The sequence below is a fragment of the Mercenaria mercenaria genome, chromosome 12, assembly GCF_021730395.1.
Source record: "Mercenaria mercenaria strain notata chromosome 12, MADL_Memer_1, whole genome shotgun sequence".
NCBI classification, from domain to species: Eukaryota; Metazoa; Mollusca; class Bivalvia; order Venerida; family Veneridae; genus Mercenaria; species Mercenaria mercenaria.
In genome coordinates this window covers 4,827,897-4,896,275 of record NC_069372.1, presented here as the reverse complement: position 1 = coordinate 4,896,275, position 68,379 = coordinate 4,827,897, and the positions used below count along the sequence as shown (strand labels likewise).

General features: G+C 33.9%; 2 protein-coding genes across 6 annotated transcripts; one reads left to right on the top strand and one right to left on the bottom strand.

Moving 5' to 3' along the window:
* Window positions 1-7,915: 7,915 nt before the first annotated feature.
* LOC123534488 (cellular retinoic acid-binding protein 2-like) lies at window positions 7,916-37,516 on the bottom strand. 4 transcript variants are annotated; one of them, XM_045316767.2, is made up of 4 exons: window positions 37,315-37,516; window positions 13,903-14,072; window positions 10,863-10,976; window positions 7,916-9,156 (listed from the first exon to the last, which is right to left on the bottom strand). In XM_045316767.2, exons 1-4 carry the CDS (start codon window positions 37,406-37,408, stop codon window positions 9,103-9,105), a joined length of 432 nt encoding a protein of 143 aa, XP_045172702.1. In that variant the 5' UTR covers window positions 37,409-37,516; the 3' UTR covers window positions 7,916-9,102. The 4 variants fall into 4 exon arrangements, with proteins under 4 accessions (XP_045172702.1, XP_045172700.2, XP_053375003.1 ...); XM_045316765.2 differs by lacking the exon at window positions 37,315-37,516 and adding an exon at window positions 35,165-35,599; XM_053519028.1 differs by lacking the exon at window positions 37,315-37,516 and adding an exon at window positions 26,994-27,262.
* Window positions 37,517-54,601: 17,085 nt separating this feature from the next.
* On the top strand, window positions 54,602-58,647 carry LOC123534357 (uncharacterized). Of its 2 annotated transcripts, none has more exons than XM_045316581.2 (2): window positions 54,602-54,717; window positions 55,335-58,647. In XM_045316581.2, the coding sequence occupies exon 2, from the start codon at window positions 55,399-55,401 to the stop codon at window positions 56,821-56,823; it is 1,425 nt and encodes a 474-aa protein (XP_045172516.2). In that variant the 5' UTR covers window positions 54,602-54,717; window positions 55,335-55,398; the 3' UTR covers window positions 56,824-58,647. The 2 variants fall into 2 exon arrangements, with proteins under 2 accessions (XP_045172516.2, XP_045172517.2); XM_045316582.2 differs by having other exon boundaries at window positions 54,707-54,789.
* Window positions 58,648-68,379: the final 9,732 nt, after the last annotated feature.

The following is a 68,379-nucleotide window of genomic DNA, read 5'->3' as shown; positions in this document are numbered from 1 at the left end:
CCATCCTCACCAGAAAGCTATTTGCTATTTATTCATTTTTCATTACCTCCATTTTATTACGTCTTGCATTACGGTACTGGATTATTAGAAGAAGGAGAATCTTGAAAATAATGTCAAAGTGCTTTCTCTCTAAATAATGTACGTACTTAAGACAAGTAAGCTATTAGCATTTGTTAATCAGTGGTCATAAAACAGGAACATAAATCCTATATTAAGTAGACAAGTAATAGCAAATGTACTTGAATAAACGGAGGGTTCGATATGGCAGGAAAACGGGAATATAAAAACCGTCTGCAAATCAATATGACAATCTAAAGGTAATAGAAATTAACCTTTTGCCCACTGGTGGCAAGTGATTCTGTATTTACGACCAGTGCAGACCAAGATGAGCCTGTACCCTTCGAATAATAAATGGTATTGCCCAATTTTAATGATAGACCAGTCCAGTTTAGAAATTTGGCAGGGTAAAAATTAATTTATTATTCATGACATGTTGGTTTCAGGTTGGGGCTAGAAATAGTCCATCCTTTCTCAGTGATATGTAATCTGCATTATTTTTCTACACCTATTTGTCCTAGAAAGTTTAAAATGAGGTTTCTTACTGACATTTATTGATGAAACTAGAGTTAACGTTTAATGTGATTAATACCTGTAAACATTGCTTTATCAGTGGAAAGACACTTTATTCTCACAGTCATCTAAAACGTGCCAAAAACTTGAGACCTAATAGGCCCAGGGGCATTGATGCCCCTCACCTTTGTCTATCCACGAAAAATTATGTACACATTTACACTTCAACGGAATAATATTTATGAAGTTCCGTTGTAATCCATAAAACTTGTTGAAGTGGTTTGCTTCCCAAAAAATGTCGCCATTTTTGCTTTCATTCATGTTACGCAACTAGATCTGGGACAATAAATTTTGTCTTCATCCGGAAACAGCTTATTTACGTGAATCGTCTATGTTTCTGTTTTCCCTCCTACGTGTTTTAACAGCACTAACTCATTATTTTCCAATTTATGAAAACACATCTGGTGGCAGACGAGAGAAGAGTTCTGCTTTTCGCAGAAATTTATTATATTGGCGAAAAATAAAACTTTTACTTAAATAGAATGCGCAGTATATTAATAATTTCTTTTATACGTATCGAAAATCTCTTTTGACAAGTTTATACGAGAATAGAATAAAAGATGAATTACTGTCAATAGAGAGTTTGAGATTTCAACCTTCGCCTTCCCCTTCAACGTCTCTTGCGAAGTTAACGTATGAAGATGAAGTTCGATTAAAATTCCTTGAGATTTCAAACTTTACAATGAACCTTACTTCTTTTAATCCGCCCATTCAATTTATCTGTAATTATGATCGTTTTTCTCGTGCATTTTGATATCAATTGTCTGAAAGTGCATGACTTTTACAAGAGGTTTTAAAAATGAAAATTAAATAAAAACATTTCAATTAAAATAATCATCGCATGGATATTAGTGTGATTACAAAAAAAAAACAACAACATTTTATATAAAATGATGTCAGTATACAATGCACGATTGTAAATTATATATGATAGGAAATAAAAATGATAATAATATCAACGTATTCTATTGTTGACGGTGTTCTTGAAAGATATCATAGTTAATATTTTTTAAACAAAAACATGAGACACCAACTACTACAAATGCATTTCCCGACATACTTTGAAGTTAAGTTAAATATATGAGATAAAGCAAACACAAAAGACTGTTGAGTAGTATTTCATAGTTTTTCTTAAAGTTTCTTTTTTTTCACTTTGAATTGTACTTTGTACATCGAATTCCTTAAAATACGCGTTTTACTTGTAGACTGTACCTGTTGAAAATCTAACCTTTTAAAAGATATGTTGATAACATGAGCCAATATACACAATTTATGAATACATTTAACAAGCGATTTGAAACAAATGTAAGATACACTCGTGATATCATACGTTTTGGCATCGTGGCACTCAGTTTGACACTTTATAATGCCAAACTCTCAGACAGCACAATATAATCGTGCCAAGTCACCATGTGTTTAACGAAACAGCCAAGAACTGCTAGGTGGAGACGAAAATTGTCGCACGAAAAAACATGTGGGCATATACACGTATTTGTTTGAATATACTATTTCATAAGTAAAGCATGTGCAGATCAAGGAATTTTGATAAGAGGGACACCAACTTTAAAGAGGGGTCACCCATCCATGGGGTGGGGCTGGGGAGGAGGGGGGGGTGCTTAGTCACACCAAGTTTCAAGACCGATTTTCTTTGTAAAATGTAAGAATCAAAGGGGGATTGACCCACAATGCCTGGCTCTGGGTCCGTGCATGTAAAGAATGGAGTTATCACATACGGCTAACAGGAAACTTCTCGCATCATGATATCATAGATCTGAGATTGTCTGATACTTCAGACATTTTTTCCCGTCTTACTAGTACCATTTTATGTTTATAATTAAAACGCAATTGTCTTAAGTGTCCGACAGAAATGGATTTTTTTTTTTTTGGAAGTTAAAATAAAATGTTTCACCAAATGATAATCGCGCGTTATCATTAATTTTTCAAGTAAAATGACTGTTATGCTATATGCCTCCATCCAGATTTCAGTCTTTGATGCCGAGTATGTGGACAGAGTAGATGTTCAAAGACTGAAGTTTTCACTTTCGTGATATCACATCTTCGGACGTTCAAAACTTCACTTCATACGCCAAAAAGGCCTTTCTGGTATAATCAATACCGCCTGAGGACACGAATATCCCGTAGAAGTTAAAGTCTGAACAAAATCTCAAAGTGTCTCAAAATCAATTGATAACTTCATACTTCCAGGTTCAATTCAATGTATTTAGTTAAAATCATTAGCCAAACAAAATGTCATTATTCTTATACTTATTGATAGTGTTTCGCATCAAATTTAGTCCAGTTATACGAATGGATAATCGGATAACTTAATAAGCAGAAATCCTGAAACTAAGCTTTTTATTTCACATAGTAATGAAGCGAAGTCTTAGGCTTACTTGATATTACATGGAAAACTTTAGAAGCAACGTCTAATATAAATTAAATACACGCATATCGGTGACGTTTTACCCCAAATATATATGAGAGACGTTGAAGGGGAAGGCGAAGGTTGAAATCTCAAACTCTCTAGTGTCGACTGTCTTACGCCATACGTATACTTAACGAAATGGAATATTAGCATTGATCCAATAGAGACATTTTACATTTAATAGACGGAAACCAATATTGATACAGTACTCAATACAATACCATATTTATTTAGCTAAAATCATAACACCATATATAGCTAATTGATCGATATATCACATTTTCACTTCGATTGCTCTAATCGACGTTTTCGGACAGAACTATAATAAACATCTAATGAAATGAGCCGTGCCATGGGAAAACCAACATAGTGGCTTTGCGACCAGCATGGATCCAGACCAGCCTGCGCATCCGCGTAGTCTGGTCAGGATCCATGCTGTTCGCTAACAGTTTCTTCAATAGTAATAGGCTTTGAAAGCGAACAGCATGGAGCCTGACCAGACTGCGCGGATGCGCAGGCTGGTCTGGATCCATGCTGGTCGCAAACCCATTATGTTGGTTTTCTCATGGCACGGCTCAAATGCTTTTTTAAATACTTTATATCTTCCCAAATCTTACAAACCTTGTTTATGCGCGTTATGAGCGTTATAAAATATTATACACATTACTCATTGTTGAATGGCTTTCTGGTCAAGAGTTAAAACTATTGCACGATGTGCGAAGAAATGAGAGCCTGTAGTTTTGTCTATTTACAGACAAGCCATTCAATAAATGTATTATCAAATGACATCAGAAATTAATGTTCTTTTAGCTAAGCAAACATGTGACTCATGAACAGACTCATTCAATCCGTGTCTGCTATTATTCTGCTTGGTTGCATTCTTTGCTTCCAAAGGATCTTTTTACAGATTTCATTAACTATCATAACAACAATCTTAAAGTGCCGTGTGGCAGCTGTAAAAAGTCTCCCCGTACTTGGATTCAGTGTTGTTATATGTTCTGGTCCTTTGAGATCACGGAGTCCTTAAGCCGATGCTGGGGGGGGGGGGGGGGGGTGAGAGGTGTTGCACATTTCATTACCTCTCATGAACAGACTCAATCAAACCAAGTCTGCCATTATCCTGCTTGGTTGCATTCTTTGCTTCTAAAGGATCTTTTTACAGATTTTATTCTACAGAACTATAATATAATATATATAACTATAATAACGATTTTTGATTCTTGATTAATGTTTCAATTTGCAATTTGCATAGCTTAATAAAAACTTCTGTTTGTTTATAAATAACTGCAATTACGATTTGTTACTGCATAGCTAGATAGAAACTTCTATTCTTTTCTTATAACTATAATAACGATTTTCCGCTTGATATATGTTTCAATAGAATTTCCTTGTCGTCTTTTAATAACTTCAATAAGGGCATGTTACTTGATTATTATTAGATTTTCAAGGTGTAATACGTGGTAATGCGTCTGGCATTTAAAACTGCGAATACATTCAATGAACCGAAATAACACCTTTTTGATTTCTTAACTCTTCCATATTCTTCGAGCACTGTTTGATGTTTAAAAGAAACATTTCTGGGCCACATAAGCTTTGAAGAAACATACTTCTGCTGGGATTATTGTAGACAAATCCCTGGATAATATATTTATCTTTTAAATTTTAAACGACCTTTTTTACAAAAGCATTGCAACATACTTTGAAACATACTTTGATGCATGTACAATAGAAGGTTGGAAATGAACGTCATTTTTGAAACAAAAATACACAATGTAATATTAATTTTAAGGTGAGGGCATCGAACAATGTTTCTTCTTATGACAAAAACTGCAACAGCTTTCTGAGAACAAAAGAAAAACGTAGCATATTTATGAACTGCTATAAGAAGAAATTTCCTGATCCCTGTTGTTTCTCATAAAATTGTCGTCCTCGCCAGAGATCCATTTGCCAGTTATTTATGTTCCATTTACTCCATTATGTTAAGCCTCACATTGTGGCACCGGATTATTAGAAACTCGAGAAATGGACTAATAATGTGTAGGCGTTTTCTCTCAGAAAAAATGTGAAAGAAAAACATACTAGGGATAAACGTACGATATTGTTATTTTGTTCATTAGTTGTCATAAGAACTCGAAATTCTATGAGTAGACAAAGAATATCAAACACACTTAGATGATTAGAGGTTTCAATGTGACTTCAAACACGTGTAACAGAAAGCACTCTGCAAGTCAGTGCGAAAATCTCAACGTGATTGAATTTATTTATTTATCTTTGGTTCGGGCTGGGCTAGAAACATTACCGTGGTTAGTTCCTTAAAAAATGGTGATGATATCTGATCCGGCTGCTTCTTACTTCAGTATATGTAACCTGAGGACGAACTTCTTATCTAGAGGTGTTTAATGTGCTTATGTCGAACCATTTAATACGAAGCACCTTTTGAGAGAAACATGAAAATACTTTAACCAGACGAAAATGTATTTCCGTTATAACAAGAAGGTAAGCAAATAAGATTGTTTTATTTCAGTATTTCAGTGGTGTATTGAAATAAAATAGTAATTATATTTGAAACATTCACTTTTTCAAAACAGTTTAATTTTCATTTTCAGCTTATCGATGACACGAAAGCATTATTTTTAATCAATACATTGACCATGCTCATCTCAGAATTCCGACTATCTCGAAGACATTTTCAAGGCCCGTCCCAAAAACACGTGTACAAAGTACTATTTTAGTCGAATGTCGAACATACCGAGATTCAACTGTACTAGTAGTCGGACGTTCTATCCCAACTACACACTAGATAAAGCTATAGAAGCATATACATACCTACAAAGGCATAAAGCTACAAGCCCCTCCGTATACAAATGTAGCAGAAATATAGAAATTAAATATTTTGAAATATTACTACAACATAAATATTATTACGTCATAACACTGCGTGTGACACTGTCCAACTCGCGTGGCATTGCACGTGTAAAATTATAAAGAAATTAGTGTAAAACATTGAAAAGACATTTGATAAAGAGATCTGTTTGTTAAACATTTTATTTAGAAATGCATTCTACAATTTCATTGTAACTGATGTTCAGTCGTTGAAAGATATTTCGATCTTACACCGCAAGAACAAATATAATTTCCATCTATATTAGTATTATGTTTTTCTCACCTTAAGGTTATTTTCCCCTAGCAGCTAGAGCAACATTACTTGTCTATATCGGGAACACAGATAAATCGTTTGTCTGTTTTTTGTTTTTCCACCTACGTGTATAATACCACGATTCCTATCTTATACAACTGCAGAGCACATCTGGTGACCTACATAGGAAAGGTTTTCCTTAGAAAAAAAATCTTTTCGTTTTCTGAGATACATCATGTTCTGTGCAAATCAAATCTGCATTACCATACATGGAATGATACATTTTTGGATGTACAATTTATGTTGTTGCTCATATACGTATCCAAAATTTATCTTTGACATTTCTGACATATTTATTTGAGAAATAATGAAAACTGGAATACATACAATGTACATTATATGCTCTTTAGAGGAAATTCCTATATCATTAAAATAAAATTCCGATTTCACAGCTCATATCTTTATAATGGTTGCTGTAGAATGTAATAAATGTGATAAATAGTCAATTTGTTATTTTTTCACAATTAATTTTATTTAGCCGTCATTACAAGGCTCCATTTAATTGTTTCTGTGTTTGTTTCTTTCGTTGGGTTTAACGTCACAGCGAAATAATTAAATATCATATGGCGACTTTCTACCTTTAAAGGAGGATTACACATGCCCCTATGGGCGTTAATTCCGATTCGAACCGCAATCTGGTTAGAACAAAAAAAAAAAAAACGCCCGTAAGCATTGATAACTCCCTCATATGAAGAATGCTACACCTCAAGCCAGTTTTCAGAACTTCGAGCGGTGAATGGCAAGTACTTTGAAGTCAGCGACCTTAGCCACTCAGCCACGGAAACCCGTCCAATTGATTGAGTCAGTTCACGAGAGGTAATGAAATCTGTTACACCCCTCACGCCCCCTTGCACAGATTAAAACGGAACTCCATATACAGACACCTGAATAGACCCTTGCTCCTTAAGCAAAATTAATTATAACTTTTTGTTTATGTGATGTATACTGCGATAGTATAAAGGGTTTAGTTACTACCAAAAATGTAGTATGTAAACCTAGCTTCCAACATTTTCACTTCTGGCGTGTTTGGCGACCAATAGATTTCTATTTTTTTCTATTTGACGTTGTTTTATTTCTTGTCCACTGTGATGTTGGGGTCCTTTGAATACCGTGTGGTAGTCGTAAAATGTCTCTCCGAAAATGGACTCAGTGTTGATATAATTTCTTTCCTTTGGGTATGTAGTACTTGGGTGCTTTTGGTCTAGCGGTGGTTACTTTTCATCAAAAGATTCAGTAAAACCAGTGCTGCTTTTGTTCCTTGCTTATATGGGATCATTTATAAAATTCATACTCATGGTGTCTGGTCCGCTTCATTAAAAGAAATTGTTTAAAAATATTTAGTGAGTAAAACACCATATTTACTTCAAAACTTCGTTACTGTTTTAATTTGAAATGTTGTCAAAATTGTATTTCGTAGTTCAATATAAAAAGATGTTTGCGAATTTCGTCACAGACAACATTTGCCCGATTTTCTACCAATACAGAGCACCTGCTTTTGCCGGCTATCCTTGGGCATAACATCTATAGGAAGATTCCCTGGAAGCATAGAACTCAATCAAGCAAAATAATAGCACTCTCGGTTTGGTTTAATCTGTTTAGTTTAGAGGGGACGAAATGACATTGAGTAACAGAAGTATAACACGTATAAAAAACTATGTATAATGTACTGATATTAAGATTTATTGCGCACATTTTAAACAACAACAGCGTAATGGACTTGCAGAAAAACAGAAACATTGCGTTTAACCATCACACATTGACTTTTGAACACAATCACAACATCAAGTCAGTCTATAAATATACATGTTGATCTACAATATTCTACTGCAGAAATTCATAGATATTGCTGAGAATTTCAAAAACCATTTTAATATGTGACAAATAGAAGTTTAAGAATAACTTATGTTTTAAATAATACAGCCTAAGATCGACGTACACAGTGTGTTGTCCCGTATTCACAGGTCGTAAGGAAGCTTTTCAATAACGGAATTAATCTGAAGGTAAAACGTCTTGAAAATTAAATAATCGAAAGGAGTCAGAAGTGATTTTCAAACCCATTTGTCCATTAATACTTTTGTTGATATATGTAATTGCAATAAGTGTATTTCAGAAAACATTACAGTATGATTAAGCAGTAAATATGGGAGAATGATGTCTTTGAGTGTCCTATGTCCTCGGCAAGGTAATAATAGTCCGAGGGCTATCGTTAGCTTCTAGAGCCATCGCAACTCAAAAGCACTCCTCCTCCTCCTCCACGTGTTTACGTGTTTGTTTCATGTTAACCTCTAATAACAAAAGACTAGTATGACACATAGTTCATTAGTGATGCAGTGCTTTTTGGTCGTGTCCACAATTTCTGTGATGTCGGATTCTTTTGAGCATAACGGTATATCACAATTAGTTTATAACAACACCCTTTCAACAAAAAATACATCGGCCTTTTATGTTTTGTTTAATACAACCATGTATATGGTCACACGAGTTGATGTCTCGTTCTCTATACTGTATTCTTCAAGGGTTTTAGGATGGCCAGCCAAAGTCATTTTTGAATTCCCGGTTTCCTTTCACAAAAGTTCCAAGGGTATGTTCACATTTTCAACTATTTCTTTCCGTGTCATATCTGGTGTTCAATTGACACCTTACTTTACATAACTTCGTAATTGTTTTCATTAATGGTCTTTATTACATTTAGACGCTTTCACATCATTTACCAGGCTATGCCTGAATTAAATCTAAAGCGGTGTTTATACAAAAAAAAGCGGACCCATTATAAAACCAAAGCGGTCATAATAAAGTGTACAACAGCAATATAATGAAATTGAGATAAAATATAAACTATTGTTTTGCGTCATCACGTCTGTTGTTTAAACCATCTTGTACACTTGACGTCTCCAATCCACATTGTCTGAAAAGTACAATTATTCGAGCATTTACAAGGGACAAGGACATCCCTTTAAAGATATCCAACGGCCATCTTTCATTAAAATATTTCATCTTTCATTAAAATATTTCATCTTTAGATTTAATCTTCAAATGTATAAAATCCTCATCAAATGTATTCAACTTTACAAAATATATAAATTAAGTTTGTATATAGAACTACATTCATAATTAAATGTCATGCAGTAACAGTGGATTGTTAAAAAGCAGCCGGGTTTTTAGTGATAGTACACACTTATACTGTGTTTAACTATACATGTATACAGTGTGTATTATTTAAACCTAATGCGTTTTGCTGTTAATACACATAAACGAGTTGATTTTATGTCTACATAACTATATGAAATTGTTCATGTTCTAAATATGAAATTTGGATCTAATACACCTTTAAATAGTCACATCACCTTATGCTGTAGCCGAAAAGTGCCCTAATAGCCGTCATCAGTAAACAGAATTAAACAGAAGATAAAAGGTAAGGGTAGATTTCTCGGAAGCACAGAGCAACACAAACACAGCCTCAGAGCCACGCATTTGCAAAGTAGGCCCACAACAAAAAGAAATTATACAGTGTATTTAATTTAAAGTCCTCGTCTACATTCCCGCTTAGCTCAGTAGGGAGAGCGTTGGTCTACGGATCGCGGGGTCACCAGTTCGATCCCAGGGTGGGGCGTATGTTCTCCGTGACAATTTGATAAAAGACATTGTGTCTGAAATCATTCGTCCTCCACCTCTGATAATGCATGTGGGGAAGTTAGCAGTTGCTTGCGGAGAACAGGTTTGTACTGATACAGAATCCAGGAACACTGGTTAGGTTAACTGCACGCCGTTACATGACTGAAATACAGTTGAAGCAAAAATGGCGTTAAACCCAAAACAAATCGTCTACATTTACGCTATGATGATTTTTCTTATTTCCGGGGATGGGGAGAGGGAGGGGGAATGGGAGGCAAGTGTGGGGTAAGAAACTCGTTAAATATATTTAACCTCTCCGTAGTATTTTGCTACAAAGCTTGTTAAGAATATACCTTGAATATCTAGTCCGTTTTAGAGGCTGTGCTGTGATAACTTGTCATTCTGTATATCTTGTAATCGTGGGGTTAATGCAGAAAAGAGACATCTGCATATGAATAAAGAAGGCACTTGTCGCCTTTCTGCGTTAACCCCACGTAATGTTTACTGTTCTGAGTTATTGTGTTCCATGCATGTTGAGTTGTGGCTTTGGTAGTGTAAATTAACGTGTTCGGGAAGGCCGACATTATATTTGGGGTTTTCGGGAAATTTATTTTTCTTCTTTTTCAAATTGTTTAAATGTCAAATACAGAACAGTTCCATGTAAAAGAAAAAAAAGTAGCTATATTTCTTTAATCTATGTTAGTGACATGTGATGCGTAAGAATTATTGAACCCGAAAACATATTTATGAATGTGTGTAAATGAATTTTGAGTATGCATGCTGTTCTAAACGAACAATCAAAATAACGAAATAAAACTTTATGTAAACAAGAAATAATTACGCTCAGTAGCGAGATAAGAGTGCAATCTCGTCCTTGAACGTTGGGTCAGTTCCAACCTGTTAAGGTATGAACATGTGTTTCATTCCAGTATACACATACCTAATTAACACTTACCCAGACTAGTTCGTGATTAACTCGTTCCTTATGAAAACACTTACCTGGACTAGTTCGTCATTAATTCGTTCCCTATGAAAAGTTTGTGGTTTATGCTTCTCTGGTTCTACCGGATTAGCTTCTGTTATAAGTTTATTATCATCCCATCTTGTTAAACACTAAAACAGAATGGAAAGTTTCCAACGTTTTAACGATATTTACTTCAACAGAAAAAAATATATGATGAGATGGAGTTGTGTGGAGAATGCTTTATATTTTGAGTGCTGGTTTCCAATGGCCCTACATTACACTATAATCCTAGTTATTATACATACTGTTACACGAGTACTCTTTATGAACAATAAACCGGTTTAACCTTAATAGAATGCCACTGGCTTAATTCTGTTGTGTTTGTTTCCTCGTTGACTATATTTCGTACTTTGTATTTATTTAAGAAATAATTTATAGCAGCCCGAGTGAAATTATTTGTACGACGTATTACCGCCCGAGTGTATAATTAGTGTTAAAACACGGTTTTGCTATAAATTATTTCAATTCTAATATGTCTTTTATCTAAAACAGTAGATAAAATATAGTAGCGCTCTTTGTTGGTCGCAACAAAAACTTTGACGTCACCGCACGTTAACGTGACGTCATTCAAGCGTAAGCGTGTTTTAACAGAGACAAGCATATTAGAATTAAGAATTCTTACACGATCTGCAGCAATTGCTATATAAACATATAGCGAAATCGCTTATACATGAATCTACGATAAAATATGGTTGGCTGTTACATTTCACACCCTATGATTGTGGCATAAGAGATTCTACTTCAGTTTCATTACATACAAATTATTTCAGGGCCAAACGGTTGAAAACAGCATTTCAAAAACATAAATATGATAAAAAGTCATACTGACTTATGTGTAGGACCGTATATCACGTTTCGATCTCTACGGGCGAATTAAATTAGCTTAATTAAGATTCAGCGGTGACGTCATAAATGTATGACATAAAGTATGACGTCATAATGATGTGACGTCATATAAAGTTTAGCACGTAACTTGTAACACAGGGTCAACTCGCCTAATTTGATGTTTTTACTTCATAATTAGTTTGCGAGCTGTTAGATTACTAAATTATAAATACTTCTCAAAATTCTGATAAAAAGAAACAAATATCTATACGTTCCATTGGCTATGCAACTCTTTCTACCCATGGGGGTAAATTGTAACAGCATATGACCCGAATGACGTATTACGCTGAAAATTTAGTACTGTAAAATGCGAAGTATTTGCGTTGTTAGAATCGAAATAATAAATATGTTCCAATAATTTTATCAGTTAATAAAACATGGGCAGTCGTTTGGATGCGAATGATTAAATCACTCGTGCTACGCACTCGTGATTTAATTATTACGCATCCAAACTCCTGCCCATATTTTATTAACTGATAAAATATAGGAACAGATTTATTATTTCTTAAATAATAAATCTGTTTCTATATTTTATCAGTTTATAAAATATGGGCAGAAGTTTGGATGCGTAATAATTAAATCACGAGTGCGTAGCACGAGTGATTTAATTATTCGCATCCAGACGACTGCCCATGTTTTATTTAAGAAATAATAAATCTGTTCCTATATTTTATCAGTTATTCTAACACGATCTGCAGCAATTGCTATATAAACATATAGTGAAATCGCCTATACATGAATCTACGATAAAATATGGTTGGCTGTTACATTTCACCCCCTATGATTGTAACCTAAGAGATTCTACTTCAGTTCCATTACATACGAATTATTTCAGGGCCAAACGGTTGAAAACAGCATTTCAAAAACATTAATATAATAAAAAGTCATACTGACTTATGTGTAGGTCCGTAAAACACGTTCTGATCTCTACGAGCGAATTCAATTAGCCTAAATATGATTCAGCGGTGACGTCATAAATGTATGACATAAAGTATGACGTCATAATGATGTGACGTCATATAAAAGTTAAGCTAGTCACTCGTAACACAGTGTCAACTCGCCTAATTTGATGATTCTGTTCATAATTAGTTTGCGAGCTGTTAGATTACTAATTTATGAATACTTCTCAAAATTCTGATAAAAAGAAACAAATATCTATACGTTCCATTGGCTATGCAACACTTTCTAACCATAGGGGGTAAATTGTAACAGCATATGACCCGAATGACGTATTACGCTGAAAATGTAGTACTGTAAAATGTGAATTATTTGCGTTGTTAGAATCGAAATAATAAATATGTTCCAATAATTTTATCAATTAATAAAACATGGTCAGTCGTTTGGATGTACAGTACTACATTTTTAGCGTAATACGTCATTCGGGTCTGCAGATCGTGTTAGAATGCTATATATAATTCATGTACATTGCTATTTAAATGACTACACTTTGAGAAGGCTACGTTCTTCCAACGTGTCCTATCCTGTTGGGTATTTATCTTTCTTTAAGATTCATACCAACCATGATCAAACAGTGTGTTTCACTGAAATTTGTGGCCACGTTTTTCTGGCCCAATGGGGTCACGGGGTCCTTATAGAATATTACGTTAGCCGCTTTCAAGGCTGTATTGATATTAATGTGGATAATTTTATTTATTAACGGCTTTTAAATTTTTTATTAACATAGATATTTTAACCAAAATTGTTGCACCGTCCAAAACGGATTACGTGGTACAGAAGTGAATCGCTGACTGAAAGAGAAAATTAAGGTATAGAACAATATAGCTTCTTTAATACTCTATTGCATTAATTTAAAACCAAAAAAAAGATATTTTTATTTCTCTATATCATGAAAACAATAGAAGTAAATATGCAGTTTTGTAAAGGTTAAACTGATAAAAACACATTCTAAAAGGTTTAACTTTTCTTTCTTGTGCACACTAACAAACTATGTTAATTGTATAATGCATGTACACAGATTACATTCTAAAAGGTTTAACTTTTCTTTCTAATTTCACTGACATGGATTTGAGCTTTTACTTGTCAATTTCTTTAAATCATGAATATTTTTTACAAGGCATTGTAATTCCAGAAAATATCAAGCTTTCGCAGATACATAAAATTACATCTTACTTTCATTTTGATCCCTTCAAATTCTTGGTCATATGGTTCATTAATTGGAAACATCATTGTCTGTGTAAAAAATGTAGCTTTGGCAATGATCTTCACTTTGCCGTCTTCTACTTGTATTTCCATGCTTGGTTTGGCATGGCTGGCTAACTTTCGGAATACAACATTTAGCCCTGAAAAATAGAACCAAGATTGTTACTTGTATGACATTTTACTCGGAGATTCAAAGACTTTCGGTTCGTACTAATTTAAAACGGTTGATAATAGTGGTGATTTTCACTGTTTCAAACAGTAAATTTATCAGTTTATACAATGTTTAATCACTGGTATTCATGAGACTGCAATGGTATGCGCAAGATTATGAATAATCAAAGATAGAAAATTCTCATAAAAATAGGCTGTAAATCACGCAGAGCCTACAGCATTTTCTTTTTTTTTTATCGTGTTCGGCTGTGTGCTTCCATTTTTTTCTATTTAAAGGTATATTAGATCCAAATTTCATATCCAAAAACATGAACAGTTACTTCATACAGTTTATGTAAACTTTATATGTATTAACAGTTCTATGCATTAGGTTTAAAGCGGTACACACTATATACGTGTATAGATAAACACAGTATGAACGTGTACTACCATTAAAAACTGGCTGTTTTTTAACAATCAATTGTGTCTGCATCACATTTAATTATGAATGTAGTTATATATGCAAACTTAATTTGCATACATGTATTGAGTAGAGTTAAGAAAATTTGATGAGGATTTAAAATATTGAAAGTAAATATTATAATCTAAAGATAAAACAGTTTACTTAAATATGGCCATTGGAAATGATAAAGATTTACAATTAGCCAATAAACTGACAGCACACGGTCATTGTGTTCCTACAGCGCCAATCGTTTACAATTAGCAAAACAAATAACTTAGTTCCATCACTTGGAATCTTCATTGTGCAGTACAAGTTTACGATAGGGACATTTACATGTAATATTAATAATCTGTCAAAACATTTTTTTATAAAATAGTCACAAAGAAAACGAATGGTTCCAAATCACAAGTATGGTAAAACGGGTACGTGACGTTGACCGACTAATTCATATCCGTCATTGTTTTTTATTATCATTTATACTGAACAAAACAGCTATCTCGCCGTTGCTACTGTGTCCATATCTTTTTTAACAATTTAACAATTACTGAAAGTACTTTTTTGTTATTTAATGTGTGCTGATATAGTTTAAAGCCAAAGTCACGTTGCTTTGTTGGAGACGACACCAAAGTCACGTTGCTTTGTTAAAGAAAGGACACCAATGTCACGTTGCTTTGTTGGAGACGACACCAAAGTCACGTCGCCTGTTTTCTATCATTCCTACGCAAAATGGTGCAGAGAAACGTCGGGGGAGGTTGAAATTTTATGTATTTTAAGGGATAGGAATGAAAAAAGCTTACATAACCGCATAAAGCCTTGTACAGAAGCAATACAGACTAACGATAACTACTGTTAAATCCTTTCATTTCTTGGGCATGCAATTTCGTGGTTTAGGCCAAAATAGCTATTTCATGTAAATATGAATGGGCAGATTTCAAATTCTCAAGATAAAATGAATGAGTTTAAATTCCCTGAGATGACGCAACCACAAAATCCACGAAAATGTATCCCTACGAAGATTTACGATTTACAACAGATAAAAGGTATGGGGTAGATTTCTCGGAAGCACAGAGTACCACAAACACAGCCACAGGTTTTACCATTGAGAAGACCATATGCTCAGAAACAACGCTCCATAAAGCTTCGTTATTAAACATTAAGTTGTTCTAGCGCGCTTATTAACTGTTCAAAACGCAACAGAATTATATGTTGGACGAATGACTAAGATAACAAGATAATTTTCACTGATTGGTCATAGCTCCAACAGCAACTTCTTATTTGATGTTTAGATTATAAAGGTCTTATATTCAAGTAATGAATCTGACATTTAAGATTTCCTGCATTTCCATTCCTTAATCCAGGATAACAAGACATTATTGATTCCAAAATGTCGAGGAAAGCCACATCACTGTGTGAAAGAAATAAGCTTCTGATGGAGTAATTATGGACACATCCGTCTAGCAATCAGACTAATGTTCTTTCAAAAAGATTGTGAAATGCAGACGAGACCTTTAATAAGAGGACTTTATACTTTATGATTATTGTGTTTATTGAGGTCGATATGCGGATCTGTCGACCTGAAAATAGTGATACTGACCTAGTGCTTAGCATATCCTCATATAGACCGCACTAAAATAGAAAAAAGTGGAAACTCCACAGGTCACTCAACACGACAAAAATGAAATTGTTGCAGGCTCGGTTTGATTAAACTGTGCATGGAATGTAGTGGAAATGCATGCTTCCGCCCACGACCTCTAGACCTGTGTTGAGCAGAACTCAAGATGTTCACATATTACAAGTACCAAAAAACAATGTCGAGACATCCGCAAATGTGTTCATACGGTGATGCATATGGAACCTTCAATGATATAATATTGTGTGTCATTCCATAAAAAGCAGCGTATGTTACTCGTTTAAAATGATATGAGAAAACAATGCGCAGAACTATACAAACTGGAATTTAGAAGGGGGACTTGAGATTACGGAATCTGCATATCACAGAAACTGACAAAAGACGAAATTAAAAAGCAGGCACTATATCCAAGGTGTGTTTATACAATACCCAAAGCTATGAAAGCGGGAGTATTGAAACCATCCAAGCCAAAATGTTCAAGCTAAAAACTAAACAGTACCAATTACACAACATAAAAGTCGTGCTGAACGATCTGAAAAGATTAAAATATAACAGCTCTGACTGAATATAAGGAACATTTTACGGCCGCCACGCGGCACATACAACGCAGCTGTGATAATAAAATGGTAAAAGTGGAAACTCCACAGGTCGGTCAACACGACAAAAGTGAAAATGTTGCAAGTTCGGTTTGATTGAGCCTGTGTATGATGGACGTTAGCGAAAATGAATGCTTCCGCCCATGCCCTCTAAATCCAACATATTGATGGTTGACTGGAAACAGGGAAATCAAATTCACTTATCTGCTGAGATTGTTCAATTTTCCTCGGTATATTGTTTGCGAAGACACACTGTTTTGACGTCAAAATGCCATGACGTCACAGCTGGAAGTCAGTATGCGTTTTTTGCTCCGCCTATGAGACAATACGACGTTTTATTATTAAATTTTTGACTGCGTAAACACCAAAGGAAAGGACTTCAAAATAGATCTAATAATAACAGAAAGACAAAAACAACCATACAACAGTGTTTTAAAGTCCCCCAGCATGTTACCTCCTCTGTCGTATCTAATCCATTAAGAAAGATGTTCAATGGGTACACCCAACCTAATAAGGTCAATTCACGATACTTCCTCTTGTCATATATTTTATGTGAACAGTACTATTGGATAAAGAGCGATGTATACCAACAAAAGAAGCGTCAGCAATTGCCATTGATTAAGTGAAGCTCCAGGGAATAAAGTACTCTCGGGTTGGAGGTTTTAATAGGATATGAAACAGTTATGTCACCATCCCCCCCCCCCCCCCCCCCCAACACTTAACATTAAAATTAGAAATTATTCTTACGTCATTGTCATGATATCATCTCTTCAGTGTAATCAAACAGGTGGATTTTTCTTCACCAAAGTTAGAAATATGATGAAAGATGAAACATGTAAATATTGCTTTTGTCACGATGTCGGCTTCTAATGTGGAATGGAATATATGCATTGATCCAATCACTGTTGATATAGTCCTTCCAATGTTTATAGATGTAAAACCAATATTTATATAATACAGGACAAAGTAAAAGTGCCGCACTTTATGTGCTAAAATCGTAACAGGTAATAAATGATCAATAATAATATCACTTTCTCACTTCGATTCAATGTTCTAAATGTAATAGCAGACAAAGGAGGTTAATGTCTAATAAAAAATACCGTTGTTTAACCATAGTTTATAAGGTTCTATCAGTCAAATGTTTCTGTTTGTTATTGTTTGCTTTTGGAAATTATCAATATTTTAACCCACATAAACATTGATAACTCACAAAACTATTTATTGTAAAACGATATGAAATGTTTCCACACTAATAATATGAAGGCACGCACATTTTGATTAAACAACAATTTAAGTTCTGCTTTTATAGCCCCATATCTGTAAAAAGATTACTCTATGCTTAAATTGGAGATACTAAAACCATTATTTCTGCACGGTATTCTGTTATTATACCATGACATGAACCATCCAAAAATAATCAGACAACTTTGGTGCCAGTCAGTTACAATAAAGGCATTTGTATTGGTTTAAACTAGATATGTATTTAACAATGTGACCGTTTTACTAATGAAACAAGAATAACTAATTACCTTACAAAAACGTTTGGCAACTAAAAATTACTACATGAAATGCCGTCTTATATTTCCGTCTTTGAAAAAGCTTTTCAGCTATAATTTAACTTGAATAAATACATTATTCCTCGATATTTCGAAATTTTGACAAAACAACAATTTTACTTTTGCTTTAATAGCTTCATATCTGTGGAAAAAAAACAGATGTTTCTGTGCTCAAATAGGAGATAATATCACATTCATTATTAATTTTCAGAGTTTTCTGTTATTATACCATGACATGAACCATCTAAAATAACCCAAGAGCTTTTTACAATAAACTGGAAATGCTTGTTACACTGTTATTACGATAATTATCTGAACAGCTTTTTTTTTATTTTATCCTCAGATAGATTGACGAAAGATGATACTCGTAATAATGACGTACAACACTGCTACAACAAAATAAAAGAATCGGATCCAAATCTTGGAGCGCTTAATGGCTTTTAAAGATTTTAGATAAAAGATATATTAGTAGAAATAGAGTGTTGTAAGATCATATAGTCCATTTCTTCTTTCAGTATGCCTGAGGCCTTTTTCTAGACTTACAAAGTCTGTTGAGATCAAGGAATCTGTAATAATGTTAATATTCTTTCTGTATTTTCTCTCTAGGCTCATCTCAACAGTCGTTAGAGTCACAGATATGAGAGGTTTTTTTTCCAGAATGTGCTATTAAATAGGATTTTAGGGAACAGATATTTGTTTTGAAGGACTCTAGCGACTGATGCCAGTCTAGTCTTCTTCAGCCGTTGCTAAAGGGCGTGAGGGGTGTTGCACATTTCATTATCGCTAACAAACAAGCTCTACCTGACCGACTCTGCTGTTATTTTGCTTGGCTGCGTTTTATGTATCCAAAGGATCTTCCTATATATCTGGTTAACTTTTATATCAATAGTTTTACAGTTACTAATTACGATCGCAAAAAAAATCCCAATTTGCTACATTTTTTGGACCTTTCATAATAGGGTTATTATAGCGGTACCGCGATCAGCAATGTTGTATTCGGCTCCACTAGCTTTTGCCAGGCCTAGGTCCTACAAGGCGCTAACGGTCTGACAAAATCTATGAGTGTATCATTGGAGATCAAGGTAGGGATAGTAGTTTATTGACCCTTTTATTATACATACACTTATTTCTACTGTTATATTAGTCAAAATGGATTATAATTTTACACAATTAAGGCTAAACATTCGTTTGAATTGATGAACTTTTTGTCGCATGGAATGTCGTATTTATAACACGTATTCGTGGTTTTATTTTCATAAGTGAAAAAAGGGCTATATATCAGGGTATATAATAATACCTTTTATAACTGCGGACATAAACCGTATATGCTGTTATTTTGCACGATTGTGTTTTATTCTTTGAAATTACTTGGCATAATAAATTGAAAAGTACCGTTTCATTACTGGTTTGATGTAAATATAAACATAGAATATCATAATGACTCTAGGATATTAAGGGTTTTTAAAACAATTGTAAGGCAAATATATTCTAATCCATAGAGTAATATAATGCGTTTCATTCAAAGAACAAAGAATTTGAAATCAATCGTTTATCTGCCTATCAATATACCATTCTAAACGGCCAGCATGCAATATTGAGAGAAAAGGAATTTTAATAACATCTGAAAGATCTTTTGAAAGCACAGAACGCAATAAAGCAATAATACCGCAATCGGTTTGATCGAGTTTGTTCATGAGAGGTAATGTGAAATGTGCAACACAACACCGGCTTAAGCAAATATTTTGTTTAATAGATACTTCGAATTGACTCCATAACAAAAGAAGAAAGAGGAAATTTATCAACTGATACCCAAGTATTGGGATACATTTTCCATCTACCACATTAGTGCTGTGATAATAAAATATACCTGTAATTGATATAATGAAAGCATGTTACTCAATCAAACGAAATAACTCGAGATTTAATTCAGTCTATAAAATTTTCAAATTGTCTAACTTACTCGAGCCGAGGACAAATTCTACGCACAACTAAGGCGGTATAATTTGTTAAGATATCTAGTAACATGCTAAATATTGGTGAGATATATAATATTAGTCATGTTATTCCACGAAGGATTGGAACAGCTTTTCTGATGGAAAAATAAGTCCCTCCCTGCTATTTTGAGTAGCACAAGGTGATATATCTTTCCTCTATTAGTAGATTTGTCACAAGGGAAAAGACTTGTGAATCTCGCAGTAAATGCTTTAATTTATGAACAGCACGCAAAGCAAAGCTTTGTATTCTATTTTGTATTTTAGATAATGTGTGATAAAATGTCTTGGCATTATCACTTTATTTTCTTACCACGAGCAGCTCAGTGTTCCTTCTGCTCCTTTTGGATGTTGGGTCATGTTCTCCATTCAATTTTAAAATTTGATAGTTTCGCTTAAGCCGATGATAGGGGTTGTGAATTGCCAATTTCATTACATCTCATGACCAGACTCAGTCAACCCGTTTATGCTATTAGATCTCTTTAATTGCGCTGCTACGTTTCCAAAAGATCATCTAAAATCAAATTTATTAATCAACAATTTCGTTATATAACTAACCTGTATCATGAAATCCAATATATCGGATAAGAGCCTAGAACTTTGCAGTTATCGCAAGAATTTATTGTGTCTCTAGGCCAGAGGTCACCTTCTCGATGATGAAATTGTCTTTTTGATAAATTGTTATATTTCATATTCTTAAAATGTCACTACCATCACTGACATTTAACTGATACCTAAACGAGAGAAATATTTCTAAGGAAGAATATTTCTAAGGATGGAGATTTGTCCTTTGGAATTTGGCATATTATTCTTTCAGGGTTTATTTTGACATTACATTATGTTTTCTAAGACTGTATTATTTTTTTTGACCATCAAAGACTATGTTCCGTGGACTAAATCTGTTATAAAGGTTAATTACATGGTGTGAATGGCACTTTGTAAAACAGAAGAAGTGGAAACTCCACAACAAAAATGAAAATGTTGCAGAATCTGTTTGGCTGAGCCAGTTCATGGACGATGGTGGAAATGCACGCCCTCTAGCCCCTGGTTGAACAGAACTCAACATTTGCACATTTTATAAGTACTAAAATACAATTATTAGAAATCCACCTATATGTTCATACGGCGATGTACATACATGGAACTTTTAATAATACACTACAGTAGAGTGCAATTTCATGAAATGCGGCGTATGGTCCCTAATTAAAATAATGGAGTAGACAATGGGCAGAACAAAACAAACTAGAATTTAGAGAGGGGAGATCCACGGTTACTGAGTTATCATCATTTGTGAGAAACTCCCCAGAGAACTCTTAGAATGCTATTATGTGGGCAATAATTAGATATAACAACAGATTATATATGAAATTACTGAGAAGCGAGTTTTATGTTCTCAGTTTGAATTATTAATTTATATTTCCTAGATTCCTAAAAGGTTTTTATGGAGAACAATATATTCAGAATAATACATCAGACACAAAACATTAAACCTTGTAACAGCATTTCTCAAGTTTGTCTGTGTATTTCATTAAAGTACTGTTAATAATATTTTAATTAGATTTTAAACTATCACAGAGATATTCATGTGTAAGAAACTCCCCAGAGAACTCTTGAAATGTTATTATGTAGGAAATTATAAAATGAGCCGCGCCATGAGAAAACCAACATAGTGGGTTTGCGACCAGCATGGATCCATACCAGCCTGCGCATCCGCGCAGTCGGGTCAGGATCCATGCTGTTCGCTTTCAAAGCCTATTGCAATTAGAGAAACTGATAGCGAACCCACTATGTTGGTATCTCATGGCGCGGCTCACATGATGCACTTCTAAACTGCCCTGTATTCTACTCATATCACATGCTGACCTATAACATTCCCAGGTGATGTTATATAGGTTTTTTCTTTAAAAAAACTGAAGATTTTATGGAAAACATGCGTTTTGAACACAAGAAAAAATAATGCCGATTGGCAATGCAGTGAAACTAGTCTTAAAAGCATGAAGAGAACAAGAATGCTACTTTTTAATGTACAAAAAAGAGATGTTTTTCTTAACGTAGATGAATGAACTCACCCATTGCCTGCAATGCCTCTTCAAAATTTTCAGTCCTATCTAACTCCCAGTTACCAGTCAGTTTTTCTTTAATTTCTTCTAATGCGCTCCCCATTATGTTAATGACCAAAACTTTATCAGACTGTTGAGAAATGGTCCGCTGTTTTTCTATTGAGTCACCTATTCAGCTCTATAATTGTCAGTTAAGTAGTACAGTAGATAATTTTTCAAACGCTTTCGTACTCAAAATAAAATTCAATTAAATGATTTTCTGATCCTTATTTCATCAGTGTCCCATGTCACTTAGCACTTTATACATGCCCTGAACAATGATATTTCCAATAATGCGTGAATTACATCCAATAATGAGTTTCCTTTTGTTATATTTCGCGTGATCCGATACAAGGTCTATTATCTTAATGACGTATCTATAAAATAAATACCCTGCAAATGTCCCAAAAGTAATTAGGAGTCTGTTGACTTTCTCTCAAAGACTTCTTCTGGTAATGCCGAGTTACAGAACGAGACTTACAAGTCACACATAAAAACATAACAAAAATCCAATAGAAAAAGATACACAGTCTAGGACTGTAGTAGAAAAGCTGGCATGACATACCAGTCTATTCAGTTGACCATTTTATCAAACTCTTATCGAATTCGGATATCACCTGCTTGTAAAACATCAAAAAGAGCGCAAGGCGTTTTTTTGTTTGTTTAAAAAATACATGCATAATGTGACCGTAAGAAAAACTAACGAACTAATGTACGTTGCAAAGAAGTAACGTTTTATCCATGTAGAATGTGCACAGGTTTACATGGCAAAGTTCTAATGAGTCACGTTAGATTAAAAAAAAAGCCATTGCTTAAGATTTTCCTGAAAAGAGTTAAATCAAATGACCTTGAAATGAATAAATTAAATTAGAACATATTTTTCTTTAGTATAATGCACAATAATTACCATGTTTTACATCTTACACTCAAGAAACATATGAAATCAATCTATTGCTACAGCAATGTGTAAATGACGTCATAAACACAATAAAATGGCTGCCTCCATGATCAGCCGATTTCTTAAATTTCAAGCTGTCATATCTTTTTCAATTGTGGTCCGATTTTAAAAATTATTTCAGCATTATGAAAGGCTTTATTGTTAGGCATTCCTTGCTCTTTAAGAATGTGTTTTATCAGCATAGCGTATTTATACATTTCTAGCAAAATCTGTTTTGCATCACAAAGCATACCTATCTTTTAACTAAAATTATTGTGTGCTTCAAAAAAACTTATGTTTAGAAACATGAATAAATTGCATATCCACCACATCATTGAGGAAGTTCGCACTGGCTAACTGTCTGAACGATTTCCACTTCCATCAATTATAATCTGATTTAGATTAATTGACTAGAAAAATATTTACATGAACTTAATTGGCTTATTATCCCTGAATGTTTACAAGAAGATTCTTTTGAATCATAGAATACAACCCAACCAACCAATAGCAGAATTGGTCTAAACAGGATTCTAGTACGTGCAATACTCCCCAAGGCTATTAGCACCTGCTCATTGTCTCGCATTGACTTTGGTCATATACATCGGCTCGCCCAATATGCTTCTTCGAATGGTTACTCGTCCGAATATATTGCCGTATTGTGCAGAACAATGTTAAATAACCTAATAATAATATCGCTAGTCATGGAACAAACATTATTTTGCTATTATGGCTTATTATAGATATGCCATTTCTATTTTATGAATATGTCTGCAGATTGATTATATAACTTAATTTAATTTCCGTGGTTCGAAATAACACATTACTCCCTAACTGCGTGTTAGCAAACAATTACGAGATAACTTATGATGCCAGGCAATAACAATATGAGCGGTATGAGGATCAACTAAACTTGGCTTTTTTGTTGCTGTTTATCTTATGTCAAATATAAGCAAGAGTAAACTATCAAAAACGTGGTTCTATTGCATCATTGGGTCTTCCTTAACAGGAATCAATCACACAAACAAGAAGATATTCTAGATAGTATGTATTTTAATACCGATACTAAACGTGCTGTTTATCTTTTTAAGGGGTCACATGTGTGAACTGTAGGTAAGCCATGTATAATGCAACTTTATCAATTATACGGCTTCGTTTCAAAATTAATATACTCGGCAACAGTGTAGATACCTTTTCTTCCCAGTTTGTTTCATTTCATTTGTTTAATTAATTTTTAAAAATAAAATTCAGTTATACATTTTAAGGTTACTGTAAAGCGCAAACGAATATTTTTATACTTTTTGCGCTATATAAATGTATTTGTATTTGTATTCATAGTTTTTACACCTATGCATAAAATAAGCGACAAAGATTTCAGTGCCACTAATGAACTGAGTCCACAATGATTTTGTTTGGTTCCGGTTCTTCATTTACATTCAAAATGATCTCCAGTGGGATTATCTACTATTTTCGTGCAACATATGTGCGTACTGCATGAACCCGAGCTCTGAACTAGCCTACAAGATGTAATATGATAGCGATGCACCTAAGAACATACAATTTTACAACTATCACAGGAATGTTTATTATTGCAGTTGGCTAGTATCTTTGCAACATTTGTCTTTTATGTGTTAAATTTAATACATTTTGTTTACGCAGTGTCGGTTAGATAAATTAAAATTTTAGAAAATAAATAGCAGCTTCATTTTCAATTTATCGAATGTTTCAAGAAACATTAATTCTGTTGGAGAACAGTTTGTCTAATATCTTAGATGAATAGCTTTTGAATTATCACAGACATTAATTTTGTCTCGTAGCGCCTTGGGTACAATGATTGTAATAGATATTTTCGTTATATCACAGCTGAAAATAAATGATGAAGAAGATGACTGGAATGCAGACATAGGCATAAACAGAAACAATGTTCTCAGTTTGAAGCTCTAGATATGTATTTTAAAGGCATCGTTTGGTTCTAAATCTTTGTCAGATGGTTTCAGTATTTGTTTTTGAGCATCACACATTTTTTTCTCGTTTGTAATTTTATTCAACTCAAAGGAGCCTTGTGTTTGTCACGCTGGCCCACTGCAGAACCGCCTATATATGTGTTTATGTGTAATAGATAAATATCATTGGTTAAATTGAACTACGATATCAAAATTATCATGGTTTAATTTCAAATGCAATTTTCTTCGTCAAAGATTAGTTATATTCTTTATTACTATAACAAAAAGAAACTGATACGAGCATTTTTGTTGTTCATTCCTCTATAATATTTAGAGTGCCATTTTATACGGAACGGCCAATTTCCCCATTTCTTATTAAACTTTTTTTTGCACAGTAACACCAATGATTTTCTCTTTTACATTTTAGATATCGATTAAGCATGTTTAATGTGTTTAGGTTCCTTAATTGTAAGAGTTTTACATGTTAAGAAGTACAAAAAGTGTCATTAATTTGTTGACGCCATTCTCTCCTTTGGAGAAATACATACAATAAACATACAAAACAGGTGTTCACTCAAAGGAACTTTCAAGCACCGTGATATGTACATCATGTGGTGAACAACTACAGCTGATGTGCCAGAGATTTTAATTTTTATGACGATATAAATTTCTGAATCCTCTTTCAAATAACGAACCTTAATATTCTGAAGGATTGTAGTACTTCCATGAGTTTTGAAAAGGTTTTGCGAATTCGCATGCGCTCAACAACTTTGAATGGAAGAAACTGTCATAAAAAGTTTCTAAAGACTTTTTCAAACAAATATACTGGAAAGGTTTTCTGATACATTCGGTATATACCATATTATATTATTTAAAAAACAGAAACAGTTTTCACATAATAAACTAAAAACTTATTTTTATATTAAAGGAAGAAGACTGGATGAAGATTATGACAGTAATACACAGTCGAAACATTTTACGCCCCCTTGGCAGTTTTGGCAATATATTTATAACATTAATAGTACATTAAATTTCTTCTCAGACATTTAGATAATTATGTTGTCGAGAACATATCAAACATTCTTAACATCAAGTAATTCAAAGTACCTCATACTTTCGTCCAAGTTTTTAAAAGTCACAAAAAATACAGATGCATAATTTGCTTTCATCCCGTTTGCAAGTATCCTTTGAAAGGGTGCAGAGTTGGAAATACTGAATTTTCACTGATATTTGGTCAGATATCAAACCAAGTTTTAATTTCGTTTCACGATATGACAAGATAAGATTTGTCATGAACTTCTTGCCTTATAATGGAATTCATTCGTTTGTAAATTCTAGAAATTTATGCGTATTTTTTTTAGAATTTTTTACATTTTGTTGTGATCGTAAAATACATACAATGAAATTATAGCGCAACTCGATTTTGATGATTTTTTTCTCTATTATACAAAAAGAAACATTTTTCAAAATGTATGAGGAATGTCAAAAACAGATTCCGAGTAGTAATAAAGTTATTGCAAAAATACCGAGAGAGCGTTAGAAGCCTTAGTAAACCCAAAAACATATTCAGTTTAAAATTGTTAAAAATAGTGTTAGAACTTACACGCTTGTACAGTATGGTATCATTATGAAGCGCCATAGTCTTAATATCATGTTTGAAGTAAACATCGTCAACGTTTTAGCAAACAAATTCACTTACCCATGGCCTTTAAAGCCTCGTCAAAATTGTCTGTCCTATCAAGGGCCCAGTTACCGCATAGATTCTCCTTAACTTCATCCAGTTCACTTCACTTATTTCAAAATGATTCTTTGAATTATTTTGCAGCTTTGACCGTTCTAATTACTGTTGCTAATTGCGATAGCAGACAGAAGATACTGTATGCTGTAAGGAATACGCTGTTAAACCGAAAAGTATTTTAATAGTCTGCACCATAAATAAAAGCGTCATTTCACAAACGGTTATCCATCCCTATTTAGAATTAAATATCCTATACCCCGATTTAATCACCATTCGGACAATATTTCAGAAAATTTTTAGGTACCTGCATGGTTATAACTCTCGACCTCAGACACTTGCTGGTTCTTGGTAAAGGCTCTCAATGTCAGAATCTTGCTGGTACCTGGTTAAAACTATCGACCTCAGACTTGCAGGTACCTGCATAGTTCTACTATCCATAAGCTAGCTTGAGACCTTCTTATCATACAAGTATATGCCGAGAAGAGTTTCGAACCAACAAAATTGAAGGGCTAGAGATTCGTAGTCAACGACTTCATTTGCTCGACCATGCAGATCACCGCAATGGAGCTTAAACTAGCTAAAGTAAAGGAAAGGACCGAAACTTTTTACGAGCTTTTATACGATTTAAATAGAAAGATGTGGTGAATTCAGGCGCAACAAAAGCGTTGATGTTGGCAATATTATTGTTGTTATATAGGTCGTACGGTTTTATAATTATATGGTCTAACGTACTTCTTTAAGTCTTATTGAGCCTTTGTTGATGGTTTTGTCAGTTGGTTGTGGTGGGCAAATTCTTTGATTGTTACTCTAGTTGACCAGTATATACATACGCTTACGTAACCTCGAATGCCATTTCGGCCATTCTTCGGCATGTCGGAACATTGCCTTTTTATAACAACCGCAGAAACATGCTGTAGTGTCCATGATTGTAATCATTAATTTACTGGAACTTTGATTTTCGTATTGTCAAAGATATAAAAAAAAATCTGGCTTACATTCTTTTTTTCATTGGAATTGCTTGGATTACTTGTCGATGCACGTATTTAACCTACAGAGACATTAGTGATTAATAAAACACGCGTAGAAGACGAAATGCCTATAGGTCTTCGATTAAGCATACCTATCAAATTAATGATACATACTTCTGGCAAAAAAAATGTGTTTCCCGATTCACACTGCGTGCTGTTCGTTGATGTAATTATTTTATGAAAATAATTAAGCACACGAAGTAATCACGAGCTGTATTCAATAGGAACTAACAAGTATGGAAGTAGCAGCTATGCTGGTAAATGCATGGCTCTGTGGCTGTGTTTGGGGTGCTCTGTGAATCCGGGAAATCTACCCTTACCTTTTATCTTTTGAAGACGTTTCTGTCATTTTAGAAATGCTCAAAATAAATTACACTCTCAGACTTGTTATGGATACGGTATTAAATTAAAGTCTCGACAGAAACAGTGTAAGAAATTTCTGCACACGTAGGAAGTCTAAGTGTCAGGAGTGTGATATAGGACACAGCATATTTTATTCTATTCCCTTATCTATGATGGCTGATTTCTGCCATGTCGTGTTGGCGAGGCGAAAATACAACATGAAAACACAAAAACTTGAAAAACACTTTATTTTTGTCGAGTTTTGGTGTCTTTGTGTTGACACCTCCACACACACATGACACATTCTACGAGAAAACTCGACGTTTAGAGGTCGCCGACATAACTATTTATCTGGCTGGTTTTCGTGTTGGCGGGTATTTGTCGTGCGGTCGTGGCTTCGCTCCGCCGACACGAAAACACGACATATATCTGCAGATAAACAGTGTATAATGTCATCATTGGGACTTATTACATAATTAATATATTCTAATAGTGTAAGTAGTTTTTTTCAAATTTTAAATGCAATTAAAGCATGAAAATGTTCTTTTAAGAAACGTTACGTAGCGTAGATAAAAGGTTTGTCAATATAAAAACACATATTTATCAGAAGGTGTTGACTTTAACAATTTTATTCACGTATAGTAAAGAGACAATAATGCAATCATCAACTTTAATCGTGTCTTTTTTCTAAATTTTGTACAATTTATGTTATTTCCTAAAGCTCAAACATAGACAAATTTCAAAGTGATAACTACTGCGAAACAATCGCAGAGAATTCATTATACCAAAAATTTTACAGGAGAAACATCAAAGTCTTGCGTATCAATTATAAAACACTAGAAGTGTGTCCATAGGACACAGCTCCCCCACTCCTGCCACTGTAACATGGTTTAATAACTCAGGTTAAACAATTTTTAAGATGTTTGCAACACAAACTTCTAAGAACCTTATGTGTATTTTTCACTTAGTTAGCCATAACACTGGCCTAGCTGAGTAAACTCCTAAAGAGAACACTTCATAGGCTATAAAACAATCCTCTAATAGTTTATGATTCTAGGTCAAGTAAATTTTAACATACATGTTTAACAAACTTTCTTTTTTGAGTAAGTCTGGACAAGAAATCTGGTCTTGTGTAGTAAAATAATGACAGTAGGTAAAATATTTTCGGAGCTACACGCGACAAAACATTAAAATGACAATTTTTTCCTAGGTCAGGGGCCATAACTCCTACAATATTAAATGAATCTGGACGCGAAACCCCATGTGCACAACTGCACATGCTGACCAGCATTCCTGTAAACTTTGGTGACTCTAAGTCCAATACTTTTGGAGCTACGCGCGACACAACATTAAAATGACAATTTTTTAACTAAGTCAGGGGCCATAACTCCTACAAGGCTGAATGATTCCGAACGCGAAACCCCAGGTGCACAACTGCACATGCTGACCAATATTCCTGTAAACTTTGGTGACTCTACGTCAAATATTTCTGGAGCTAGGCGCGACACAACATTAAAATTACCAATTTTTACTAAGTCTGGGGCCATAACTCCTACTCCTACCGAATGAATCCGGACGCGAAACCCCAGGTTAACAACTACACATGCTGACATGCTGACCAACGTTCCTGTAAAGTTATGTGAGTCTACATCAAATACTTTTGGAGCTAGGCGCGACACAACATTAAAATGACCAATTTTTACAAAGTCAGGGGCCATAACTCCAACACGACTGAATAAATCCGGACGCAAGACCACAGGTGCACAACTACACATGCTGACCAACATTCCTGTAAAGTTTTGTGACTCTACGTCAAAGACTTTTGGAGCTAGGCGCGACACAACATTCTCGGAAGGACGGACGGGCGGACAAGAGCAAATCTATATGCCCCCACCACTCATGGGGGTAGGGGGGGGGCACAATGACAATCTGTCGATAACATTTGTGGAGCCTCAAGTTAAAGGATTTAAGCGGAGAGAAATGAAGCTCCAACACCGAAAAAGTAGCCTATGACCTTTCTCTCTGCATTCAAAAATAACCATAGACCTGAAGTAAAACCTACCTAAATTTCTTCCAAAGAATAATTGCAAAATAAAGAAGGTAAGAAGTATTTTCAAAGACGTCTAAACCTTCATCCTTCTGTATCAGAGTTTAAGTTTAAACTTTAAACAGCAAGAAATGGCTAATCAAATGAAATTTTTCCGCTTTTTTACAACAAATCAATAGTAAGTCTTGAAATAAAAATCAGTTTATCTTACTAGATAAAAGAACTGAAATGAATAAAAGTTTGGTCCTCGTGGGGTTTGAACATATCCTCTCCTGAAAAATTAGTTATAATAGGTTTATGGTATGAACTGAATATTCTTCAAAAACAGGAGGTACAATATTATGTGTCTGTTAATTTTCATAACCATTGTATTTTTTAATGAAAAGGACTAGACCATAATCATTAACAGTCCGGTTGGTAGCGGAGTTCGAGCCAAAAATTTCCCTCATACCTACAAGAAAATCGCCCCCATCACTATTTCATTGCTTTGACTAAGTAAAAATTGTGACAGGTAAATTTTAAAAAATGTATTGATTTTTGTCTACGCGTTGAACTACTTTAGTTACGCGGCAAATATTTGTCATGTGACCAAGGTAAGTGACACACAGAAAACTATATTTATCGCTAAAAATATTAGTCGTCGGTAGTAAAAATCTTTATAACGTGAAAATCACGGATATAGATTTTTTATGAAGCATTTGCAAAATAAAGCAGTGATTTATAATTGAAAATGCAAATAGGCCCTTTCTTATATATTACTGATCTGATGCTAGTCTTGACAACCATTTTGTGGAATTTGTTGATATGCTGCTATGCCTGGGCCAATTATTTTCAAGTGCGCACACAATACTTTTAAGTGAATCAGTTGGATTTCTTGACATTTAGAAAATATTTGGCCAACTACATACTGAATGTTTCATCTCACTTTGTTTTATGTAAGATTTAAAAAAAAAAAATTGTTACACAGTTTTGAAAGATTTCTCAAAAAATGTTACAAAGGTTGATTTGGTGTCGAGGTCAAAGCGACCTTAAATGCCTGAGTCTGCTTTTACTGATGATCTCATTTCATGCGTACAGATATTGGTTCCCTATTAGATCCATTAGATATTAAGTCAAGTCAAAGACTAGAGATGCTTTTGAGAAAAGCGCATGTCACTCACAACTGCCTCTATGAAAAATGTCTAGTTTCTCTAGATGGTTTAGATGAGTGGATCTAATTAGATGGTCTGGACGTGGATCCAGTAATTCAATTGCCATAATTCAAAAGTGCCTGGGCGGATTTGGCTAGTTATCGAACTTTGCCGAGGTCTCATGGTCAAATACATTCTGTTCAAGTTTAGTTAAGATCGGATAAGAAATGTTTGACTTAGAGTGCGGACAAGAGTAACAAAACCAATTTTTGGTAATTCATGGGCCGTAACTCCAATATACTTTGACCGATTTGGCTAATTATCGAATAGAGAGTGAGTCTACCTTACAAGTGTATCAATTAGTGAGAAGGGGAAACAATGTAATTTATTTAAGATTGATATATACTTGATAACTTTTAAAGTTATACTATTTTTTTTAGGGGGGGGGGGGGGGGAATTTCTATGTAAAGAAAGATATTTGTTGATAAAACACAATAATAAGATAATCAGAAACTTATTTTCACAATAATGAAATAATGATAAACTTACTTAAAGAAATATGCAAGTTTTTATTTTTTCAAAGTCTGTCTGGAGAATTGTGATATTTCAGAAAAATGTGACTTTCACTCATCTAAAGCTTGCAGAATACTGTAAATAACATTTGTCTAAAATTGAAAACAGTATGTGCATTTCAAAGTTACAAAGCAAAGCATGAAAAAAGTCACTTTTGGCAACATACTGAAAATGAAATTTCAGTATTCAATAATTTTATGTTCAAATAATGTTGATTACATGAATACAAGAAACCCAGTTTCCAATTAGAAAAATATTGTTTGTCAGCACAAAGAGCTCATGAAGTTTTCACTATACTTGTGTTTTATTATCATTATTATTTTCAATATTATTACTGTATCTTTAATCATCCTTTATATAATATAATAATAATAATTATGATTATTTTTATTATTATTATTATCATTATTAAAACATTAAAGTAATAGTTACTATCATCTATATAATATCAAAATAATAATTAATATTATTATCATTCCACATTCACTGAAGAAAAATTAATTTCTTTCAACTCCACTGCACACATCTTCATGGTCTAGTTGGGGTCCCTGCTGTGCTAATTGCCCTCTAATCAGTTACGGTTACATAATCGCTGATAAGCAGCAGATAAGATGGGAGTTCTATATTGGATTTGAGGACACTTATATAGTAGTGAATCTAGGCCTTTAACAAGAATCAATCACACAAACAAGACGATATTTTAGTATGTATCTTAATAACGATAATAATCGTGCTGTGTTTATCTCTTTTTTTCGGGGGTGCGGGGGTGGGAGTGGGTGGGTGGGGGGTACAAGTGTGAATTTTAGCTAAGGCATGTATAATGCAACTAATTAATTATACAGCTTCGTTTCAAAATTGATATACCCGGCAACATTATAGATACTCTAGTACCTTTTCTTCCTAGTAATTGTTTCATTTTTATTGTTTAATTAATTTTCAAAAATAAATTTCAGTTACACATTTTAAGGTTACTGTTAAGCGAAAAAATATTATTTTTTTATACTTTTTACGCTATATAAATGTATTTGTATTTGTATTTATAGCTTTTACGCCCATGCATAAAATAAACGACAAAGTTTCAGTACTACTAATGGAGTCCACAATGATTTTGATTGGTTCCGGCTGTGTATTTACATTCAAAATGATTTCCGGCTGGATTATCTAATATTTTCTTGCAACATATGTACGTACTGCATGAACCCAAGCTCTGAACTAGCCTACAAGATGTAATTTATGATAGCGATGCACCTAAAAGCATACAATTTTGCATCTACCACAGGAATGTTTATTATTACAGTTGGCTAGTAGTGTCTTTACCACATTTGTCTTTTACGTGTTAAATTTAATACATTTTGTTAACGTAGTGTCGGTTAGATAAAATGATAATTAAATTTTAGAAAATAAGTAGCAGTTTCAGTTTCAATTTATCTGATGTTTCAAGAAACATTAATTCCGTTGGAGAACAGTTTTGTCTAATATCTAAGATGAATAGCTTTTGAATTATGACAGAAATTAATTTTGTCTCGTAGCGACTTTGGTACAATGATTGTAATTGATAGTTTCATTATTTCGCAGCTGAAAATAAATGATGAAAGATAAACGAAGCCACGCGCTAATGATAAATAGGTGACTGGATTGCAGACATAGGCATAAACAGAAACAATGTTCTCAGTCTGAAGCTCTAGAAATGTTCATTTAACGCGTCGTTTGGTTCTAAATCTTTGTCAAATGGTTTCAATATCTCTTTTTTCCCATTTCTTATTAAACTTTCTTTTGCATAAAAGCACCAATGATTTTCTCTTTTACATTTTTTACAAATCGATTAAGCATGTTTAATGTGTTTAGGTTTCTTAATTATAAGAACTGGATATTAAGATTTATTAAAAAAAATGTCATTAAATTGTGAAACTGACGCCATTCTCACTTTCAATTATTACAAAATACAGAAACCTTCAAGCATCGTGATTTGTACGCCATGTGGTAAACAACTTAAGCTGAAGTGCCAGAGAGTTTAATTTTTATGACGATATAAATTTCTGAATCCTCTTTCAAATAACGAACCTTAACATTCTGAAGAATTGTAATACTTCTATTAGTTTCGGAAAGGTTTTGCGAATTTGCATGCGCTCAACAAAATGGAAGAAACTGTCATAAAAAGTTTCTAAAGACTACTTTGAACACATTTACTGGGAAGGTGCCCTGATACATATTGTATTACTTAAAAACAAAAAAATGGTTTAAACAGGATAAGCTAAAAATCATTTTTATAATAAATAGAAAAACTGTTTATAACAGTAATACACAGGTCGAAACTTGACAATTCTGGCATTGTCTTTTAAACACTAATAGTACATTAAATTTCTTCTCAAACATTGAGATAACTATGTTGTCAAGAACTTATCAAACATTTTTAAAATATAGTACCTCATACCTTCATCTAACTTTTTAAAAGTCACAAACATATAAATGCATAATTTGTTACATCCCAATGGGTGCAAAGGTGTAAATATTGAATTTACACTGATATTTCGTTATCTATCAAGCCAAGTTTGAATTTTCTTTCACCATAGGACAAGATAAGATGTTATTGTGATTGTATCATGATTTTCTTGCCTTATAATGGAGTTCATTCGTTTGTACATTCTAGAAATGTATGCGTATTTTTGAAACTTGGTTTTAAAAATAAAATACATACAATCAAACTATAACGTATCTCTATTTTGTTGAATTCTTTATATATTATACAAGAAACATTTTTCTAAATGTGTTAGAAATATCATAAACAGATTCTGAGTAGTAATAAAGTTATAGCAAAAATATCGAGAGAGCGTTAGAAGCTTCGACTTGTAAACAAAGGTAAATCCAATAACATATGCAGTTAAAAATTGTTAAAAATAAGATTAGAACTTACTCACTTGTACACTATTATACATCATTATCAAACACAATTGTATTGATGCCATCGTCGAAGTAAACATTTTCGTTAATGTTTTAGCAAAGAAATTCACTCACCCATGGCCTTTAAAGCCTCATCAAAATTGTCTGTCCTATCAAGAGCCCAGTTACCGCATAGCTTCTCCTTAACTTCATCCAGTTCACTTCCCATTATTTCAAAATGATTCTTTGAATTATTTTGCAGCTTTGACCGTTCTAATTACTGTTGCTTATTGCGATAGCAGACAGAAGATATTGTATGCTGTAAGGAATACGCTGTTAAACCGAAAAGTATTTTAATAGTCTGCACCATAAATAAAAGCGTCATTTCACAAACGGTTATCCATCCCTATTTAGAATTAAATATCCTATACCTGATGAAAGACAACATGATTCGAAATTCACCCTCTCTTAATATGTATCTCACCTCTCCTGAAACTTGTCTCAAGTTATCGCGATTACAGGATAAACTGTTACTGTATAGGAGGAATCCAATACATGCATGCAAGCTCATCGGTACGGTTTCTCATTCATAAGAATTTGGCTGTTTTCCTACTTACAAGTGGGATATAAAACGTTCAACTTTGACTTCAAACACTTTGTCCTTACGTTTTTTTCTTTCTTTTTACTTTTTGCAAGGATATTTACAAGTATATTAAAAAACAACAACACGTGATTGCGTATTGAAACAATATTCATACGATAAAATATCGGAGGAAGCACAATGGTTTTAGAGATAACATGGTGCAATAGCCATATTTTATATCTTGTAACTGGATGGTAATATTTAAATGAAATTTGGTCACTTTAAAGACATTCAAAATTAAAAACGTTTCACCGAGAGATTTTTCGTATTTTATCATTTTTTGGGGAGATAATCGGTATTGAAGTTAACATTGATGCCTATGGGAAATATATAATTTTTTTGATTATGAGAATCTGAGCTCGAGTTTCGAGAAAATTTTACGGTAGAAAGCTGCATTATATGATTCTGATACAAATATAAAAAAGAAATCTAAAATTCCCCGTAGGGAAAAGGAGAAAAAACAAAATTATCAGAGGAGGTAATCTAAAGGAATGTTTTGAGAACTTCTGTCACTATATAACTTGTCAATATGCACCTTATTTCTATCGTTTGACATTTTCAAAGCTTACATTATTAAGTTGTATGTACGCTTTTGGTGAAATTGAGGCCTATTACTGGTAGTCATTCTTAAAGTGAGACACCAGGCGATAAGTGAATACCTGTACCCATATAATTTACATATTCCTTCTACATAGAAACTGTTCTTACGTGTGTGGTTGTTCATTCTTTTATGTTTTGCCTCAGCTATTTTTCCAAATTTTGTCTTGACTGTATTTAGAGTTACTTTATTTAAACATATTTTATCCCTTCCTTTTTTATGACAACATATATAATGTACATATACAGAACATATATAAAAAACATTCTAATAAAAGTAAAGGGTCGGACCACAAGTTCTTATTAGTTCGATGCGTCCCCGTAGGTATATTTAAAGGAAAATTTATATTATTGATTACATTGTATTTTTATAAAAAAAATGACAAACTGTAATTGGACGAGTACGAAGTAAAGCGAAATGAACAGCAACAATGTTGGAGAAGAAGTAGGAACGACTTAACTGTAAAAGTTTAGAGAAAGCGAGACAGATGGAAATATAAGAAGAGAGAAAGTACGAAGTCTTGGGTCGTAACTTGGTGAGGTACAACTGCGTTAAGCTTATAATTCGGCAGCAATCAAATATCTTAACGAAAACGATTTATATGTTTGATATATTTTTGTACTTAAATAAAATATTAGTGAATTTTCTTTTTCAGTATAATTTTCATCTCCAAACAAAGGGTACGTGTAATCAATGGATGAAAAATAGAGTTACTTTATACAATATACAAATTTAATAACGCTTTAAAAAACAAATTATATTATATGTAAATTTTAAGTTTTCAAAATATGTATATATACCTGGATCCTGTTTTGCTTGCCTACTTAGACCAAAGATAGGACTTCGGCGTAAGATGTTCCACAAAAATCATTTAAATTGATCCATCTAAACTATTCGACTATCCCAGGAACCTGAGTCAAAGAGAATGTGACTGCTCTGTCAAGAAGTTGAATTGATAACACTATGTTCTTTTTTTCATGATAGTAAAACAAAACAGGCCTAATCGAACCAATTTTGTACAGTAAGCACTGTATAGCTACTTACCCATAGCTTCAAGGGCCTCGTCAAAGTTTTCAGTCCTGTCAAGTTCCCATGCCCCTACAAGTTGTTCACGTATCTCCTCTAAAGTACTGCCCATTTTTACAGTTTCTAAAACTACTTTTATCAATACACTAAACGACTGTCACGCAAACTGATTTTTTCTTTAAAGACAGATGATCTGCTATTAATACTCTATTAAGTGCGAAACCTTTCTTTACCACTGATAGTTCGCATATAAATGAAAATGCTTTCTATTTAAGAAGAAAGCCTATATTATTATTGCTGTTTCTTATGCCATCTTGCGCTTATATAACACACTTAATGGAAACCGATAAGTCAAATGTGGATATCTAATACTGACAGTTTAACTTGACCTTTTCCAAGAATATAGTACTTTCCCGGGCTTCAGAATCTATAATTAAAACAAAATGCTTATATAGAATTTATTTCTTTAAAATTGAGGGGAAAAATCCATACATTGACAACGTTAAAAGAGGACAAAACAAGCATTTATATGGTGCTAAAAGTGATCTTGACGAATATTGGGTCTGCAACCCCAAACAATTAAATTCATTTGCATATAGTAATGTAGCATCATTTTACATCATCTTTAGAGATTGAACACTTAATGTGGCCATTCTTTAGTTGTAATAAATATTAAGCTCTTCGTAATGTTGAGTCGACATTTCAGGAATTTCAGATTTCAGGTGTTAGCATTTATGTGCAGGAAAATATGCTTCTTTCAATGTGACTTTTCGGGACTAAAAGTTCTTACGCTGCCATTTTAATTTAATATGTAATAGGAGTATGCATATTTCAATAGAATGCTACGAATGCATACTAGGATGAAAACACAACGCTTTTGATAAAGGGTATGAAGAAAGGAAGAAATGATTGGACTCTACCTTTGGACTACTTGCAACCAGACATGCGCGTAGGCTTACATTTTATTTGGTAATGATCTGCCTGTAGGTTAAAGGTTAGTAATTCAAATCCTTCTTTGTTTCATATAAAGAACGACAACTTAATGTCGTCTTTACGGATCTTTAGAGAACATCACTTTTTCCTACACCAATTTTTTATGAAAGTTCTATCACAAATTAACGCAAAAATGAAAAGAAAATAGGGGTTGAATAGTTCCTAGTGAAATGCCAGTCAGTTGTGGTCTACTACCCAGAAATGGCGCATATTTGCTCTCCTCCGCGCAATAAACACCTACTTCCGATTTCGATCTGCAAAACTTGCCATGTGGGTTGTATGAACATGAAAACCATCTCATTTCATGCAGAATGTATTCTAGTAGCGAAAAAGTGTGATTAAAGCACTCGTTCTACATGAATTTGCGCAGAAAATGGGAAAATTATATATTTAGTAAACTTTAAACACATTTGATGAGAATCCTATACGTTTGAAGTAAATATATAGAGATAAATTATTTTAGTAAAAGATGGCCATTGGATATCTTTAAGAAACAAAGTGCAACTATCGGTATTAAGGTCTTTGATTCTTGTTTTACATATGAATTAAAGAAACTGGAATCTATTACAATAAATAAATTGTGTTATCATCATGTCTGGAGCACAGTTATCATAATGTCATCATGTCTGGAGCACGGTTATCATAATGTTATCATGTCTAGAGCACGGTTATCATAATGTCATCATGTCTGGAGCACGGTAATGATAATGTCATCATGTCTGTAGCACGGTTATGATAATGTCATCATGTCTGGAGCACGGTTATGATAATGTCATCATGTCTGTAGCACGGTTATCAACATGTCTGTAGCACAGTTATCATCATGTCATCATGTCTGAAACACGGTTATCATCATGCCATCATGTCTGTAGCACGGTTATCAGCATGTCCGTAGCATGGTTGTCATATTGTCATCATGTCTGTAGCACGGTTATCATCATGTCTGTAGCACGTTTATCATCATGTCATCATGTCTGTAGCACGGTTATCATCATGTCTGAAGCATGGTTATCATCACGTTTGGAGCATGGTTATCATCATGTCTGGAGCACTTATCATCTTTCATCCATGGATGTAAGAGTAGTTTTTCCATTATTTAGAAATCAAGTAAACTCGGTTCGATCGAGTGTACTCATGACATGTAATGAAATGGCATCACTCTTCGCGCACTCCCTCGCCCCGATCCTCCCATCCTACTAGTTATAGGCGTAAGAAGAACTCTGTAAAACTTGTGAGAGCGTGTACCATGTATGGAAGCTGTATAAGTCGTATCTACATATTCATTGTGTCGTTCTGAATCCCCGAAATCTCCCGACCCCCCCACACACACACACACACCAATCTCCCTTACTGTATACACACCAAAAGTGAATACAATATAGCTAACAAAATACTATCAAATTGTAAGGAAAGTTTTAACTCGAACGTGCATTTCTATTTGGTATTGTTGAAACAGTATCATTAAATTCATTTGAAAATTTGTCAGTCAAGCACAATTCCTGTGAAATAAAAATCAACCTGATAATATCAAATATCCTATGCTAGACTGACATTGACCCATCTGTCCTATTTTCCTGTTTGAAAGCAATCTCTGATAGTTCAATGAACTCGGAGAGAAATGCATTGTCACAACGATCAATATCAATATGAAGAAAAACACTACAGAAAAAACAGGTATCACTAAAAGTGTCTTGCTCGCAGAAAAGTTTTGTAAGCCATCTCAGGAATAATGAGTTATTCGATATCAAGCCAGTTATTTTCGTACTGATGTTAGTCAGTCTCTCTATAGACTGGCATCAGTCGTTAGAGTCATTAAATGTAAAGCACCTAGCCATAAAATCAATCATCTCTGATACCACTTTTTGAAAAATTTACAATATCTCTTACCTCTGTCTCTAACTGCTGAGATGAGCCTAAAAACATCAGTGTCGGTAAGAAGAAATTAATATTACTACAGACTATTTTATCTCAACAGACTTTGTAAGTCTAGTCTCTCTACTTCACTAAAAAATCTGAGAAATAGGTTGCAGACTGATTATTGCCTGAATGACATTTAATGAATCAAAATATTACAGTCACGGCTTTATATTAATACTTTGAATGAGTGAAGAGAAAATGAAAGGAGTTAAAGATATATGATATTGTCATTATCATTAACTAGACCTAAATAACCCTAATTTATTACCGATACTTATAATAAAGATCTCGTGTTTTCAATATTCTGGTGGAAATTAAGACAGATACGTTGTTCTACCTTTTCAAAGTGGTATTAACGTAATAGTTTTCAGTCAAAACCTCATTCATGTGAAATAAAACTTGGAAGAAACAAATTTATGTAGTCAGACTTAAAAGTCGATCCATACCCAGTACTGGATGTATTATTCTATAATTGGTGGAATTCATAATAAACTCGAAAATGTAACATATTACCGTCAGTTAGTATACATACAAGGTGGATGTCAAAAATATATGAGCCGTGCCACGAGAAAACCAACATAGTGGCTTTGCGACCAGCATGGATCTAGACCAGCCTGCGCAACAGTTTCTTTAATTTCAATAGGCTTTGAAAGCGAACAGCGTGGATCCTGACCAGACTGCGCGGATGCGCAGGCTGGTCTGGATCCATGCTGGTCGCAAACCCATTATGTTGGTTTTCTCATGGCGCGGCTCATATGTAGGGAATGTGTAAAGCTACCTTCCCGTCACTTAGCGTGTGCACATGAGTGGATGTAAAACGTTGTATAGACAGTGTATTAAGTTATGTTCCCTGCAATAAGTGTACATACAATGTACCAGGATGAATGTCAAACATTATACAGGCAGTGTATAAAGGAACCTTCCCGTCAGTTAGTGCAGGACAATGGCGAATGCCAGCACATTTTAGACAGGGTGTAAATTTCTCACTAACTTGGCAGCGTGCAATATATTCTTTTTCTTCGGTCAAATGGTGAATATCAAACACATGTTTATGAGAAAAAAATGAAAGAAGTTTAATGAAATTCTACCAGTTAGTTAGTTTGTTATGTACAAGTATGTGGGTTTTTAAACAATTAAAGGGCAATAACTCTGAAGTTAAGATATCCTGACGAAATTGTATGTGCACTTTCACATTATGGATTCAAAGAATTCAAATCTAACTAGAAACTACAAGGGTCATTACTCGGACAATCTGACCGAAACCTTACGGGCCGCATTCCTATATAGTTGTGAACATGTATAATGCACTTTTATTTAGATATTCTAAACCACTTCCTAGAATGGCTCCGGAAGGACGGAAGGACGACGCCAAAATTCTATCCCTTCGCCTTTGGCGGGGGATAATTAAAAAAAAAATCCGCTTGTGCTCAATTTTCACTTCCAAGCATATAAGATCCTTACAGTGTCAAATCGAGTATGTATGAAGAAAACAAACTGTGAAAAAAGTACGTACTAGGCTATTGGTACTTAAGTTCTGGTTCTACAGAATAGCAATAACCTTTCCAGTTAATAGATTTCTCCAATAAGAGGACTATAATCCCACTGCTGTTGTACAGCTTAACGACTTAATCTAAAAACAGACTTAACGATTACATGAATGACATTTAAAGAATGGAAAGGTTTCCAGATATGGTATTATTCTGAACCTTTGAATCAGTAGATCTCTTGGGAGACATGGAAAGAATATTTAATATTTCTTAATAATTCATTTGGTGCATAGAGGCAACTCTCCAGGCCAAGCATTGTGTGATCATTAGACACTGATTATCCAAAGGCGCATTTTGATTGATAAAAAGGTTGCGTGTACAATAAGTGGAGGTGTTCTCAAACTTTGGTATATTTTTTAAGGAGAAATCGGCTATTGCCTGCATGTAAGTCTGCGTCTCTTATTAGGATGTTGTCGTTTGGTTTAGAGTTGCGTCGATATTTTAGGTCACATAGTGACATCAAAGGTAGATCGATCCAATCGACATTTAGACACTTTTTTCAGAAATTTTCAGGTACCTGCATGGTTATAACTCTCGAACTCACAAAGTTGCTGGTGCCTGTGGTTAGAACTATTGACCGCAGAAAGATACTGGTACCTGGTTATAACTATCAATTTGCAGGTGCCTGCATAGAACTATTGAGACCTTCTTGTCATACAAATATTATATATGCCAGCCTATATAGTTGAAGGGCTAGAGATTCAAAGTCAACGGATTCATTTGCTCAACCATGCAGATACCCGCAAAAGAACGTAAACTAGCTAAAGTAAAGGAAAGGACTGAAACGATTTTTTACAAGCAACTGAAAGATGTGGTGAATTCAGGCGAAATAAAAGCGTCGATGTTAACAATATTATTGTGGTCGGCAAATCCTTTGTTTGTAGTATTGACTCTAGGTAATTTCGGTACGCTTTCGGAATCTCGAACGCTATTTCGGCATGCTTCGGTATATCAGAAAGTTGCCTTTTTATAACAACCGCAGAAACATGCTGTAGTGTCCATATGTCCATGAGTTTAATCATTTATTTACTTGAACTTTAATTTTCATATTGTCAAAGCTTGTAACTGGGAAAGACACATAAGTGAAGCGTAGGTGATAAAAGAAAGCATGGCTTACATTCTTCTGTAATTTCTGACCACTTGTTGTCGATGCACGTGTTTAACCTACAAAGATATTAGTGATTAATAGAGCACGTGTAGAAGACGAAATGCCTATATGTCTTCGATTAAGCATACTTTTCAAATTAATGATACATACTTTTGGCAAAAAATGTGTTTCCCGGTTCACACTGCGTAGTGTTCGTTGATGTAATTATTTTATGCAAATAATTAAGCATACGAAGCAATCACGAGTTGTATTCAACAGGAACTTGTATCGCAGTAGGAGCTTTCAAAAGAAATCTGCTTTATCTCAAATAATTATGCTGGTAAATGCATGACTCTGTGCGTCCGGGAAATCTGCCCTTACCTTTTATTTTTTGAAGACGTTTCTGTCATTTTAGAAATTCTCAAAATAAATCACACTCTTAGGTTTGCTATGGATATGGTACTCGTATTAAATTAAGGTCTCGACAGAAACAGTGTAAAAAGTTTCAGCAAATTTAAGAAGTTTTAGTGTCAAGAGTGTGATATAGGACACAGCATATATTATTCCATTCCCTTATCTATGGTGGCTGATTTCTGCCATGTCGTGCTGGCGTGTTGGCGAGGCAAAAACACAACATGAAAACACGAAATCTCGAGAAACACCTTATTTCTCGAGTTTTTTGTATCATCGTGTTGGCGAGGCGAAAACAACTCGACGTTTTGAAGGCGCCGACACAACAAATTTATCTGGCGAGTTTTCATTGTCGTGCGTTTGTGACTTCGCTCCACCGACACGAAAACACGACAAATATCTTATTTTTCGTGTTTTTGCTATTCCGTGTTTTACCCCGCTAACGTAAAAAATAAAAAAAAATAAAACACGACAAATACAACATTACAACATTTGTTGAGTTTTCTTTTTTCTTCGTTTTGGTGGTACTCATTGGTCTTAAACTGCTCGCCGATACATAACTGAAATACTGTTGCAAACCGATGTTAAAACAAAAGCAAAAATACTCTTTCATAAACACTTTTCAACGTACAAAACTATTTCTAATAAAGGTTCGTTAAGAAAGCCACCTACTTCTAATTATACTCTTAAAGTGTCAACGTGATATCATAATTAAAGAAAATGCGGAAACTCCACAGGTCGCCATACACGACAAAAATGAAAATGTTGCGGGCTCTGTTTGATATGAGCCTCTTCATGAACGGTAGAGGAAACGCATGCCACAGTACACGCCCTCTAGCCTCGGGTTAAGGAGAATTCAACATAAAACATGTAAAAGTACAAAAAAAAAGCAATTTAGAGACATCTGCAGATATATCTTATATTATGTCATCATAGGGACATTTTTACATAACTAATATATTCTAAACAAAGTCTGTCGTTTTTCATATTTCAATTGCATTTAAAGCACGAATATTTACTGTTAAGAAAATTTAATGTTACAAAGCGTGGATAAAAGGTTAGTAAATACAAGAACCTTTTTATCAGAAGGTGTTGGCTTTACCCTTTATCCTGCTACATTTCTGAAATGGACTGGTCCAATATTCAAGCTGGGAAGTACCACTTATTATTCAAAGGGATGTTCACCAAAACTTTACTGACTAAACAGCGAACAGTGCAGACCATGATCAGCTGATTTTGGTCTGCACTGATCGCAAAGGCAAAATCACTACTGATCGCAAAGGCAAAATCACTTGCGGGTTAAGAACTTTATTTCATGTGGAGTAAAGGAACAATGATACAATCATCGACTTCAGTTATAAGAAAACTGGCTGATTAGATTTGGAACGGGTTTAGACAGACCTTTATCAGTCGTCTGCTACAACTAAATGTAATCAGAATTTGTGTCCGTGATCTAGCACAAAAAAAGCAAGTATTCGTACTTTTATTGAAGAAAACGAATTATGGAAATTTCTTAAAAAAGGCAGACGATTATGTGAGTAGGATATAATGAACCTTTAAAGTACACCAAGATATGATATAACGTGTGCTTAAATGGCGGCATAATTGATACTATTTCTGGAAATTCTAATAGTACATCCATTAGAAATTACTTTTCCTTACTAACACAAACTGACAGAGGATGTTCTTTTACGTATACGTTTATTAAGTTTTGTATAGAATTAGGCAAAGCAGAGAATTATGGCGTCTTAATCTGAATATATTTTTTTTCATTTGGGAAATGGAAAGTCACGTGAACAAATTGAGCATTAGGTAATGTCTCGGGTACTAGATGGAAATAACTGGTGGGTCAATGGTCTCTGACAAAAGTCTTATTACACTCCGGGTTTTTTTTTTTTTTTTTTTTTTTTTTTTTTGATGACTCTAAAGATGTTAACGACGTCTAAACTATATTAATGACTTTGTGTGAAAACTCTTACGCTACTATAAGAAAATGGTGCTTAAAAGCAAGAGATTTATTTTTATATTATTCCTTCAACTACATGTATTTGTGAATAAGATATGAAGGAAACGAATCAATTCATGGCTGAGGTTGAGGATGAGTGTATTTTTGAAGAGCCTCGTTATCGTCTCATCTTCACTCTCGAGCCTCAACTAGTGAAAGAGTGTTACGCATGTAGCCTCAGTGTACTTTAAAAATAGTTCTAATATGAAACGTTCATTCGGTATGACAGACTGTCGGCGTAAAATAGTACGAACAGGATCGTTCCGGGAACGCTGCCTCGCAAACCAAAACCCAACAGCAACGTTTGTATGTACGTGTAAACTGTAGACACAATTTGGGAGCTAAAACTATGTAATACAATATAATTGTGCATGTATCAAACGAATCAAGATGTTTATATAAGTAATATCCTAAATCTATTATCTTTTGATATGAAAACGACGACAGATGAGAAATATAAACAGGAAAATAATTATGTCTGAAATTGTCAATATAATTCAACCGCTAAACAGACTCATGTTGAGTTATGTCATATCGTAATTTATATACAGCCTTTCAGCTAAAACTTTGATACATTTCGTTACCGCACTTTTATATAAAATGTTTGTGTATCAGTTAACCATGTGCAATGTCTATGTTTCACTTCAAAGTTTTTGTTAAATGATTTAATCATGAACCACGTACCGGCCCGTTGGTTGTTAGAAACACATCTCGCGTAAATTCCTCCACCGATAAATAAAATTGCAATTCATGTTACAGCTGTTTCAAGTTTTTCGGCGACGCCGTCTAAATTCGTTTTCGTTACCTATGCCACGTGACTTCAGTTTGCAAATCAAACTACTTGATAACGCATTATAGATAATTTATCAAAATGGAAGATTTATACAACACTCTGCCTGATTGGACGAGAGTGTCAATTTCATTCACTCTGTTGATTGTGCTACGCTGAGTGAAATGTAGACAAAGCGTTTATCCTAAACGACGCTGTTCACAGTTTTAAAGCTAACTTTGGCTCAGTATATTTAGCAAGAATATTGATATATCTCAAAATGATAAGTAAGTTCAATAAATATGATAAAAACCTGTTCAAATTCCAACATATATCAAATTAAAGAAAGAGATGAATACGGGCTGCGTATCACATGAATAAGGGTGTGATAAGAGTCTTTTATGTAGAGAAGTGCTTTTTAAAAGATTTTCCTTGTTACAATTGTCGTCTGTATATGAAAAGGTTTCTTGCTTTTGTGTCTTATTCAGATTGCATATTAAAATGAGTACTTGTTTGCTTTGATATATTTGTTATAAATTATTTAACTGATTTATTATATACATGTATGAATATTTTTCTTTAGTATGGTATGCAAATGTTGAACTCAGTTGAAATCTGTTTTATTATATATATGCTATATAATGACTGAATCTCATTACACTGAAATGAAGGTACGCTGCACACAGTTTATCTATGTGATATGACCACGGTCAAACTTTGCTTATGAAACAGAAATATTGAATTAATTACAATTTTATGTTTTGCTTGACCTTCACTTTTTATAGGCGTGACGTCATTGTCCAAAGATTCATGAATAGCGAATATGCTATTTGTTAAAGCGGGATCAGTTGGCCTATTTTAGAAATAAATAAAAATAGTAAATAAAAAAATCCTTTAATTGATTTTTTCTCATGTATTCTAATCAAACTTGATTTGTAGCATCTTTATTAGGCCCGCAGCCAACTTTGTTTAGCTGGGACATTTGACCCCTTTTAGGGGCTGCTAGAGCTAAAATTAGAAATGCCTTTATACAGCGTCTCATGAACAGCTTGGTGGATCTTTGTCATACTTGGTCTGGAGCATCATAAGATCCTCTTCCAAATTTATTTATATAGGAAATTGGGCCCTATTAGGGACCACTATAGCTAAAAGTAGATATGCCTTTCTTCGCATTAACCACTAAAATGTAATGGATTTTTATCAAACTCGATGTGTAACAATATCGTAAGGTCTCCTGCTATTTTGTTACAAATGGGGATAGGGACCAATTTAGCTAAAAATATAAACACGTTTAATGACCTCTTCTCATGAACCGCTTCATGAATCTTCATCAAACTACTGCTGTAATTATTCGTCTAAGGATAAACGAAACAAAATTGCAACCCTACGAAACCTTTGCGAAAAATTAAAAGAGAACCATTTAAATTGTTAAAGTGCGGTGTTTAGTTTTGCAATTTGAAAAATGTTAGATGAAAGATGAATGTTAGATGAAAAATTCATAAACTTCTTTCCTTATTACAATTCGCCGACCATCATTTTTAAAGATATTTCTTGTTATTCACTACAGACATCAATGTTCCTCGAAAATGTAAGGCTTGTTAGTGGTAAGACGTCATAATCGGGAACTATGCTATCATTAATATAATCCCATCTCCAATTAGACACCAGACATATCTGTAGAACACATCATGGGGATTTTTTTAACAAAATAGGAAAGACAGGGGGCATTAACTCAACATTATGATTAATAACTTTATCTAAGCAGTGGTTTTTTTTTTGTACATCAATATGATTCGTGGTAACAAGATTACTGACTCTAATGAGAATTAAATGTAATTTAATTTCATTCCACAGATAAATTTGCAATTACTATCTCTTTTACTCAGTTAACATCCTTGCTAATGTAAAATAAATACGTTGTCATCATTATTATAAAAATATAAAAAAAAATCACCGTTCAAAAGTGCATGAAGTATTTCATTCAATAATGTTTAGGTTATAAAACTTGTAACATTTTTTACTCAAATGAAATAGAAAATGTATAAATTTACGTGATCGGTCGACATATTTCGGGGCTATTTTGAAAACTAATGTAAAAAGAGCTGTTGTTGGGTGTACTGATCAGCTCTGTGGTTTGCACGCTGGTTTTCCAATCTAGAGGTCCGGGGTTCGATCCGCGAGAGATGGCTCGGGAATTTTCAGAAACGCTTTCAGTGTTTCCCACCCAACTAGAGATGTACTGGTCAGAACCCAAGACACGTTAAAGAACCAAGGGATTTATTCAAAAAGTGCTAAGGTCTGGTACCCGGCTTCCCTTGTATCTGAATATCTGTCTCTTCAACTAGTCTGAACCTGTCAGACACTTATATGTATATATACACGTGGTGTGCACTTGTAAATAAAAGCACTTTGAGCACAGTTCATATAAAGAAAAATACATCTACGTAGGGTGCGCTTATACTGGAAGTGGAAATTACCTGTAATATATACATAATACATACATTGACCAGTAAAACCGAATGAATGAAAAAAGGGACTTTAGAAATGGTAAAGATAGACAAGGAGTGAGTCAAATATGTAAAATACAAAAGTAAACGATAATGACTAGATCAGTTATGAGCGCTTTAAAACAATACCAGAACACGTGTGACGTTACGCCCGTACCCAGTCACCTTGTTACTACACTACGCAATAACGGAACAGGACATATATCGATGCACTATCATGCCAAAAGTATATGAGAAAAGTATATTACGTATGCATTGTATATCAATGAGAAAAAATCGGCGAATGTTATGTAAGGTGGTTTCAAAACTGCACTTGGTTGCACCATGACATTGCTGTCATTACACGAAGGATATACGTATTACTTGGCACAGGAATGCATGTTGAAAGATACATGTTTAATGGACTAAGAAACAGGTGTTCAGTCGAGTATTGAAACCTGTTTAGATGTTAAAGCCTACACTTGAAACCGGAACAAACAAATATGTGTCTATAATCATTGTGGAAATGTTTACAGTACTTATACAATGCTACGAAAAGTAAAATACACTAGCCCGGCGTAGTAGTATTTGTTGATTACTTACCCTTCTGCAAAATAGAAAAAAATCACTTCGTTTAAGTATTATATATATGATCATTATTTTGGAATGATTGATAAAGACAAGCAAAAATATGTGAAAAAAAGAAAATAAAGTGGATCACATTAAAGAGGCACGCACGTAACTGAATGACTTAATGTACGACGATTTGTTTGCATTTCCAACTTCAATGGAACTAATAAAATCTATAAATATCCTTTTTAAACTTATTAATACATTATACGCGCTGAAAGTAGCAGCCGTAATGTGATTGGAACAGCAATAAAATATACTTTAAACCAGTTTGCGGGTACTTTTAATATCTCCAGACAAAATAGCATAAATATGAGTGCACTCGGGGGCGAAATGTAAATAGTTTTATATGCAATAGATCAAACAATTACCGCACTTTTTAGACAAATTGACTTACACGTGTAATCAGCTAGGAAATAAAGAAATTATTTTTGACCTGGGCAATAAATACTAGTCTGGAAAATAACATTTATCAGGACACTCTAAGCAGTGGCGAAAAAGTTTTGCAAATATTGATGCTGAGAACGCCAGAAAAAAATGTGGTTTATGATCTTTACCTTTCTTTCCTTTACTGAAGACTAGACTTTCCTTTTTTCTTATAACAAAGCAGACAATTTATTTCACAAATTCAGGTATTAATTGGATGAACTTTCACTATCAATTCACAAATATTTACAAATAATTACTCCTCTGTTTAAAAAATGCCGGTCATTAGTTCAAAATCACATATATAATTCAAATAACGCCAATACAGGTGCTATCGTAGATACCAGACCGTATGTATTCAAGACATAGGTATGAAGTTAAATAGCTTTGCAATGCACGTGATTATGCTAAAAATAAATGCGTTTATGATATTTTAAACAAAAATGAAGTGATGAGCATACGAAGTATTCAGATAAAAGAAGATCTTGTGATCAAGAAAATGAAACTCTTCTTGGACTTGTAGATCTGGATTGCTAAACAGTGGTCCGATACACTGTTCGCTGAAATATATAGAACATTGGTAAGGTCAGATACCACGCAAATATACATTCTGTAACAGACTGGAAATATTCAATGTATGCCCTGAGAGTTGAACACTTTTCCTCTCACACATAAAGAGGACACATTTTCGCAACGCTAGAACAGCAGATTTTATAGCAAGGCAGCGCAAAGCCGACTCACTTCTTCTCTACCCTTCTAGAACCATTTGTTACAGTAGCATGTTCAGAGTACTCCTGCCTGATCATCCATTAATTGACTTATCTACGCTAACGGCAATTTTCGTGTATAAACAAAAATTATATTACAGTGTTTCCAGCATTTTTATTTGATAAAACTGACCAAATTCCTCTTACGTGTTTTTTTATGATTTTCTTTCTGGCAAATAAACAGCGAGCTTTGTCCAATTTCATTGCAGTCGAGTGGTTAAGGTCGCTGACTTCGAATCACTTCCCCCTCGAGCTCGGGGCGCGAACTCTTCATGTGAGGAAGCCATCCAGCTGGCTTACGGAAGGCCGGTGGTTCTACCCAGGTTCCCGCTCGTGACGAAATAATGCACGGAGGGGCACCTGGGGTCTTTCTTCACCATCAAAGCTGGAAAGTCGCCATATGACCTGAACTGTGTCGGTGCGACGTTAAACCCAACGAAAACGTTTAAAAAAAACATAAATTCATTAGCATTCGCTGTCATTCGCTATTATGACTAAGACAGACAGACAGACAGTCATTCATTATTCATTCCAAGATATATTGTCCATTGTTAACATTACACTCGTTTCCGGTGCATGCGTAAGTCACATTCCATTAACAAAGGTACTGAAAGAACTTTTAGTACGATCTCCAGAACTTTAAACACATGTTAAATGTTTACCGTTTCCGCTTCAAATTAATCAAATAAATGTTTTCCCTTTACATTTAAACTTTATATAAAAAAAAAAAAAAAAAAAAAAAAAACACTTGGCATCTGACTGAGAAATGTATTATTACCAAATGAAAACGCAATATATGAAGAAATAACATTTTCACATTTCACTAATAGAGTGTCGTTTAGCGGACAGACGAAAAGCTGTTAAGAATTGTTTCGGATGTATGCAGTTTTACACTTCAAACACGAATAAAGTTAAGGAAGTGAACTGAATAGAGTTAAAGAGAAACTTGCTGGTAATGATGAAAGTCAATGGTATCTTTAATTCTATGAACGGATCAATCATTGTCAGTTCAGTAATTCTCAATATTCAAATGTTCCAAGGCGATGACAATATCTAAGAATGCATTTTGACAGTAAAAGCCTTTGGTAATTTTGGAAGATCTTTTTACAGGAAATTATCATATGTAGCATGAGAATGCTTATGTATTCTAAAATCCACTGTTTTAAATATCTGTAAGCAAAATTCCTTTCGAAATCTAGAGAAATTACGGACGATTTTATCTTTAGCCATTTTCTGCTTCGGAACAAATAAAAACATTACACACATATTTTAGTATCACACCACTTTGTCAATCAGATATAAAAATACATATTTTTACATTTATGATACATTTTTACAACATACTCTGAAAGTTCAGAACTTCTTAAGCACTTATATATTTTATTGGAATGGTATACAATGACGGTGAACGAGTACATCTTCTTTTTGTAACAATACAACAAGAGTTTGCTCGTTGGAGGCTCTCACATTATTATTCAACCGAATTACCACAATCTGATTGAATGTCTGAAGAATCCACTCACGACATGTTAATTCTAGATGGAAACACAGACTGGCAAGAGACGTACTTTTAAAAGTCGCTCTATATCGAGAAATATGCACGAGTTCTATTACAAAGATAGCGTGCTTCTTCGGGAGTGCAAAATTATTCCATGAAAAAAAGAGTGCATATTTCACGACGCTAAGCTATTCTTACTCATCGGGGTGGCGTTTCCGGTGATTTTTCCCTGGCCGGTCGGCAAAACCCATCTGGCACATCCCTATATCAGATGACTCGTGCTGTTAATGATAACTAAAGATTCGTGCACTGTTCATATATTAATAATGTAATAATCGATAAAAATCCAATGTCCTGATAGTTTCTCTTTTATAGTTATGGTATATTTTACGAAAAATTATCACTTTTCGCTATACTGAAAATGATAAAACAATAAAACTAAACTGGAACTTTGTTCTTGTACGTCTTTAAAACTGCGTGACGACATTTCTATTTACCGACGTTTATCCCTGGTGCTTTGTTTATATACGTACCTATAAAACAAAGTGCTACAATGAAAGTATATCGTTCTATAATTTGTAAAATACAGTATGCACAAAAAAGAATCTGTTACCGGCTGTAGATTCAGACGGAAATATCTGGATCTCGGGTAACTGTTTTGGCAGAAAGTCGGTTGAGCCCTGTTCCGCCAAATCAGCAAGTGACATATGATGTTACAATAATGATATTATCATATACGTATATACACATAATAATATTATATCAATTCAATTAACGTGTAAAATTTAAGCTATTGCCGTTTACAAATAAATATATGAACGTGACAACATATGTCACAAATGACGTCACACACCAAAAATGAATATGAAATGTCAGTTTCAGGTTCTGTCATAACTAAATGGAATGTAAAAATTGCATGTAATAATTGTTTTATATATTTTATGATTATATACTTATTTGATACAAACTGTCTCGCACGACGAAATGTTTCTTAGGAAAAACTGATTTAAATATTTTGACTAGGGCAATAATTACCGAAGTCGGTACATTAACACATGTAAGACAAAAATATTACTTGGACTTAATGCATGCATAAACTTTTCAAAATCACTAGCATTTGCAATTTTTGCAAGGTTCGTGTTATTTATAGAATCTAGAAAATGAAAATATAAAAAAAAACTAAACGATGATCAAGTGTACTCAATTACAAGTTACACCTCAAATTCTGGAATGCTACGAACTGTTTTAGCATATATTTATTATCATATACACCTTCACGAGGCTTTCAAAGTTGATCCAAATTTAAATATTATTAATATCAAATATATAAAGTCTAAATGATTTTCGTTAGCTGAAGCTATATACATCTTAGATATATTTCAGTTCTGAATGAATCTTGTGATCCAAAAGTCCACAACACCCTATTGGCAAATTATCCTATGCAATTCTGCTGCTGTAGGCTAAAGAGTTTCCCATTTATTGAAACTGTTTTTCAGGCTACATTTACTGTGATCATAACCTTTGAGCTGTTGACCATAAAATCATCATGGGCCATTTATTTACAACAGGCAATCGACCTATGAAGCTTGTCCACATAAGACCCACGCTTTCTTCGGTCTACAGACACACATAACCGACCGAGCAAAATTATATACATCAGAAAAGCAATACACTCCCTCCTTTGCGAAGGTGTATATACATATAATAAATCAAACCTCACAATGACAAGACAAGAACTGAAGTGTTTCAAAAATGAAATAATGGTAGATACCTGAACAAATATTTAATATTCTAAATGTTTTTGAGTACTTTTAAAATGCCTATTACATTGGCTTTTGTTTGACCTCATTTGATAAAGAAGATAAAACGTTAGTAAAGTCAGATGCAAAAGCAAAAGCTTAACTTAACATTCACCCTGGCCATATAAAATTGGATAAAATACGGAATATCAGTGAGGACAAAACAGAGGAAAATAAGCAAAAACAACCAAATTGTAAGAAATACAATCACATTTTTTAACTCAACATATTCACATAGAATGGAGAAAATGTGGTAGTCTTTACTCCACATAATATATTAAGTAAAATGCATTAAAGTTATCCTTCTCTTTAGTGTTAAGTATTAGATCAATGATTCTCTCTGTTTTATTTAACGTTTTACGTGCGAGAAAAATAAGTAAATTATCTTAATACAGAGTACAAATAGTGTAACAAACTCTATGGTTACTTTTGTCATCTTTGGTTGGGTTCTCTGCGTCAACGTAAATACTCAAAATCATTTGATTAAATGAGTTTGTTATTGTATATTATCACATAAACGGGATACCTTTTCGAACTCTTAACATGATGTATTGTATCTTAACAAATCGAGTCGCCGGACTGTACTGAGAAAGGTTTACCCCCGCCATTCTTTTAAAATTAGGTAAAATATTTAACCCTAAAAAAAAATCTCATTTAAACGAAAATATTTACTAAGTTCTAATTTTGGAATGTTAAAAAGCATGTATTTATTAGCAATTATAAATTTTCTAACATTCGAATCTACGCTTCATTATTCGTTTTTATTTGCTTCGATGAGTTACCACAAACGAAAAATTCATCAACAACATAAACTACTGTTTTGACTGGCGGCTTATGATCTATTTGAGGCATCAATTTTCATAAAATTGGTTTTATATACCACCGTTCAAGAAAACGATATAAATGTGCGGTATGAATATCATTTTTCCAATAATAGCTTACTTACGTTTTAATTTACTAGTTTATAGGCGATCAAATTATAGCTTTTATGTAAGCATAAAACCTTATAAATAGAACCAGCTCAGTGAACCGTTCAGTTCTGTGTATATATATAGGAAACAAAATTATGAGTTATGAAGAACGGAGGTAAGGTTTCTGTTTATCATAGGATAAGCGTTTAGCATTTTATCTAACAGAGTGACATCAGACAGATATATGGTAAATCGGTTATGAATTTTTAATAACGCATTAACTTTGTACCTTAAACAAATTCGTTCCATTGAGTAAATAAACACTAAAATATTGAAAACGAAAGAGAACTCGTATCATAATACACTTTGTATTTTATCAAGGACTGACTCATGTAACGCACGTCATGGTATACGTAGTAGTAGTTGTATATATGAGCCGCGCCATGAGAAATCCAACATAGTGGCTTTGCGACCAGCATGGATCCAGACCAGCATGCGCATCCGCGCTGTCTGGTCAGGATCCATGCTGTTCGTTAACGGTTTTTCTAATTGCAATAGGCTTTGAAAGCGAACAGTCTGGATCCATGCTGGTCGCAAAGCCACTATGTTGGTTTTCTCATGGCGCGGCTCATATGTTAGTGAAACGAGTCAAATGTTTGAATATATTTAAGATTCAGAAAAGATAACGTCATGGAATTTCAATCTTCGGGATAGAGCAAATATAACAAATGGTTGTATGCTCAGTATATGCTCGGAAAAATATCTAACTGGATAAATTATCTTTTATTACAGTTTCCTGGAGAAAGCAAACTTAGATTAAGATCACATTTACCAGGTACTAAACGATCTAAAAGTGATGGATAAATTATCGCAAGAACTTATAGCTACAGATCAGCGAATCAGAGTTAACAAAGACACTGAAGTACGAAGAATTCAAAGATCTATAGAGAAAACAATTACCACTATACTCGAAAGAGTAAAATTGATAGACAAACGACTATCGTTAAGATTGCGAAAAGTAGGAAGCTTTTATGACGGACTTAAGATCGGTCTTCCCGACGAGTTCGATTTTCTAGCAGAGTTGGTTGAACTAAAGGAGGGACAAGATGTTATAGTTAGATCTACAGGTTTCAACGGAACACGGAATTTGTGGAAAACAACACAAGGAAAATCCGGAAGACGAAAGATTCAGTATGTTGGAAAGACATTGTGTGACATGGATGATACAGATGAACAAGACGAAGCCTGGATGAAGCAAGTTGGAACAAAGAGAAATCCTGAATATATAATTGATTGTATTTCAGTGAAGAACACATTTTATTCTGCTGTTCTTAAAGTGGTTAGGGCATTTACATCAGAAGATTTACCGAGATATCTAACTGTCGGCGAAGAGCCGACATTTATCCATGGTCCTGCCGTAACACTGGAGTTCATCTGGCATGGAAGAAGGTACAAGAACCTGAAAATAAGTGTTGACTTGACAATCTGTATTAAAGCAGACAACTGGAAGACGTGTTTTGATACTTTCGAATGGATATTAGAAGATAGTTGTATCTCTCAAACGCTCAGCAATGCACTTGACAGAGATGGGTACCATTTAACTCCGTATATATCTGAAAGAGGACATTCATGTCAATGGAGGGTTTCAACATCTTACACGGAACATCTATTGATGGAAAGTTTTGATTTTGAATCAAAATTGAAGATCGCAATTCGCTGTCTGAAGCATGAAAGAGATCAGTACATTGACACGCTACCTGAACCTACCGAGATGTTAGATCAAAAATTTGCAAATGTGGTTCAGTTTGTGAGGCTCTATCAAGGAGAGGACGAAGAACAACAACTTATCTCATCTTATATGATAAAAACAACAGCATTTACAACGTTAGGGTTACTGACTAGCAAATGGTTTGACAGAATTCCAATATCAATAATGTATACGTACTTTATAACACGACTTTATACATCAATCAAATTTAATGCGCTACGGATGTTTTTCATAAGTGATTACAAACTTCGGGTGCCGGAGTTCGGTGAAATTTTACCCGGATTTAAAGCACTTGTTGACTCAGTCTCTGAAGAAGATGTGCCAAAATTTGACTTGTTAAGATGCATTCAAGTTGACACTGAACAATGCAGTGATGAAGAGCTTGAATTTATATATACATACGATACGTTTAAACAAATGAAGATCGATGTTCATAGACATTACAATTTCTGGTGGAAAAGTTGGAAAGCATACACTGTTAAAGACGTTTCAGTAAGTAAGTTTAAATGGTGACAGATTGTTTTCAAATTTGACACTGTGATAGTTTAGAGCAATGAAAACATTTACGTAATGAGATATCAGTTTCGTGCATATGGTGTTTGTTTTTGTGCTGGTTCAGCTGAATTATCTCCCTTTGTCATGAAAAGTTATAATTAAATGAAATAAATTGTCAAAGGAAAAACATAATCTAATGCAACGAGCATCAAACTTTTCGTTTTACATTGTATTTTGAAAATGCTCTTCTATAACTGAAAAAAATAAAATAATTCATGTTGTCTAACAAGAATTTTCATTATTCCAACAGATTTCACCTTTCTGATGGGTTATTTCAGTTTCAAAGATAGTATCAATCATTTATTATATACAGTGAAACACCGCTCGCTCGAGCATCGATGACTCGAGTACCCTGGCTCGCTCGAGCAGTTCATGTGGTCCCGGTCGATTTCCTTCTATTTTCTATGTGAAATTACCACGGCTGGGTCGAGCACCGATAACTCGATCACTCGAGCATGACATCTGGTCCCTGTGTATTAATTTACTCTTTGTTGCTTCTGGCAAACTCGAGCAGAGGTGTCAAAATTGTTCACACCTTCGGTGGTCAGAATTTATTGGTTTATTAAAAATGTCCACACACCGTGAGAATTGCGTGGTCTACTCCACGACTATCCTTAATGTTTGTTTGTTGGTATATTTGATCTGATAATGAGATTAATTATTGACAAAAGTTTTATTGGTCAGATATAGATGAATTACTGATTACTTAAATTTTCTTTTCTGCGGGATCGAGAAGACTGTCATGAGATCTTTGTATTTTAATCAGCAGTTGTTTGCACGCAAATGAAGGAAATAATATAGCCTTTTCATAAAATTGAGAAAATAATTTTGATATGCACTTGTTCATAAATAAAAATAAAAAGTCCTAGTTGTTTCTTCGCATGTGCCATTTACAAATTACGTATTGAAACGTCTATCAATATGTTTTTGTTTTGTTTTTTGAAAATGTCACAAGCATGTTATTATTACGCATCATCGTTTACTTTACAAATGGTCGCGATGACAATTGATATTGGTAAAACAAACTTCAATTTTCTTCTTATGTTGGTCAATGTTCGAGTCGTTCGAAACCATGGATAACTCGAGCATTTTGCTCATCCCCTTGCGACCTCGAGCGAGCGGTGTTTTACTGTAACAGTTATACCGGTACTTTACATTTATTATATAACAGTTATACTTTACAATTTTATTTTCAACATAATGGAACTATGTGGAAATTAATTAATTTAACGAACAAAGTTGTAGACTTAATTTTATGTATGATTACAAAAGATGAAACACTTGTTGAGTGTATGCATGGTTGTGTCTATAACGTATATGTACACAAAACATGAACAAATGAAAACGATAGACAACAAAGACAAAACAAACATACAAAGGATCATAGTGGGACACTGCCAACAACACCTGGGAGTTTACACCTATTAATGGTGCGCCAAACCTCATTCTCAATACCAACAATGGTCTAAAGTTAAATGACAATGCAAATACGCAGTACAGAGAATAATGACAGGAAAATGTACTTCACCCACTATAACGTCGATTGGGGTATTACCGGCCGGGACATTTTGATAAACATCTCCTCAAAGTCCGTTGTGATGTTTGAATTGTTTAATACACTGATCATGAGTTTTTAAACGTTTTTCCAAAGTATTTACAAAGAATAATAAAATGTTGCACTAAACAAACCGCATATTTATAGTTAATCTACTTCTAGATATTATTGATAAAACTTCGAAACTACAGTTTTGCAAATATTTACATAAGTATATGTATTATGATATGCTTGAAAAGTAGCTTTTCATATTTGCAGTTTCTTTTGGAAACCTGTAAAATGATATGAAAGAGAACAAAGATTAAATGTATTGCTTGGTTATTTGGTTTATACTAAATATGGTGTAAACATAGATGTGACTTTAAAGTAAAAGTGAACTTCCAAGAACTTCCTTGATTTATCTTCTTGAAGCAATGATTTGCATATTTGTGTCCAAACATACATCCATCCACGTTACATCACTAAATTATTGACTCCGGTAGTAAATATTCTCAACAGTACTTGTACACACAACGGTAACAAAATATCCATGTTCAAAGCAGAGACATACTCCTTTAAACATCTTACCAAATGCCTGTATGGAAGACAGAGCAACATGAGAAATACCAATAATGGTCCGACGATCATGCCAGACAGATACTTGTATGACGGATATTAAAGCGGCTACTTTCTGCGGGTATCATAAAGTCTACAATCTGTTGCCCCAAAGGAAAGCGTATCATATGTTGGCTGATTTCTGCCATTTCGCGTTTTCGCCCCGCCCGCTGAGCGAAAACACGAGAATTAACAAGTTAAAATGAACTTGACATGAACACTTCTTATTTTGCCTGAATTAATTACTTTTGGCTAATAATTTGGTCAGTTGGTCAGTAAAAAGCAGTTGACGCGTGGGCCGATGAGAGAATCTTATATTTCGAACGAAAACAGATGGGCGTATTTTTATTACCATAGTTCAGTGACATGTTTGAATGAAAATAAACAACACCTTCTTGTAGTTTGTTGTCCCCGTTCTTCAATTCCTGCGCATCTGAACTTTGAACTGATGTAAAGCAGACGACAAACAACGCAAAGCCTTGACTGTTTGAAAATAGCAGACGACTTTAGCTACTTAACAAATAATCAAGGCTTCGAGTGGTTTATCGTCTAATTTACCACGGTTCAGAGATCAAATGCGTACGAACTGAACCATGAGGGCGTCAGCCCGAGTGGTTAAAACTGAAGAATCTGAACGTTGATTCAATCACTGAAGAAGATTTACCATAGTTTGAATCGTTAAGATGCATAAAAGATAACACCGAACAATACACTGATGAAGAACGTGAATTCATATATACATACGATATGTTTAAACAAATGAAGATAGATGTTCATAGCCATTACAATTTCTGGTGGAAAAGTCAGAAAGCACACACTGTTAACGCGTTTCAGTGAGTAAGTTCAAATGATGATAAACTGTTTTCGACTTTGAAGCAGAGATAATTCTTATGTTTTAGCATTGCATGCCAATATATATAAGCGTTTTGCGAGGTTGTTAAGAAACTATTTTACTGTCACGAATAAACTGCAATTGACAGAACAATAGATTGTCAAACAACCAGTATGTGTTATAGTGTATTTGGTAATAAAAGATATGTGGCCCATACATTTGTTAGTGCAAAAAATGGAATTGATGGTTTGTCTACCATTACCTATTATCTTTTGCCATTGTTAACTACTGCCGGACACAGCTTTATAAATTAAGAATGTGTTGGAAAATGCAATAAGAGAGAAGAAAAACATTCGCTGTCTTTCCTAAAAAATATCCTATGTTTAGATTTAACCTATTTTGTTAGAAAATGATATTCTTTCTAAGACAATAAAATATGAAGAGTGACGTACAAGTTAGCACATCCATATCGAATAAGTTCAGAAAAAGGTCTGAATAACTGCAAATAGGCCGAAAAAAGCCCGAAACATAATCTAAGTCGATTTTGATGATGTTACTGAACATGTTTAAAAACGAGTATTTAGATGTATCCTTCTCAACCGAACTGCTTATGCCTACTTTTTTCTTTAACGAATTAAAAAAGAACAACAATGGTCTAATATCGGCCAGATACCGTCGACATCGATCCGACTTAAAATCGAAAAGATTTTGATTCAATGATTGCTATATGTGGGTTTGATACCTAGCGTATTAATTGTTTTATTATTATTTTGCTGGTTCAACTAAATCAACTCCTTTTGTCAAGAAAGATTGTAATTAAGCGCAAATCAATTTTCAGCTGAAAATAAATTAAGACATTACAATGCTACTTGCTAATAATTGATGCTTTTCAGCAATAGAAAAATAAAATACTCTTGCTGCCCGACATAGTTATTCTATTAATACAACAAATTTTCTCCCCTTTTTGACGGTTTATTTCAGTTTCGAAGACGTATCAAGCATTTATTAGATAATTGCAATACTTTTCAAACAAACTGTCAACGTAGCGGCAATGTATGGCCATTTCTTTTAAAGACGTTAATAAATTTAACGAACTTTGTTGATGTCTTAATTTTATATACGATACCTCACATGATATATATGGTTTTGTACATAACGTGCGTGGACACAAAGCAAAGTAAAACAAACAGACAACGACGACAAAACAAAATGTACATGAACTTTAAGGAGCACGTCAGTTGCAAAAACATCACTGGGGTGTGTAGACCTATTAATGGTGCACCAATCTATATTCTTAATCCTCAATTCACGCCAGGCAAATACAACGTAACGGTGACAAAGACACAGCATTAAAAGCACAAGCATACTCAGGTACATATATAAAAGACAAAAACAAACCATATAAAAATACACTCAATGACTTAGTAGAAGACAGTGCAATATCAAAAACACCGGTAAAGTCCCAACGATCTCGCCGGAATATAAACATTGCAGCTATCAAAGTGGTTGCTGAATGGTGGCCAGTAAGACCTTGTATCATTAAGTCTTACAACCTGTTGCGCCACAGAAATTGTAAAACATGGCCTGAGTCGCGAACAAATGACTTATAAAGGCGTATTTATAATTTTTTTGTCTCAAAATAATGGGATATTTATTAATAAAAACCGTTCATGTCTATCTACGGGAAAAGCCAAGTTCTGAGAACTCTGTCTCCTCAAACTGTAACAGTACAGCAGTGTATGTACGAATGTGTACATAATGAATATAGACATAAAACACATATACAAAGAAAAAAGGTATAGACAGCAAGGACTAAGCGAAAAAAAAGAAAGGAACACAGCGGAGAATCACTTTGGAAACTTTAGAGGCAAAACACTACTAGGGAGTTTAAACCAAGAAAACGTTTGTTTGTCTCTCTGTAGACACCTGATAAAACAATGCCAAAACCGTAATTTCTCGTTCTTAGATATTTCGCTAAGATTTTTTTTTGTATTCTGAAAGCGCAGAACCATTTGCAATATCAATATTCATGCTAATTGGGCACTGTGATACCTTGGTGCAATAAAATTACCGGGCAGACATTAGATGTAAATTAATGTATAGCTTAAGGATGACTACCCGTAATAGGCCTCAATTTCACGAAAAGCGTACATACAACTTGATAATGTATAAGCTTTGAAATTGTCAAACGATAGAAATAAGGTGCATATTGACAAGAAGTTCTCAAAAATTTCCTTTAGATTACCTCCCCTGATAATTTTGGTTTTTCATGAGTTATCTGCCCTGAAAACTAGAAAAATATAATTTTCTCCTTTTCCCTACGGGGAATTTTAGATTTCTTTTTGTATTTGTATCAGAATCATATAATGCAGCTTTCAACCACAAAATTTTCTCGAAACTCAAGCTCAGATTCTCATAATCAAAGAAATTATATATTTCCCATAGGCATCAATGTTAACTTCAATACCGATTATCTCCCCTAAAAATGATAAAATTCGAAAACTCTCTCGGTGAAGCGTTTTTAATTTTGAATGTCTTTAAAGTGACCAAATTTCATTTAAATATTACCACCCAGTTGCATGATATGAAATATGGCTATTACATCATGTTATCCTTAAGATAATAAATAAGTACATTGTTATTACATGTTACAGAGAGTTTCGGTCGTGGCACTTACCTCAAAACTCAGTTTCTTTAAGAAACATAATTATCTCTTTTAATTAAATTATTATTATTAATTTCTGTTGTGTCATTAAATGTTTTTTCTGTAAGGGCAGTTTACGTCGTTTCTTTGGCATTTGTTTTGTTTGCTCATAGGGGGCTTACTTCCTACACATGTATAGGAGCCAAATCAAAATTCAAAATGAAATAGCTTTAATTTTGTGAAATGATCAATCCGATAAATGAACATTCAACATCGAACATTCATACAGTTATTTTTACAGGGTTTTACTTTTCTAATTTCTCAATATCTGATTTATGTTTTATAACAAGGAAATATAAAATACATTTTATAGCTCTTTGTTTATACGTTAAGCATCATATTTTACACCAGACTATATTTCACACCAGACCATGAAAAGATTCTTTTATAAATAAAAGAGTTTTCAACTGAATTTAATATACATTGTACAGCCTATAAAAACTTTGAGACACAGAAATATTAACCACTCTAGTATACTAGTATTTCTAATAACACATCTAGAAACTTCATTTTGTTAAACACTCTTTTTAGGCGACTTCAGAAATTAATATTTTAATTAGATGTTAATTATTGACATCTTTACCTGAAATGAGTTCGCTGATCAAATATTTACATTGTAATGCAATATATTCAATGTTATATGTACGAGAGCTCCTGACAACTAAATTCGAAGATGAAATGAATACAATGTTTTGTCTTTGGATATACTGAGTATCCGTGGTGATGTATATAAACAACAGAGGACTTATTATTTGTTCTACAGTACTATCTGGGAAAATTATCATGGTTTTTAAATTCTTAGTCTCCTAAATTGGTCTACTATAAAGGAAAATATTCTTGTTGTCAAGAAGTAAACAAGGCTCGATATTTTTATAAACTGAAGAAAGAAAGCAATCAATAGTTGTACACTCTGCGATAAAAAACGGGCTGACGCGTAAACCGGTGAGTAAATAATTATTATGGCCTTAATAATGACACAAAAACTGCATGACACTCGGTTCATTTCAGCTTGAACAAAAGAAGTTCAGCATATTGTTATCTTTATGTTCAAATGAGTATGTTTAGATAAAAGAAACAAGGACTTCTTGTAGCTTGCCGCCCTTGATGTTCAATCCCTGCGCATATGAACTTTGGGCTGATGTAAAGTAGACGATAAACAAAGGAAAGGCCTTGATTATTTGATAAATAGCAGACGACTTTGGCTATTTTTTTGTTTATAATCAAGGAATGTATTGTAAGTGTCGTCAATAAATAACAGACGACATAAACCAAATGTCACCAGACTTGACCTTTATTTAATTACCATAGCTCCTGTAGAAACTTCACAAGAAATCAAAGATTATTTCGCTAATTGTAACGGCTGGTATATACTGAGAGGATTTATTTTATTATACAACAAAGGCAATGCCTATATTAATAACTATATTTTCAAGAACAATAATAATCATGTAAAAACTAGTAAACAGTTATTACTTCTTCTGTATTTTCTAGCGCATTGAACGTCCTATGCTGTCTTTTATTTCTCTTCTGTCGCATCCCTATTGACCTTATGGGAATAGATTATATAAGTAATAGAAAATACCCGGACCCCAAGACATCAAGTTCCTACTAATTTCATTCTTGCCAATATAAACACAGTAATACTCTTATAATTATTAAACGTACGGGAAAAAAAAACAGAGTATATAGCAATTACATTTTAGGCGACTGCGGCGCACAGATTATAACCAATGACATTAAGTCGATTGCGGCGCACATAATATAGGCTTATTACAATGCTATCTTGCTCGATCTCGGGGCAATGACAGTTTAGTCGTTTTCAGAGCAGATTATTTAGCCGTGATCTCCTATTTCTTTGTGGAGCAAATATACTTGAACATCAGAGATATTAAAGTGTGCCAAAAAAATCAAGTTACGATATTCCTCCTTATTTTATGGAGTTATTTACTGCAAATTGTTGGCGTTTCTGTTTAAAACATTTGTAAAGTTCGACACCAGATGTGTTTTGACAGCTACGTAAATTAGCAGACAAGTATGATGGAAAATAGAAAATGCCAATGAAATGATTTCACGAATTGTCTATGCTCCGGATTTAGATATGATGTATTGATGTAATATCTTAAGATGCAAGAGATTACATTCCAACACGCTGAACAATGGTTTCGATATCACATACACTTGATTTGTATGATAATATTGCATGCGATTTAGTTTTCATAATAGTTACTATGAATGACATAATGTTTACTGCGTTGTTATATTTTCTAGGCTTTGGTGATCATGGAATCCTTTCAATACATGTGTAATAGAGTTCCACTTAAGCCGGTGCTTCGGAGCGCGAGGGGTGTTGCACTTACCATTACCTCTCGTGAACAGAATCAATCAAACCTAGTCTGCTATTATTTTGCTTGGTTGTATTATATGCTTCCAAAAAATCTTTCTACAGATTTTATTGACACCAGATGTGTTATGATAGGTATGTAAATTAAGACAAGTAGGAGAAAAGTGGAAATTGTCAAGGGAATTACTTCATGAATTATCTAAGCTCCTGATTTAGATATAATATATTGCAGCAATATGCAAGAGATTAAATTCCAACACGGTGACAAATGGTTTCGATATTTACAAGGTGTCAAAGATATTTTATGGCTATTTCTTTAGAGTTTGCCTCGTTTTTTTTCGGTACTTTTAGGTTGCGAAAGCTGGATATAATATAAACATGGGTCTGTTTCAACAAAAATATTTCATTTGTGAGAAAAGGCAAAATTCTTGGACTTTTAACTATGTTTATAAATTGTTAACACAAGTTATTACTAGGATTATTAGCACCAAGAGTTGAAGAGTTGTCCTGGTGTGTTCTATTTGACAGCTCATAATTATTTGATGATTTGAATCATTATTTAGTCCGCTAACTGGAAAAAACACAGTACTGACCACGTGTTTTATGAAAGGATGTGGTCGTGCACAGGCGGGTATCCAACCCTAGACTCGCTAAGTCGAGATGCCGACACCTTGTCAACTGTACCACCACTTTCTTAAGATTGTTCAAATTACTGACCTAGAATCACTTGCCCCTCATGGATGTTCGTTCGAAATCTCGCTAATTGTGTAGAACACTTCATATGAAACCATTCGGTTGGTCCACGGGGACGGCCGGTGATGCTACGCATTTTGGTATAAATTGTGTCGGTATTACTCTAAACCCAACTAAAAGTACAAATAAAGAAACAACATCAAATTGTTGTTATTCTGAAATGCTTAAAATGATTACTAGTAATAGATGGTCACTATACCAAACCTGCATCTCCTTTCGTTTTGTTGTCGGAAAAAAGTAGATGTATTTTGATATGATTATTCCCTTCTACTCTTTATTTTTCGTTCGAAAGAACTAAGACCTAATGGGTTATGAATATTCCACTTTATCCCTCTCATTATGCTAGTTTTATCGTAACGCAAGGAGTAATAAAAAATGCCGTTAGTGTATATCCTAACAAAATTATAGGTTACACACGAGTATAAGTGGCGTTCGGTGTATTATTATTCAACTTTACAATATTACTTACTGTATTAGATCAATTGCAAACCCCATATAAAACAGACAGAACTAATACAAAACATAACTGAGCCAATATGAGAAAAACAGGGCCAATACGAGAAAACCAGGGCCAATACGGAATTCAAGCATTTTGATTGGTTCAAAAGAGAGGGCCAATACGGAGAAGCCACTTCCATTAGATTTTTAAATGACGCCATTTTGTTTTACATCAGAGTTGTAGATTACATTTTTTTCACATTTTGACAAAAAATCATCCAACATGTTCATTTAATAACCAAGTATGACTGAGCGGGATGTACGTCTTCAGAGATTACAACGGTACTTTCGCTTATTTGGTATTGCGTAAAATGCAGGTGTTTCCTGTCAGAAATTCTGGCAGTTGTCAAGGAAAATAATACAAGAAAATATGGAAACTCAGATTAATTAAAAGGATGAGAATTATCTTTAACCTTTAGCCTGCTGGCGGCAAGTGGTTCTGCCTTTGCGACCAGTGCAGACCAAGATCAGCCTGCACATCCGTTTACATATGTTTACACTTCTGAATAGAGATTTTCAACTTACTTCGACACGGACTGTGGACAGCGGACTGCGTACTTACAGTAGGGGTTTTCTCAAAATATTTAAAGGTTCGCAAAACAGAAAACATACTTAGGGTATGTATGTTTCTTTTACCTATATGTGTTGTAACTTTTGCCTTCATTGTACAAATTAGTGTATTGTGAGATTATCTGCTGTTATACAATACATACATTTGAAAATATATGGATAGTGAACAGGCTACATTTAAAACACGTAATCGCAATATTCTGATGTCATCTAAATACGCTGTCACATTTTACTTGCGTTAAGCATGTTTATTCAATTATCCGTATGCTTTAACATTTTGTTTTTATATTTTGGAACATTTCTGGCGTTACTTAACCTCCGTGCGAATCGAACGATATGACATGTGAAGTTTCGAACCCACTTTACTACGAGAATAATTTAGCTTAATATGTTCATGCATTAATAATACAAGTTGAAACATGGATTTGAAGATAACGGCGATTCCTGAATTTAATATGTGTCCGTCCATTAAATTCCTAGACTAGTTTTTTCCTAGCAACATAATTTTAAAAAGAAAAAAAAACGCAGTACAAAATATTATTGTTTAAAAAAAATAAAACATCCTGAATGAAATGAAAGTCAGTTTAGTTTTTGTTGTATAGTATATATACCGTGTTCTAGTAGAATTCTTTACGAAAAGGTCATTGCTTTTCATTAATTTTGATAATTGTATCTATTGTTCGATATAATAGAAGTTTTACTGAAATGTCTTGAATGATTTATTTCAACACTTTGTCTTAACATACTGGAAGTTTTCATACATGTATCTTTCAACCCCGTCGAAACGAGATCCGATACATTACTATATTTTAGCTAAACCATCCTGAATTAGTTATGTATCAGCATGTTTGGAGACAAAAAAGGGAAATAGCCACTTCGTATTTTCATAATCTGATAACAGAATTGCATGTTAAAAGCTGTTTTAAATTTACTATCTTAAAGTGACTACTCGGTATGAATTATCAGTCTCAACTGGAATTTAATCTTTAAGTACCATTAAAACTGGCTGTCAAAATGTCAATCTAAAACCCAGCGGAGACCGAAAATTGTTTTGTGAACATTAGGCATGGGACGCGTCCATGGTCAAATTCCGATCATATTCCAAAAAACGTTTTATGGTCAGTGCATGCATAGAATTGTCAACGAAATTATATTTTTGACACCATTTGAACAATTCTGTGTGGTCATTTGATACAACCAGCTTAGTAGTCGAGACAAGCCTTTATCATTGACAAAGCCTTTTTGGTTCAGTACCTTTTCGAACACATGCATACACATGGTATGTGTAGATACTCGGTTTTGGGGAACTTGGACAAAGATTTAAACTCATGAAAACTCACGGTATATTGGTTTAATGATTTGTAATGTAGCCATCTTTTATATCCTGATAAGATAACGTGACCGGGAAAACTGAATGAATTCAGTACCATATAAAAATGAATTTGTAGGGTTTGAAATAGTTCAGAATATACATGTATAATACCATGTAAGACATTTCTACTGCGGTGCATTAAACTGTCACGCATCGTATCGTGCATTTTCAAAATTGTGCGTCGTACAATAGCATTTCAGCAATCCGAGTGCATTAGTACGAAACTATGTTTCCAAAATCACTATATACATTATTTGATACCAAATATTCAACTAAATTGTCACATAGTGTTGTT

Bases quoted from the DNA above. Each gene is read 5' to 3' on its own strand.
- LOC123534357 (XM_045316581.2), top strand. From the start codon at position 55,399: ATGGATAAATTATCGCAAGAACTTATAGCTACAGATCAGCGAATCAGA.
- LOC123534488 (XM_045316767.2), bottom strand. From the start codon at position 37,408: ATGGGCAGTACTTTAGAGGAGATACGTGAACAACTTGTAGGGGCATGG. The intron at 14,073-37,314 runs GTAAGTAGCTAT...TCTATTTTTCAG, and splicing joins CGAGGCCCTTGAAGCTATGG to GGCTAAATGTTGTATTCCGA. The intron at 10,977-13,902 runs GTAAGATGTAAT...ATTCTGTTTTAG, and splicing joins TTGAAGGGATCAAAATGAAA to TGTTTAACAAGATGGGATGA.